The sequence below is a fragment of the Pituophis catenifer genome, unplaced genomic scaffold, assembly GCF_029215685.1.
Source record: "Pituophis catenifer annectens isolate HBS135680 unplaced genomic scaffold, rPitCat1.0.hap2 SCAF_6, whole genome shotgun sequence".
In the NCBI taxonomy this organism is placed as follows: domain Eukaryota; kingdom Metazoa; phylum Chordata; class Lepidosauria; order Squamata; family Colubridae; genus Pituophis; species Pituophis catenifer.
Window position 1 is genome coordinate 56,708,749 of NW_027256886.1, and position 63,908 is coordinate 56,772,656.

The 63,908-nt window shown below is 35.4% G+C and overlaps 1 protein-coding gene across 1 annotated transcript; it reads left to right on the forward strand.

The window, feature by feature from the left end:
• Positions 1-14,243: 14,243 nt before the first annotated feature.
• GPR26 (G protein-coupled receptor 26) lies at positions 14,244-40,787 on the forward strand. The gene is made up of 3 exons (XM_070946329.1): positions 14,244-14,962; positions 30,423-30,536; positions 40,556-40,787. Exons 1-3 carry the CDS (start codon positions 14,244-14,246, stop codon positions 40,785-40,787), a joined length of 1,065 nt encoding a protein of 354 aa, XP_070802430.1.
• Positions 40,788-63,908: the final 23,121 nt, after the last annotated feature.

A 63,908-nucleotide genomic window follows, 5' to 3' on the forward strand; every position in this document is an offset into this window, starting at 1 on the left:
TGGCTATGCGTATAGGGTAAGGTGAACAGATTTTAACATTGGTAAGAAGGACACCATTGTGGGCGTGACTTGTTGTGTGGGCGTGGCTTGGAGGCCATGTGACTGGGTGGGCGTGGCTAGCTGGTCATGTGACCGGGTGGCCATGGCTATGTGTATAGGGACTACTCAGAGGGCTGAAAAGTCATTTCTGACAGGTCCTCACACTTTTGACTGGTCCTCACACTTATGACCATCCTCACATTTATGCCCGTGCAGCATTCTTAACAACCATGTCACTCATTTCACAACTGCTTCTCTTCACCATGGTGACAAGATAAGGCAAAAACGTAAAATGTGAGGACAGTCGTAAGTTCGAGGACTTGTCAAAAGTGTGAGGACCAGTCAAAAATAACTTTTTCAGCCCTCTGAGTAGTCCATATGCACAAAAGGACTAACCAGAGGGCTGAAAAAAGTCATTTCTGACAGGTCCTCGCACTTTTGACTGGTCCTCACACTTATGACCATCCTCACATTTATGCCCGTGCAGCATTCTTAACAACCATGTCACTCATTTCACAACTGCTTCTCTTCACCATGATGACAAGATAGGGCAAAAATGTAAAATGTGAGGACAGTCATAAGTTCGAGGACTGGTCAAAAGTGTGAGGACCAGTCAAAAATAACTTTTTCAGCCCTCTGAGTAGTCCATATGCATTAAAGGATACAGCAATAGAGAGGGATGAAGGAATGGAAATTAGAGTAGGAGTGAGGGTAAGAGAGGGAGGAAGAGAGGAGGAGAAGGAGAAAGGAAGAGGAAGTAGGGAGGAGAAAAAGAGGGTGGGGGGAAGAGAAAGTAAGAAGGAAAGAAAAGAGAGTGGTGGTAGGTTTGAGGAGAAAGATTGCTGTACAATAAAAAAGATGAAAGGGAAGAAAGCCAACCCCAAGCAAATATAAAGATATTAAGATTAAGAATGAATTGTTAAACTTTAAAGAATAAAAGAGAACAAATATGAATAAATAGCAATAATTAGAATTTAGAAACACACATACAAACATGCAATGTATTTTCTTTGAACAGAATATTTGGCTGGTTCACAAATTTAAACAGCGTTTAGTCATTTCAATTAAATTTACAATTTCTATATTTCCTTTTTGCCATATTTATTCCTCATCTATTTTTTTAAAAAAACAATATTACCCTTCATCCTCATCTCTAATCTTAATCAAATTCAATTTTTCCCTTCTATTCTATATTATACCCCTTTCCATTGTCATCTATTTTTATATCCATCCTCACATTGGTTAATTATGTAATTATGTAATACAGTTGTTTAATACAAATTCAACATTTTAATATAAATCAATTAGTTATATAACTATATTTTTTTGTATATTAATCAATATGAACATGAATATTCCAATTATTTCCATGCAATCCAATTTCTTACAAATCAATTAATTATATTTACCAATAATAATAAACCAAATAATTTCCCCCATATATTCCTCCAAACCACAATTTAACCATTTCTGCTTTCAACACAATATACAATTATTAATAGTATCTCAATTATTACAATTCCCTAGTTAAATAGAGCTTTTTTTCTTTTGTGTTTTAAAATCTTGAACTCCTCTTTTGCCCAAAATTTCCCATTGTTTGCAGTTTTGTACCTACCTTTTTTGGTGAGGAAAAAGAAAAAGAAAAAGAAAAAGAAAGAAATCTCTCTCTGCCTCATTTTGTCACGTTGCAGGTTTAGTTTCGCTTTCGCCTTTGTTTTCAGTATAGGGGGGGGGAAATCTGCTCCAGGAACTTTTTGCAGCTTTTTGCAGCTAATTAACCTAGCGGAAGCTGTTAACAGGGGCTGTTTTTTCTATTTTTGCAGGCATGGGTCTATTCATTTTTTTTTAACACTGATCAGCTGTAGGTCGGCCCTTTGAAGCCCCGCGGCAAGAGTTTAAAGAGTTTTTTTTCCCTCTAGCCATCAGCGGGGATTCAGGAGGCAGAATGAAAAATCGGGACTTTTTTAAAACGCCGCGGGACGCGGGACAAATTGCTCAAAAGCGGGACTGTCCCGCCAAAAGCGGGACGTCTGGTCACCTTATCATTCCCAAGGTTTTGGTCTTACTAGGCCTCTAAAAGATGGAAGTATCTTGCCTTGACATGGTCCCTCAGGGCATGGAGGTGAATCACATGGATTTAATTCTTACTGAGAAACTTCACATTATTTTAAGTTCCTGTATGACAATTTTACTATCTGAAAGAGATCTCTGTATGGGGTCAACCTAAGGTATTTGGAAGCTGACACCTCCTGATATTTCTTTCTCATCCTTGTTTGGACAACATAGTTAATGAAGGGAGCCTTGAGGGTGCTTAAGACTAAAACTAATTTCTTCTAGTTTGCTGCTGGTTATGTTATGATGTTCATAGGACCTACTGCTCCAACCTCACCCCAACCCAGTAAAGCTATTGTGCAAACAAGTTCGTTTTTTTTCCCTTCCATAGGGGGACATGGAAGCCCTGTGTTGGTTTGGCTCAAAAAAGGAACTCTGCATTCCAGAAAATATCTGATGCAGCCCAAAATACAAACAGCAAATCAAGCTATGTAAAAGCTAATTTGTTTGAAAAAAAAATTTGTATTCATTTTCTACATTTGCATATGCACCCTTCTCTTTCTCGCTCTTCTTTTAATCAGCTGGCATTAAAGATAAGCTCCAAAGTCAGGGAATTTAATTTAGTACCTGTTGGATTGTAATACATTACGTGAAATAGTGTGTATTCTTTCATATCCTGTCTGTACAGGATTGTACACTATAATGTAATTTACTCTAAAGTCAAGCATTTGTTTCAATGATCTTCTCTCCTGTAGCTCTCTGGTAGCCAGAAGAAAAATGATTTATTATTCATCAGAGAGGATGAACATCACTTTTAGAATGATATTTATCTAGTTTTAACAACATTATTTTCTGGACATCAGCATGATCCACAGATTTTTCTCCCCCTGTGTGTATGAAGCATTGTGCATTGTAAAATGTCACTCAAGTCAAAACACTGATTTAGGTTACTTCAAAACCCAATGGAAAAATATGAACCCAGCCAGAATTTTGAGTTTCTGAAAAATGTTTATCTTGGATCTCCTTACCACTAATGGAAGAAAGCTATTTCTAAAATTACATTTTCTCTAAGATTCTGCAGAATAATTTTAGTTAAATAGCCTAACTCCATAATCACTTAATTGAAAGAATATCCTAAACTGTCCATCTTCTTTGATCATGGCTTCATGATCAGAAACATTTGTAAGAGGAAGTAAGACGTTTACCTTCTGCTATCCTTTGCCTCAATTCCCCATTTTTATGGCTAGACCAGGAAGTTTCATTCCAAAAAGCAAAGTTTTATTGCTAAACTAAAAGCATTCCAAAAAGCAAAGTTTTATTGCTAAACTAAAAGCATCACAACACATACATATGGGGTTTTTTGTCTATAAACCAATAACTATTAAATGTTTGTATTTTAAAATCATGTCAGCTTCAGTTCTCAATGATATGTGATATGTAATACCATATCACATAAGTATGTAATAAAAGTATGGAAATGACAGTAGATATAGATTACAATAGCTCCTTTCAGTATTCAGCAGGGATAAGTTTTTGTCAGAACATCAGCTCAACTGCCATTAATTGGCGTTCAAAACTAGAGACACATGGCTAAGAATCCAGCAAGGGTTACGAATAGAATAGAATAACAGAGTTGGAAATGGACCTTGGAGGTCTTCTAGTCCAACCCCTTGCTCGGGCAGGAAGTCCTATACCATTTCAGACAAATGGTTGTCTAATCTCTTCTTAAATGCTTCCAGTGTTGGAGAATTCACAGCTTCTTGAAGTAAGTTGTTCCACTGGTTAATTGTTCTAACTGTCAGGAAATTTCTTCTTAATTCTAAATTGCTTCTCTCCTTGATTAGTTTCCATCCGTTGCTTCTTGTCCTGCCCTCAGGTGCTTTGGAGAATAGCTTGACTTCCTCTTCTTTGTGGCAAGTCCTGTGATATTGGAACACTGATATCATGTCACCCCTACTCCTTCTTTAAACTAGACATACCCAATTCCAGCAAGCGTTCTTTATATGTTTTAGCCTCCAGTCCCCTAATCATCTTTGTTGCTCTTCTCTGCACTCTTTCTAAAGTCTCAACATCTTTTTTAGGTGACCAGAACTAGATGCAGTATTCCAAGTGTGGCCTTACCAAGGCATTATAAAGTAGTATAAACACTTCATGTGATTCTATCCCTCTGTTAATCCAGTCTAGAACTGTGTTGGCTTTTTTGGCAGCTGTAGCACACTGGTGTCTTCTGCAAATTTGATGAGTTCCCTATCTATCCCCTCATCCAAATCATTGATGAAGATGTTGAAGAGTACTGGGCCTAAAACAGAGCCTTGGGTTAGGAGTTAGGGTTAGGTTTCCATGAATTTGGATAGTAAAATAGACATTTCCAATGGATTTGTTGTTGAGTCAGTAGAAGGGAGGGAGGGAGGGAGGGAGGGAGGGAGGGAGGAAGGAAGGAAGGAAGGAAGGAAGGAAGGAAGGAAGGAAGGAAGGAAGGAAGACTTGGAAAATGGATAAAAGAAGTAAATAGGGTACTTTCATGCTGTCCAACTAAGCATATTAATTAAAATGATTTTTAAATGAAACTTCACAATACATATAGCCGGCTTCTTGACATCAGTTTTGTAAGCAATTTGATATGGGTTATCAACATGCCAAGTATATTCCCTTTTAATTATTTATAATATGCTCATTCTGTGCAGTCCTATAAACTGCTCTAAATGCCAGCCCTTTGTAATGGGTTTGAAATATGGAGGAAACAATGGACTTCTTCTTTCACATACCTGTATGTGGACCTAAAACAAAACACTCGTTATCATCTGTAAGAGAAAGAGAGGAGACAGACAGACAGACAGACTGTGGGTCTTCAATGAGCATGGTCCTGGAAACAGGAGACAATTATGCAGACAGTTAAACATGTGTGCCAAGGGTGTCAAACTGGTGGCATCATGTTGCCATCCTGTGACATTTTGCAACGTTTTTTCTCCTCACAGAGCTGGGGTGAGCATAGCCTGCATGTGACGCATTTGACCTACAGGCTGCCAGTTTGACACCCCTGATGTATGCTAATATTTACTTTGCTTTCTTAGAGTGGGAAAACATTTTTGTTTTTATTTTCAGAAGTTACTAAACTTCTTCTAAACTCAACTAAACTCAAGCAGTGAGTCCTGTCATTTGAATTGGTCAGCTGGAGAGAGAACTGAACAGCAGCCTCTTTCATTGTGGGAAGGCTAGTAAAAATAAAAATAATTGAAGGTAAACTGTGTGATTGGAAGATATAAGAGAATAAAACATGGCTGTGATGGGTGTTAACCTGTTTTACAAGAAGGTGATGCCAGCTGACCTCATTTGGGTTTGCTTCTGAATAATAGTGATTTAATATTGAAATATAAGATTAAAAGACTTGTATAACTAACATCATATGTTAAAATCCTTATACTGAAAAGTAATAGAAGAAATAGAAGATATAATCTGTCAAATAAAAGGCAAAGGGACACTATAATATATTTATGGGCAAAATATAACCTACCTTAATTTGAATTTGCAGAAAACAACTTTCCAGAGAAAGCAGAATAATAAAAAAATCCCAACAACTTTGCATCCATCAGTTTTAGTTAATATAGATAGTCGTCAACTTACCACCACAACTAAGCCCAGAATTTATGTTGTTAAATGAGAAATTTGTTAAGTGAGATTTGGCTCATTTTATGACTTTCCTTGCCACATTTGTTAAGTCAACCACTGCCATTGTTAAATTAGTAACACGGTTGTTAAATGAATCTGGCTTTCCCATTGACTTCGCCTGTCAAAAGGTCGCAAAAGATGATCCCATGACCGTGGGACACTGCAACCTTCATAAATATGATCCAGTTGTCAAGCATCCGAATGTAAATCGTATCCCCCCCTTGGGGATGCTGCAATGGTTATAAGTGTGAAAAAATGGTCCTCTCACATTTTTTTAATGCTGTTGTAACTTTGAATGGTCACTAAACAAACTGTCATAAGTCAGGGACTACCTGTGCTGTTTTAAATGGAATTGTTTAAAACGAATTAAAATGGACTCAATATACATTTCATCTGAATGTGAAAAAAGATGTGCCATTTATTTCTACTGCTGCATTTCTCTCCCCCACTCATTCCATCTTTCTCTGTTCATCACAAAGGAAGTAACCATGTAATGCAAGGGATAAATATAGCAGCACGAAGAAAAAGAAAGAGCAAAAACACAGATTAGTCATTTTCTCCCATTATGGCTATTTTAAGAATGTCTGTTTGTTTAGGGAAAAAAAAAATTAACTATAGTCTTTGCCACAGTTTTCATTGGGTCAGCCCAATTTACCGGACTTTATTTTCATCTGAGTTTCTTGATATGTGTATTTATAGATATTTATAAATTGCTATTCAAGCTTTTAGAAAAACAGCTTTCCCAAATGCCTTTTTTTGGGATATCAAAATTCCACATTTCTACTGTAATTGTAACTCTTTGAAGTGCTCTAAAAGCTGAACTATTCATCCAGCTGGCATTTGTCCTTGGTCTTTCTTTATAATACTTTGAAGTAGAAAGCACGGATTCTTTTCTTTTTTATTTTGTTTTGTTTATCGCTTGTTATTTGGTCTTAATAAAAAGGGACTTGGAACTAAAGTTACATTCCAGATGTTGCAGGCATGATTGCATTTTTTGTTCTTTTTTATTTGCTATTCTTCTCATTTACTGTATATTTATTTATGCTTCTTAAACTTATACTGATTAATCCATGCATAAAATTTGGGTTATAGAAAGCTTATGTGATAATTCCAAGTTCCTATTCAGGTATGTGAATCAGAAATAAGTGAAACTGCTTGACTCAGGTACTGGCTGAAGCTATATTTTCAACAACAAATAAAACACATTTGTTTAAGACAGTTTATGTGTGTGTATATGTGTGTGTAAGGATAAGGCTTGTTCCCAATAAAATAGAGGATAACTTATCCAAATTTGAATAATTGATGTTTGTGGTTATCTCCTAAATGAACAACTACTTCTCAGCATATAGAAGAACTCATACAATACATGATCTACAAGTAGACCTCACCTTACGATCACAACTGAACCAAAATTGCTCAGTTTTGGTCATACCAGTTCTTCCTGGTTTGGCCCGGTTCCCCTGAGCCAGTAGCGGTGATGATATGATGTCACCGAACTGGTTCTGCCCTCCCTGGTCCTCCACCCCACATCTGCATTATTATTTCCTTTTATTTGGCCCCACCCCCAATCTATTGCTGCCTCCTGACTCCCAGTTGATGGCTAGAGGGAAAAAAACTGTTTAAACTCTTGCCGCGGGGCTTCAAAGGGCCGCCCTACAGCTGATCAGTGTTAAAAGAAAACAAATGAGTAGACCAGTGCCTGCCAAAATACATAAGTAGATCAGTGCCTGCCAAAATACATGAGTAGATCAGTGCCTGCAAAAATAAATGGGTAGACCGGTACAGCTCTGCAAGCAGTTAAAAGCCTGGTAGACCAGTACCTCTGCTAAATCCTAAAAAATTGTCACATGACCAGACATGTGACAATTGTGGGCCACGCCCACAAAATAAGCCACGCCTACAGAACCGGTAGTAAAAAAAATATAGAACCCACCCCTGGGTCATACTTCACATATTTGTTAGGTGACATGTTTGTTAAGACTGTTAAGTGACATGCTAAGTGACATGTTTGTGAATTTTGCCCCATTTTATGACCTTTCTAGCCACAGTTGTTAAAGCGGTAACATGAATCTGGCTTCGCCATTGACTTTGCCTGTTAAAAGGTTACAAAAGCTGATCACAAGACCCTGGGACAGTTCAATTGTCATAAATATGAGTCAGTTACAAAGTATCTGAATTTTGATCATGTGACTATGGGGAAACTGCAACGGTCGTAAGTGTGAAAAATGGTCAGAAGCCACTTTTTTAGTGCCATTGTAACTTTGTTCACTAAATGAACTGTTGTAAGTCGAGGACTACTTGAACAGTGTTATATTTTGGGTCATTTGCTTAGCTTCCCTTGGACGAATTGTTTTGGTGTTTGGAGATCAGAATGCATTGGCCAGAAGAAACTCACATAACAGTGTAAAGCACCAATGCTCTAGAAGGTGCATTGGTTGTTGGTATTCTTGCAGGCTTAATTTAAGGTGTGGATTTACTATAAAGCTCTTTATATCTTATGATTTCTCTTCTTCCAGAATTATCTACTCCACTGCTAAAATTTGCAAGTTGAAATCAGATGTCATGGATTTCTATCTCCGGAATGCTATAGGGTAGAGGCTTTCTAGAAGCAACTCTCACATTTTATAACATTTCGCCCTCCAAAATCAGAACATCACATGTTTTCCAATTCACTTAAGTGCTCCTTTTCCTCAGAAGCAATGCCTTCTGGTCACACCTTCTGTGCTTTCCCCAGAAGTGGTATTCAGCAGATTCTGACCAGTTCTGGAGAACCAGTAGTGGAAATTTTGAGTAGTTGGGAGAACCGGTAAATACCACTCCTGACTGGCCCCGCCCCCATCTATTCTGTGCCTCCCAAGTCCCAGCAGATTGGGAGGAAATGGGGATTTTGTAGTAACCTTCCCCTGGAGTGGGGAGGGAATGGAGATTTTACAGTATCCTTCCCCGCCACACCCACCAAACCACGCCCACAGAACTGGTAGTAAAAATTTTTGAATCCCACCACTGACTTTCCCCCAAACAGGTGTCCTGTCCTTCTTCTCCATTCTTCTCCAAACTACTCTGTTTCAGGATTTCCTTATCAGAGAGCTGGAGTTCATCTTCCTTTTTGTCCTTCTCAATGGGACAGCATGAATTTTGCTAAAGTCTTTCACAAACATTCATCAGGAATCTCTCGCTAGTCTGGCTCAACAGGAAGGGGTCAGGGGAGGGAATGGGGAAAGTGGTTTCAGGAAGCAATGGGACACAAAACAAGGCTTCTACCCATATAGAAAATTATAAAATGATCTACCATGATTGACCATATTATGATACCTTGACAATCAAAGAACATGCAGCAGGTCTTCCTTTAATTGTCTTCTTTTTTGATAGGTCTTTATTTGCAAAGATGATCCCTCAAGTGTTTTGATGTCAAAACTAGTAAGGGACAGAATCAGAAACTTTGTATCCTATTAATTCAACAACTGATTCTTTATAGTCCTTATTGGACACCACTTTCCTTCTTCTGAACTAAAAGTTCCCTGCAGACATTCAAGGGCATCCTGGTGAGAAAGCTATGGATGACACAGTCAGGTTCAGCAATCTGTTCAAGTCCAACTGTCCCAGCAAGTCTGCAATGGAAATGCCCCTGCTCTAGGAAATGGCTGGGTATTGCTCATTCATGCCTGTTTTGGCTTTGATTGCAAGAGAGACTGAACACCTGGCCTTTTTCTTTCTATTTTGGAATATGGAACGGCCAGGAGTTTGATAGAGATATCAAGGGATTCTGCTATTTGGTGTTTGGGTAGAGGCTGTGAGAGTGTATGTGCCCATGTGCACACATGTGAACTGAGGAAATAAAATATGGAAAGTATTAAATATACCCAGATGTGAAATATAGTGGGAGAGACAAGAAGTTGTTTTTTTTTTTTTTTTTTTTGCTTGACAAAAGATTGAAGGGGGAAATTGGCTTCAAGAGGAAGAAAAGACAAAAAGATTCAGAGGCATGAAGCACTGAGAGCTTCGTGGTTCAGGCCGTATTTCAAAGCAGCTCTTCAGATTAGTCAGGCAGACCTCTCTCTGTGTATGTGTGTGTGTGTGTGTGGAAAACAGGAAGGGAGGGAGTTGCTTGACAGATGTTTGGCATGTCAACTCTCCCTAGAAAGCCTTACAAAGCAATTTCTTGAAGGCTGCCATCTACAGATTGTTGCTGAGGTCCAGTAAAGGTAGGCTATGGCCCAGCACAATTCACCTCCAACACACTTCCTGATGAAGTATGAGGGAAAGCATATTATCATAGCCAAGAGGAAGAGGCCAGAAAAGCACATACTTCACATCTTGTGAGTTTTCTTTCCTACTACGCAGAGCATATTCACTGAGGCATCCAGTATCCCAGGTTTTTGGGTACTGGAAAAAAAAAAACATACTTGGTTACCTTGCTTTTAGAAGGAAGCCCAAATTATGTAAACTACTCCCACCCTTCTTTACATTTTTGCTATTGTATGATCAAAAGGACTTTCCAGATAGTACTGAGAGAGAATCCTATGTTTCCAAAGAGCTCAGCATTATTGTTGCTAAAACTAAATTTAAAAAACTAAATTTAAAAACTAAATTAATTTTTAAATTGAAGAGAGTGTACAAGCCTCTTATCAAGCCTCTTGTAAAGGTGCCTGGAATAAAATGTTTCTCATTTTTCTGAAAACGTGCCCAAACATCAAACAAATGGCATATCCTCTAAACCCTCTTCTAACCTTTGAGCTGCTGCTTTTGCCCTACCCAGATCCTCTCCTCTTCCAGATGGCATGTTGTCTTCTTATCATTTGGTCAGTCGAATATTTTTTTTTGCCAAATCTTACAGCCTGACCCTTTTGTGTCCTAAATGATAGTTTTGCCCTATCCTTCAATCAGGAAGAGTGTGGAGGTAAATTGGCCATGGCCTACCTTTACTGCACTTCAGCAACAACCTGTAGATGGCAGCCTTCAGAAAGTTGCTTTTCTGAAGGCTTTTTAGGGCAGTTTCTATCCTCCTCCTCTTTATCCTCCTCCTCCACATCATCATCATCATCATCATCATCATCATCATCATCATCAACAGTATTAAATTGAACAACTTCTTTCAGAAGAAAGAAAAAAAATACTGTACTGCATGGGAAGTATTGTATTTCCTTTTGCAATAAAACTGTACACGTTCCCGTTTGACAGTAAAGAAGATAATTTCTCATTTAAATACTAGTCCCTTAAGAGAAAACCCAATAGCTCTACTGTGTTGATAGAGCTAGGTTTTATATCTATGTCTATTCAATGACTATATTTAGAAAGTCTATGTTCATAAATCGCACAACTGGAAATGATCACCTTTCAGTACCTCATTAATTATATGGACTAAAGCTCCAACAATGCTCAGAAACTGTCCACAGGAAACAGCTCTGCTTTCCACCCCCACAGATCCATCCACAGAACATTTCCTTGTCAAAGGTTTGTGTGGGCAGCTGCTGTTGTTGGATTAATTTGATTTTCAAGTCTTTCATAAAAGCCGTCAGTCAAGGACAAAAAACAAACAAACAAAGGGCAAAACATCTTCAGCCATTCCTTGCATTAACCGCCCCCCCCCCCCACAAAACCTAAATGATAAGCATTTATTAGTAATTCACAAGGACAAAAGATAAAGTGTAGAAAATGTACAGCACTGATTCGGTGCACTGAAAACCTTATAGTCCAGCAAAGAGATCAGTTTAATATTGAAGGCTCTTGGTTGAGATGAGCCGTTATTGTTTCTGCTTTCGAGATAAGAACTGAAATTTCAAGGAAAGCATTACAATATTGCTGTTGCTGTTGTTTTGCCTGGAGAAGGCTCTCTAGCCTGCATTTTAACTAACAGTTCTAAGATAGCTCAATCTTCAAATAATGTAGGTTGGAAAAAATGTTGGAAGAAAGCAATTTTCATGATATGCAATGGAAACCCATAGGGCTCTAATTCCTTTTCATCTTAAAAACATTTGTAGGGTGCCTCATATCTTTTTGTCAGTCCTACCTCAACTTGAACCTTTAAGCAAGAATGATCCTTGACTCCATTTGTTGACAAAGGTATAGTTTACTAAAGGTCAAGTGGATTACAATAAAGCAAAGCCAGAACTGAAGTTAGCACGCCAAATCCTTAGATCTAATCCCCCCCCTTTAAGGCACATCCTATTGCTGGTCCCCCTCCATTGTCCAATCAATTTCAAAGAAACCATCACTCTGAGTGTAGGCTGTCTTGCGGCTGCATTCTTCTCCCAGGGAAGTGACCTTGAAGCACTGTCCCCGAGAGGCATGTTTATGTCTATTACTTTCACTTTCCTCCAAGCATTCTTTCTCCATTTTATCCTCCCCCCCAGGGATCATGGCAGACTGGTGCTGAACAATAGGAGAGTTTCCTAACTCTCTTGCCAATCATAAGAAAGTTCTGTGCCCTCCACTTTCAGATCAGTCATTTTCCCTTTACCTGCTTTTTTCTGACCACAACCTCATCTACTCTTTGCTTGTGTATATACAGAGCCTTGATGCACATAGCTTTTCTCCATTGTGGTCAGTCTCCCTCTCTGACTCTGTCTTTCTACCTGTCTCTCTCTGTCACACACACATACACACACACACACACACACAAACACACACATGCACACAGAAAGAGGGAGGGAGGGGAAGAGAGAAGAGGGGGAGGGAGAGAGAGAAGCTTGAGAAATATTTTTCCTAAAGTCCCCAATGTAAGATTTATTAACAGTCTTTCTTGTTGTAATAATAGCAGTCCATAAGCTCTCTTTTTGGCAAATACGTCTATCACCTAGATGCAAGTCTCATTTATCCATATCAACATTTGCTATATTTCTGTCTCCTACATAATCATTCTTTGTTAAAAAAATCTTCTTGATATCCCTGGCCATGACATTTATCAGTAATTCTAAAAGGGGAAATAGATTCAGATGGATTTGGTTTCTTTCTTGAAAGATTTTTTTTTCTCTCTCTCTCTTCAAAATGGTGCATTAGCATTAGTATGATAGGGGAACAGATAACTTCCAAACATCTCTTTCATGGGAGGAGCTTAAAACTTTCAAAGTCAATTTTCAAAGCTGAAAATTGTGGAGAGGAGCAGCCTAGAAATTAGGATGGGGAATAGACCTATGCCTTTGGAATTCTAAATGATGGAGTGCCTTTACTTAGCATGTTTAGTCCTTGAAAATGTGAGTTTCCAAAATTTAAAATCATGCCACCAGTTCCTCATCATTGTAGAAAATTATAGGACCAATCAATCACCACTTAGAGTCTGAATCAACAGGAGCCGTCCAAATCTCTTATATCCTTCCTTCCTTCCTTCCTTCCTTCCTTCCTTCCTTCCTTCCTTCCTTCCTTCCTTCCTTCTTTTCTTTTCTTTTCTTTTCTTTCCCTCTCCCTCTCCCTCTCCCTCTCCCTCTCCCTCTCCCTCTCCCTCTTCCTTCCACTTTATGTCCCCCTTTCTCCTCATTTCTTTCATGTATCATCTCTCCTTAGTTCTCCCTACAATCATGCTTATACAAAGGATTCCAATTTCTTTGGGAACACCCATAGGTGTAAATACATCTTCCTCTGCATGAGTTAAGCAACTGAAAGTCTTTTTCTTAAACAAAAACTCTGGGACAATCTAGATGGTCCCCCCCCCCCCCACTCCTTCTGTGATGAAAGGATTTTCTTTTACATTAAAGAACTTTGAAATTTACTCCAGATAATATATTTTTGTGAAAATAACTGGAACAGTGAAGAAAAATACATATCGGTCTTTAGCATTGCTGGAATCAAGTTACCCAACATAAATAAAAGAAGAGTAAATTAATTTCAGGTCGCACGAGACAGCAGAAGTGGGTGAAAAGCGGGTGGTGGAACTTTGGAATTGGTCATTTCAGAATCTCTAAAGGATGAAACTGATATAGGAAATTTGCACTGGGGGAAAATAAAAAGAAAATGATGGAGAATCAATCATGCCAGCAAATCACCAGCAGTGTGCACACTTTAATCCATTAATGGGAGATATATCTGTGATCATAAAAGCAGGTTAGAGTCAGCCTGAAAGCTTATAGGTGGGCGGGGGAGAGCGAATCAGAGCAAGGGAGGGAGAGAGAGAGAGAGAGAGAAAGAGAGAGACGGATGCAGGGAGTAAAAGAAAATAAATATACTGGCTGAACTGCTGAGAAGCATTAGGACCAATAATGAGAGATCTCAGAGGACCTGCCGCTCAGAGTATTCTGCTTTCTTTAGAAGAGTTGTGCCTTGATTCTGGATGATCCACATGGTTCGTTTTTTTTAAAAAAATCACCCCCTTTGTAGTTTAATGGGCATTCCCATTGCTTTTTGTGCCTCTCTCTAAAAAGCATTGACGTGGAAAGAAGCAGCAGCAGGGGGTGGAGGGACTGCAGCTCTTCTAAAAATACGGAGGGCATGCAGGAGTGCGAGCAGGCTGGGGAGGAGGAGGAGGGTGTGAGAGTGCCTCACACCATGTTTTCTGGATGCCAGCTGGGTGCAGTTTTGGAAATGTTCCTCCTGTGAATGGAGGCACCATGAACATTTGGGAAGTGATCCTGGCTTTCTTAATTGTGGTGCTCATCCTTGTATCGTTGCTGTCCAATGTGTTGGTGCTGATCTGCTTTCTGTATAGTGCAGATATCCGCAAGCAAGTCCCGGGATTGTTTATCCTCAACCTGACCTTCTGCAACTTGTTGATGACTGCTTTGAACATGCCTCTCACTCTGGCTGGGATCATTTACAAGAAACCACCTGGAGGAGAACAGCTTTGCCACATAGTGGGGTTTTTAGAGACTTTCTTGACTACCAATTCCATGCTGAGCATGGCAGCTCTCAGCATTGACCGGTGGATAGCAGTGGTATTTCCTCTAAACTACCATTCCAAGATGCGTTACAAAGATGCTGCCCTCATCCTGAGCTACACGTGGTTACACTCAGTATCTTTCCCAATTGTGGCAACTTCTCTTTCTTGGGTAGGATTCCACCACCTTTATGCCTCTTGCACCCTGTACAACAAGAGACTGGAGGACAGGACCCAGTTTATGATTTTCACAGGAATCTTTCATTCCTTTAGCTTTCTCCTTTCTCTCGTAGTCTTGTGTTTCACATATCTGAAAGTGCTGAAGGTGGCACGCTTTCACTGTAAAAGGATTGACGTGATTACTATGCAGACCCTTGTGCTCCTTGTGGACATCCATCCCAGGTAAGGAGATGCCTTCATCTTTTTCTAACAAGATCGTACACTGCTAAGGATTCTTATTAGACAAAACTATCATCTGTCTATATTTTAAAATGTAGCTCTCCTTGCTTTTCTTCTGCATGTTTCTGTTCCCAAAAATCTATAAAATTTATTGCTAATAATATTTTGAAAATGTGTTGGGGGCATGTGGCAGGCAAAGAAAAGTAATCTAGGAATGTATTTTGAAGGCTGTACTGGGATCTAAAAGTTTACACATGGACACATTTCCTTTAGGGTAGTGCGTTTTGACAATTTTGCTAGTGAGTGAATAGATCCATGTCTGTTCATTAATGTTGATCAGAGTAAAATCAAATTAAAATTTCTGATATCCCTTAGGATATATCAGTGGGAAAATAGCATACTAAATGCCATTCTGTTTTTTTGTGCATTTTGGAATGTCACTGTAAAGTCAGTAACTTTCCTTGAAGGAAGGATGCCCAGAGAAATATTTATCCAAAAATAAACACAAGCAACGAACTAGTACAAATACATCAAAAATAGCATTAAGATTCAAATTCATACTGACAAGGAAAGAAAGTTGAGTTAAGTGTACTCAAGAGTCCTTAAATCAACCCATATTTTCTATGCATAGTAAGATGAATCTCAAGATAGAGGTGAAAGAAGGATCGCTATAATAAGAAAACATAAATAGTGGGAAGATAGAAACAGGAGGATTGAGAATGAGGAAATATAATTAGAAGATCTATAAAATAGAAAGGAGAAGTGAGAGGATTCAATGGGAAAACTGATCTAACTATCTTAGCTAGACTAGGTTTTGTTCAAAGGAGATGAAGAAACGTTTCAAGGGACAAAGTCACAGAGCAATCTGTTTCATTTACTGAGACTTCAAAGTATTTGTGTATTATGTGTAGATGTGTGTGGGGGGGATGGGATCATCAGAAAACAAGAAACATTGTGATGGATAATATAAATATTGACTGTAAAGATGTCACTGGAAGAAATAAATAAAGGTGAATATAATGTCCCAATTTGGACTTATCATACATGAATAAATGATGTAGTTTGTCATCTCTAACAAGAAAAAAAATAAGTTAGGATTATTGAAACTATATTGATATTAATAATATGAGACACAAATAAAAGATAGATAATTATGCAAAGAAAAAGAATCATGATTAATACACATTTTTACAATGCATCTCTTCTTTTAGGGTAATGGTAAGCAGATTTTGAATTCTGAGACCATGCTGTGGGTGTTCTCACAAAATGGCTCCTTGGGTACTTTTCTACTCACAAAATGGTTGTCATCGGGGGCGTTTGTATATTTCACTCTTAGTTTTAATAGTACTAATTTTTAACTCCAAACTTTATATGATTATATTATGTTTGTTGTAAGACATTGTCTTATTGTATTGTTTTACACTACCCTGAGTCACCTTTGGTGAAATGGGCAGCCATATAGATCTAATAAATAAAATAATACAAATAAATAACCAATCAGAAAACACTAATTTATTAGAATAGCAATCATCCTAATCCCCTTTCTTACAATGTTCCTAAAGGCCTTGGCCTTTTGTTGGGCAGCTGGCAATACTTAGAGCGTTAGAGTCACAGTTGCTATTCTTTCTTATTGTCTAAAATAAAATCGATATGATCCATAGGTAAAGAAAACTATGCTGAAGTTCTTTACTTTATTATTAGTCCAGAATCCCATTTTTTAAAAATTAAAGTTACTAAAAAAATTAAAAAATGATGCATGGAACTAGAAACTTGGAGGATTGTCAGTGTAAGTCCTCCTTATAGGGGAGATGTGTGGTTAATTAATTAATTAATTAATTAATTAGTAAGTAAGTAAGTAAAGTACCACTTCCCGTCTCCCAAAAAAACCTAGCCCATAGGCTAGCATAAGACAGGAAATAAGGATGTAAGATTAATAGGGGAGTTGGTGAGAAATGAGGTTCAGACTAATGTCCCTGACCCATTGCTTGACATCTTAAAACCACTTAAGATCAAGGTACACAAGCTACTAGAAAGTTGTGGTTAGATGTCCCAATATACACTTTTATATTTAAAAATAACACAGGACTGTAATTTAGACAGCCCTGTTATTATTTTTGCAGACAGTTGCAGCATTCATGGAAGTGAACCCATTCCAATGGCAGCACTCTATAAATTACTATAATTCAGTATCAACTGCAGTGCAATTTAAATTAGAAAAATAGCCTAGTTGGAACACATTTAAATTTCTTTCTTTCAATATTGCTTCCAATCTAACCTAGATTCCTGAGACAACTTTAAGAAGTCTCATGTATCACAACAAGTTCAAAGTTGAACCATTTTAAGGTAAATTATTTTGAAGGTGTTTTCAGAATAAAATGGAATCTCCAGTAAAATGGAATGAAGATTATGTGAATTGGAAACAAGGAATCTATTTTGTAGAAGAATTCTAATACAATGTGAATAGACATAATAGACATAATAGACATTTTAGACATAATAGACATTTGAAACGCAAATAATGCTAAAAATTTCATTCGGTTACAAAAGATTGCATAAAAGGAACATGTGTTTCTATGAGGTCAAAGTATTATGGGACATACTCTTTAACAGATGCAGAGTCTCATAATCAGCTACCATTAATTTGAAAGTGGGGGTATTTCTTTTATTTCCAAAGTGATAATGTGGTTTTGGACAATTATAAAGTGGAATATTATGAATCCAGTACAAAACAAGATTTGAAACCAATTACATAAACACCAAAGGTCCCTTTTATTATTATAGTTAGAATGAAAAAAATACTGGGTCAGAATATGAGAATATCATATTGGCTTCATTCATAAATAACAAATATGTACATAAATCTTTGATTCATACATATTTTTCTATTTCTTCCTGACATGCTGCTGAACGTTGCATCCAAATACTAAATATAGGTAGTCCTCAATTTACAACCACAACTGAACCCAAAATTTATGTGAGACATTTGTGAATTTTGTCCCAATTTATGATCTTTCTTGCCACAGTTGTTAAGTGAATCACTGCAGAATCTGGCTTTCCCATTGACTTTGCTTGTGAGAAGGTCACAAAAGAGGATCACATGACCTCAGGGCACTGCAACGATCATAAATATGAGTCAGTTATCAAGCATCTGAATTTTGATCACCTGACTATGGGAATACTGCAATGGTCATAAATGCAAAAAAAAGGTCGTAAGTCACTTTTTTCAATGCCATCGTAACTTCAGTCACAAAACAAACTGTTGTAAGTTGAGAACTCCCTGTAATACCCTGTTTCCCCCAAAATAAGACATCCCCTGATAATAAGCCCAATCGGGCTTTTGAGCGCATGGCAATAAGGCCAAGCGCTTATTTCAGGGTTCAAAAAAATATAAGACAGGGTCTTATTTTCGGGGAAACATGGTAATTGATCACAACAGAATTGAAGCAAAGCAGTTCAAAAGCAATAGCTTTTGAATAGTTTAGGATTTGATTTGTTTTAATTGATCATAGGCAATGTAAGCGTGATGTTATATTTCAGTGGCTTAAACTATAATGAAACAGAAATCTTTGAAACTTCTTCTAATATTGCTAAGAGGATGAGAAGATAAGTGAGAAACCCTTGACTATGAAGATCATCACCCGGATTTAATCCCTTAGTAGGATTTATTTTCACAGACATAATGAGCACATACATGGACCTCAGCATTAAACACCAGCTGGAGTTCTCGTATTCATTAAGTGATACAATTATTTAGGAGTAACAACTAAGAATGATATGGTTTTATGTCTTCCTTTTCTTTCCAGGAATTTTTCTTTTTCAGTTGAAATCTAATATTAAAGTTCATTTTATATTCAACTTAATGTATCAAATCAGATTGGAAACCAGATTTTTGTTTTAAAATAATTTCTTATTAAGAATGATGCATGTCATTCTTCAGTGATAAAAATCAATGTAAACTAAAAAATACAAACAAGAGAATTTTAAAAAGAAAGAAAAAAGAGAGGTGAAAAAGGAAAAGAAAGAAAGAAAAAAAATGGAAAGACAAAGAAAGTGTAGTAATTTTCTCCTTCACCCCAGCTGGAAAAGCAATATAGCTTATAAACATCTCTAAATAAAAATTAATATCTCTTCCCCCCATAGCATATTTCTTAGGTAAGGAAAACAAAATCAAAATAGTATGTCAATCAATGTTTATAGCAAGAGTCCATTAAGGGTAACCAGGCACAATTATTTTCTTCACAATCTCTCTTGTCTCCATAACTCAACTCTTAGACAAGAAAAACAAAGTCCAAATACTCCATCAATCAATCCTTGTCAGCAAAAGGAAACCAGATTTTCCCATTAAATTATTTTTTTTCTTTCTTAAAGAAGATTTGCCTGTTAATTAAGATGAGAGAGAGTTTAGTATGCAATATGTAATATTTGATTATTTGAAAATATGTCTGGGTTGTTTGTGATTAATCAGCATTTAAATATAAGTGAATCATTCAGAGAAAAAGGAACCACATTCTAGAAAATATATATACTTAAATGTCAGCATCAATCAATTGATCTCAAAGTTATATACTATAACTAAGATGATTTCCAGGAACCACAGCTAATTCCAGTGACTATTATCAATTGCATTCCTTCGCATTTCTTTTTTCCTTCATACTTTACAATTCATGAGATAAAGCTTCCTCCTGAATGTGATGCTTATTACAGAAATATGGATTATTTGGGCATTTGAAGGAATAGTGCTGAGTAACCAAATCAACACTTCTGGATTTGCTATATAGCACATTATAAAGTCACCTACAGGTCTTCTATTATTGACTAAAAAAGGTCAGAATGGCAGTTGTACTATTTTAAGTAGAAAAGGAGAATCTCTGCTGTTTCACACTTGAATAATCAAAGAAGATCTGCCACTAGTTGTAAAAAAAGTGAAATGTATCTTTTGAAGATGCTTTAAAACTTCTAATTGGTTAATTTTTGTTGAAGGGCTTACATAGAAATTGAAACCCTCTAAAGCAGGACTGTCAAACTTCGGCCCCATGTGCTGGATGCGTCACACGCAGGTCATGCCTACAGCCAGTTTGCTAAACTGAAAAAGTACTGATACATCACATGATGCTGCTGTAACGACATGACTTTGACACCCCTACTCTAAAGCAAGTGTACAACTCCCAGTGTTGTCTTCACATAGAGCTAATTTTAAACAGTTAAATTTTAATTTGCCTCAACAACTGACAGCACTTAGCTGACATTAGTTAATTTCATAACCTAAGCAGGGTCAGCCCTGATGACTACTTGGATGAAGGTTGTGAAGTAGAAACTAAATTACAATGTTGGAAAATGATACCATTGCAATTATTGTTGAGAATGAAGTTTAACTTTGATGACATCTTGGCTTTCTAGATAGAATTTTAAAGAAAACACAATATTGAATAATGTTCACATGAGGTTGCAGTATCAGCTGAAGTTTTAGGTCTCTTGAGGATACTTCATTGGCTATGGTTACAGGAAGAATAGTTATTATCTGTGTATTTCATTTGTGAAACATGTAACTTATATTGATAATTTTAATAATTATAAATGAATTAATTACATGCAAAATTACATTCGGGATTCTTTACTGTAATCCTATTCATTTGCCCTTTTGGCTCACCCTTCATTTTCTTTATCTCATTTGTTCTTTAGTGTAACTATACAGTACTGAACATGATTTTAATTATAGATTGTCTACCTCCACATGAACACAATCTTGTAACTTAGATGCCTCTAATTTAAGGCATTGTTGTTTGGATTAACTTCCTCCATCACAGGTTTTTTTGAACTTCATGTTAAGGATGAATCACAAACAGGTGACTTGTCTTTAAGTGTATATAATTGCATTCCTAAATTGTATGGATATAAAGAAGCACTCCAAATTCAAAGCAAAAGTTCAATTTTACGTGGAATTATATGAGTTAATTTTAAAAGACTGTTCTTCCATTAATATTATTTTGTTTTCCAGTGCTAACTAATAAGCTACAAGTTGGCCTGAGCAGCATTTTCCTGGCTTTCCCACACTCATAGCTGGCTGGGAAATCTTAATCAAAGCTAAACAGCAAGATTATTTCTGCTAGCTATATGCTGGCATAGATTTCATTTTCCATGGAATGTCTACATTTCTTAAGCACATTTAAATTCCCAATTGCAAGAAATGTGATAACAAAGACTATTAGTGGGAAAACTGATAAAGCAGAAAGCAGTTTATAAAAATAGATGTGTCAAAAAGTTTGAATCATTGCTTAGATAAACAAGAGGAGATATTCAAAATCACTCTAAATAGGAGAATTGCATATTACTAGAAGTCACACATAAAGAGACTTATGTACATATATAATGTAACTAGTAGAACAAATATACAAATGATGCAGCATGACATCTTATATTCTGTTTCTCTTTGATCTAATAATAGGAATGCTGCTTTATTTATATAACAAAATGCATTAATCTTAAGAGTTTTATAAACATTCTGAGTAACATATCCTGGGAATAAATTCTACTGAATGTAGAAAACTGCTGTGTAAATCCATTAACTGAGCTATATAACCAGTGAAAGCCTAAGTATTAATATTGTGATATTTAATAAGCTTGAGCTAAAATGTCGACCATCTCATCTTGGTAACCAGTATTTGTTTCTTCAGAGCAAAGTATTTGAATAATACTGTAACCAAATAAAGGAAGAAAGTCTTTTAAAGCTGAGATAGTTGGCAAAGCAAAGTTCAATATTTTATTTAATTCTGCACACTGGAAGAAGACTATGACAAATCTCTTCCCTATGGTTGCTAAGGAAATTGCACAAAGGTGTCCTTGAAATCACCAGAATTTTTTAATCAACTAGTAGCTATGTTTTGCTTCACCTTTAATACCATTATCTGTACATAAATACTCTCATTCTTTGATCACAATTAGCCTATTTTGTTAATATAGTATTTTAGAATTTTGTGTTCTCTATATTTCTTACTGTCTTTTATCCCATCAAAAATATCACTACATTTCTTAAAATCCTTCCGCTTTATCCCTCCATCTGCCAACTTCCACTTTAATTCATCAAAATCAATGATTTTCCTTTTTGTAAACAGGTTTTGCTGATACTTGAGACATCTTAGATACGGGATATTCCACAATAGAATAATCTAACTCTATCTAATCTCAGAGCTGAGTGTGATGTTCCCTTGTGCTTTCTCCTTTATCTGCTTTTCAAACTAACATTTCTAGGTTTCCCCACTCCTAATGGACTCTGGGCCATGAACAGTAAAAAATACAATTAGAATTAAAATAGAATATCCATTTTGGGAGTGTTCCTAAATACCTAGTTGCCATTCGATTTGTAGTGGTATAATAAGAAGCATATTTCTACAGCAATAATGCAAGTGAAAGATCTGTTCTGCCTCTCAATCATTTATTATTTTTTTAAGGACATTTACTTTACTTATCCTTCCTTTATTTTTTAGGAACTCAAAACAAAATATATATACTCAATGCCCCCACCTCCTATTTTGCTGAACACAATTTTAAGTGATAAACCCCTTTCAGATAGTCCTCGACGTATGACTGCAATTGAGCCCGAATTGCGGTTACTAAGCAAGACAATTGCTAAGTGAGTTTTGCTACATTTTACAACTTTTGTTGCCACAGTTGTTAAGTGAATTACTGTGGTTGTTAAGTTAGTGACATTGTCACTAAGTGGCTTCCCCATTGACTTTGCTTGTCAGAAAGTCGCAAAAGGGAATTATATAACTTCAAAACACTATAGCCATCATAAATATGAGTCAATTGCCAAGCATCCAAATTTTGATCACATAACCATGGGGATGCTGCAACAGTCTGAGTGTGAAAAATGGTCATAAGACACTTTTTTCAGTGTCATTGAAACTTCAAACAGTCATTAAATGAGTGGTTGTAAGTGAAGGGCTACCTGGGTTGAGAGATTGCCTTTCCTGGTATGAACCTGCCTGGTACCTTGGAGGTCCATCTGAAGATGCCCCCACTGTCAGAAGCTCAGAATGTGAGGGTTCCAAGTTACACCCCTAACAAAACAAGATTCTGAGGTTTGAAGTTCCTCAAACTTCCATTTTATTAGAGATGTCATATTGGCACATCTGGGAAACCCTGAACCTGAAAGCTTCCAGGTTTTCACCACCCAAATGAAAATTCAAATCCCTGCCCAGCACCCATATGTCCATCACATGCCCCAATGAATGCACCATCCCAACTGGAGATGCCTCCCAGACACACCCTTCCAGGTGCAGGGAAGAATGTCCTTGATTACCAGAAAAAGGAATGTTATCATGACTATATATCTTCCCAGCTCCATACAATCCCCCCTCCCAGTTTCCCAGAGCACTAAATGTGGCAGGGCTGAAGATCCAATGCAAAAGATGGCTTCCAGGCCTCACACAGCTTTTAGCTTTGCACTCTGTGGGGAAGGATATTCTTCCAAGGAGATGAATCTTTTTTCTCTCTTAAATATTTAGGACGATTGCCAAAATGTATCTGTCACCATGCTCTTTACGTTCATTATTTTATTGTATTTTATTGACCTTGATTGTAATTTTTGATTTTGATTTTATATTTACATTCTTAAAATGTTGTAACTTGCCTTGATTGTTTATTCAAACATAAAGATGGGATATACATTTCATTATAGAATAAACCCATAGATGCTCAAAATGGCAGTATGAGACTCCAAAACTACTCCAAAAGATGCCATCAAATTATATAACTTTTTAGTGAGACAAAAAGGGATTAAGATGCAGAAAAAAAGTTATCAGTTGTGATTGAACTCAAGATGTTATATTTAAACTGAACCCATTTAATGATCATATTTTATTTTCTCCTCTTTTTGTCGTTGTTCCATCTACCCTTTGGTTGATTCATTATTTAAAAGCTAGTTCAGTCCTTGGTTGAAAAGAATTAAATAGCCTTGCTATTAAAACTACTATTCCTCTGAAATTTGTATCACAGTCTGACAAACCTTTTGCCAGACCTATACTTGAATACTGCTCACCTGCCTGGAACCCTCACTGTATTTCAGACATCAATATATTAGAGAGGATCCAGAGATATTTTACTAGAAGAGTACTCAAATCCTCTGCTCAAAATAAAATTCCCTATATACCAGGCTTGAAATTGTAGACCTCGATAGCCTCGAACTACGCCGTCTACATTCCAACCTAAGCTTAGTTCATAGGATTATTTACCAAAACGTCCTACCTATAAACGAGTACTTTAATTTCAACCGCAATAACACAAGGGCTATCAATAGACTCAAACTCAATATAATTCACTCTAATCTTGATTGTAGAAAATATGACTTCTGCAACAGAGTAGTAAATGTCTGGAACACTCTACTTGATCCTGTTGTTAGTCTCTCTAATCCCCATACCTTTTACCTTAAACTGTCTACTGTGGACCTTTCACGTTTCTTAAGAGGTCCCTAAGGGGGTGTGCATAAGTGCACCAGCGTGCCTACCGTCTCTGTCCTACTGTTCCCATTTATATGTACTCATTTTATGTGTTTATGGCTATGTTTTGCTTATTTATTTCCTTTTATATGTGTCCATGTCTATGTCTATACTGTTACTTGTTTCCTTGTACTTGTTGACAAAATAAATAAATAAATAAAAAATGTTATGAAGTACTATAGCCTGATATAATTTACCATTCTGATACGATTGGTACAGCCTGGAAAATTCAGCATTGGTTACACCTGGCCTTTTGATTCTGGTGCTCATATTTTTACAGTACTGTACTGATTGTATATTGCAAATTTAAGACTGGGAGAATTTCCAAAAGAATAATTCCCAAAGGCCCTTTATATCAGGGTAATGTACTAATTTGGTCTCTCTGATGGTTGAATGCCAAGGCATCACAAGATTAGAAGGGAATGATGTTTCATATGCATACTAGCTAAAGACTAGTATCCACATGTAGCCATCTTTGAGATAAAATGTCTTATTTATTCTTCTCTTGTGTGAATTTTTAGTGTGCCAAAACCCCAACTTTCACAATCCCTATTTTAATCTACTTTAAGCCTTTACTTTAACTCTTTCCATTGATGCAGCAAAATTTACAATACTCCATTCAAAGGACTTAAGAATACATAAAAGCTCCGTTTGAAAATAGCTATTGAATTAAGACTGTATGTATTGATTTAATGAATAGATTAATGAATAGATTAATTATTCAAATTAGTCTTAAAATAAATCAACAATACCTTATAATGAAAATGGATTCTATTGAGGCTTTTCAAAATCTTTGTTCCTTTCATTCAGTATTTTAATAGCTTATGGGTGTACAAATTTTTTCAACTTAAAACATAACTTGGAGCTCAAACATTTCCAGAATGGGCAGAATCTTTCAAAGATTCAAGTATTTTGAATTTGAAATGCTTTGGATACCTCTAATGTACCTTTTCCTTCCTTCCTTCCTTCCTTCCTTCCTTCCTTCCTTCCTTCCTTCCTTCCTTCCTTTCAACTTCCAATCTAAGTTCCCTGTTCTTTTATCATCCAACATTCACAAGTTTGTTGATTGCTTCCCAAAGATAATGATTTTCTGGTAATGTGAAAAATATTGTATCAGGAACATTGTATCCAGAGTGCTAAATATTTTGAGAGCAATGCCAATGTTAGTTCCACTTAATTATTTATAATAGATTGACAAAATGAGTGTATAGAAGGGGAACACATCAAATTTGTAGATGACAGGCAAATCTGTCATCTGACAGGGATAGTCAACATTTTAGAAGATATGCTCATGATCCAGAAGGGTCTTAACAGACTTAAACACAGGCCCTATCCAACAAAATGCAATCCAGTGGTAGAAAAAGTAAAGTTTTACATTTAGGCAAGAAAAACCAGAAATACTGGTATAGAATAGGTGGTATTTGGTTCAATAGCAGTAACTGTGAGAGGGATCTAAGAGCTAGTAGACAACCATTTAAATATGAGCCAACAATGTGCTGCAGCTGCAGTCCCTTCCAACTCTATTATTCTGTTCTTTTGTTAAGTTAATGTTTAATATTTTAGGGAAGGAACAAATATTCAGGATCTTTCTTTAAAAGCGATGATGTTATTATATATTTATCTAGAATGCATGCTTTATTTTCCTGTTTTTAAAGAATATAATTGGTCATTATATCAGAATATCAGAATGATATTGGTCATTATATCAGAATGAAAGAATATCATTCTCATTATATGTAATGTATTAGAATAAAAAGGGCATTGATCACAGTGATTTAATTGTACTTTTAAAGTTCTATCAAGTTTGAATGACTACATTACATCTATCTGTAGTTTGATTGACTACATTAGTAATTTATTTTTTTCAGTATTGGAAGTGATTAGATATATTTGAGTCCTTGTAACTATCAAGGACTATTTGTACTTGTTGCTTTGATTAACAATTGTTATCATATATATTTAATAAAAGAAATTTTTAAATATCTACAGAACAGCTTATTTGAATGTATTAAAATTATATGCATAGTATGATTGTATGGAAAATTCAAAATACATTGTGCTCAAGGCAGAATCAGTTATAATTATATCGAGCCTGAGCAATTTATAATTCACCAGCTGGATCTCATTTATGATATTGCAAGATAACTTGATAAACTTTATAAATGTTTGCAGCTTATCTGGACTCCCAGATGAGGATAGTATTTCAGGTTTTGTCAGATGACACAACAGGAACAACTAACTATGTTTTATACTGAATCGTACACAATTTTTGGCTGAAGGATTGATGCTAGAAGTTCATTTGCATTTCATGTGAAGTTTTCTGTTTTCAGTAGTAATAGTGAAATAGAGAAGATCCAGACTGGATTGCAGAATCATGGTTCATCTAAAGTTTACTGGCTTGAAACTAGTGTTAGCCCAAAAAGAAGGTTCCCAGAGCTGTCACTAGAGTTGCATTTATTTATTATTTTTATTTTATTTTATTTATTAGATTTCTATACCGCCCTACTCCCGAAGGACTCAGGGCGGTGCACAGCCAAACAATAAAAACACATACAATACAAAATTTAAAAAATAGAATAAAATCAAATTAAATAATTTTGGCCCTGACAAATTTAAAACCCCAAACTTTTAAAACCAATTTAAAATTGAATATATAAATACTAAAAGATATTTAAAATTTTAAAATTTTAAAAATCTTTTATAAAAGAGGGGGAAAATTTAAAAGAAGCTGTCTTTTCCACAGAGTAAAGTCAATTTTTAAAGAGCCCTCTCCTTGTTGAATCCCTCTTTCTAAATATTGTGCTCCCCTAGTCTGTAATCTTACTTGTATATTAGAATTATTACGAGGAATATTTAAAAATCAACACATTAATCTTAGTTAAACTTTTGGTATTGGCCTGAATCAATAAGTGCTCAATATATGATCTATCATTTATTTCAGCTTTGCAGGTGATTGTCCGATTGCTTTTTGTTATAATCGAATCTGTAAATATTGTTTAAAATGTCAAACCAAAGGGAGAAATCTTATGAAAATGAAAGCTGCATAGGAAGATCACTTGAATCTTGTGTTTAGAAATGAAATGAGGAGAGAGAGATCTTTTCTTATTCCTATTAAATGTCCTTCCTTCCTTCCTTCCTTCCTTCCTTCCTTCCTTCCTTCCTTCCATCCCTAATCCATCCATCCATCAATCCATCCATCTGATGTACATCCATTCTTTGTTTTCTATCACCACCATAAACACCACAAGATGTAAATATAGACAGATAGAAACTTCCATCAGCAAACTGACATTTCAGGGTCTTTGAAAGAACACATCATATCCATTGCCTTGATGGTTGAGTGAAGTTACAGATAAACTATTGCCAGGAAAATTTTATAATTTGAAGTAGATTAAAAGCTTATTTTAATATATCCATTTTTTTATTTCTGCATATCAGATGTGTAGAAACCTGCAGTGTTGTTTGTTTTTGGAAAAAAGGCTACGCTTTCAACAAGTTTTGTTTAATATTTCTGAAGCTGTTTAACCCATTCTGATTTGAAATGCTGGAGGAGATTCTAGCACTTTTTATTTCCCTGCACATGCTGTGGCTAATCCACATTGCTTGTTGCCTTGTTGCCAGAATACACCAGCAACAGTTACTGGAAGGTAGAAATGGAAAACATCACCCTGTATTCTACTTATCATAAAAATGATTTTCAGGTGCATTTTCTTGCCAAGCTTTTAACAAACCATTTTTCCTTTACGTTGTTCTGAACAGTTCATTCTGTTTTAACTATGGTGTTTTAGTACCTTTCAGGCTAATTCTAAGAGAAAGAAACATTTGCTTGAATGAGTCAATAGGTACTCTGATTTTAATGGTTTTCTAGAATTTTCTTTTAATGATGGTGTTGCATAGTGGCTATGAACTTGCTGAACTAATTCCATGTTTCAAAAAATCAGCAGAATTTTTTTTGAAATTGCTATTTTACTTTTCTTGACCAAGCTGGATTTTCTTCTCACCCCTCTCCTTAAAAATAAGTCCAGGGCTGCAGCATTTCATTGTTTCTTAAGTATATTTTTTTAAAGGACAAACTTGCTGACTTGGAAAAATTTTTAAAAATGTAATTCAAATAACAAAATATTCCTACTTAATTCTGAATTATTAAATTTCTACATTTGAGGCAAATATAATCATTATGTTACTTCAGAAATACCAAAAAAAGGGAGGAATTGGAACTGTTAAAGAGCAACAGGGTGGCTGGAAATAATTTTTTATTTAATAGTGATTGTTGTGCCTGTTTGTACATCCAGCTGATTTCATTTCTGTTGAGGCTTTAACCTGAATATATAAATACCGTATTTTTTGGACTATAAGACGCACCTTTTTCTCCCAAAAAAGAGAGTGAAAATCTGGGTGTGTCTTATACTCCATATGTAGTCCCGCCCAGCTTCTCAAATGGAGGTTTCAGAGGCTGAAAAAAGCATCAGAAATGAAGCTTCAGAAAATAAGTTCCCAAACAGAGCTTCAGAAAAAAAGCCCTCAAACAGCGCTTCAGAGGCTTTTTTTCTGAAGCCCTGTTTCAGAGGCTTTCAGAGGCAGGAAAAAAAGCAAAAAAGCAAAAAAAAAAAAAAAAAAAGCAAGGCACAGAGCTCACAACCAAGAAACCTGTTGCTAAAATTCACCTCTGGGAACAGCTGATTGGGGATATTCCTGGAGTCCATTCCACCTGCCAATCAGCTTTTTTCTTATTTGAAGAAATAAAATGCAATAAAATGCAATTGCTTTCCTGGAAAAAAGGTAAAAGGGCACACTGCAGAGAAATTGGTCAATTTGAATCCTCTGGAAACTGTTGTAAAAGTTTCTTAGTCTGAATGGGGTTTTCTTGAACTGGTTTACAGGCAGAAACAGCTTAGATGGTCAATGCAGATATGCACATAATTACGTAGTCTTGAATTATTGATTGATTGATTTAAAACACCACACTTGGAATACTGCATCCAGTTCTGGTCGCCATGATATATGTAAAAAGATGCTGAAACTCTAGAAAGAATGCAGAGAAGAGCAACAAAGATGATAGGCTGAACAATGAACAATTGATGGAACTAGATATGTCTATTCTAACAAAGAGAAGGACTAGTGATATGATTAAGTCTTCCAGTATGTGAGGGGTTGTCAGAAAAAAGAAAGGCTCAAACTATTCTCCAAAGCACCTGAGGGCAGGGATAGAGATAATGGGTAGAATATCATTAAAGAGAGATGTAACCTAGTACTAAGGAGAACTCTTCTGAGAGCAAGAACAATTCATCAATGGAACAGTTTACCTCTAGAAGTTGTGGGCGCTCCATCAGTGGAGATTTCAAGAAGAGATTGGGCAGCCATTTGTCCAGAATTATATAGGGTCTCCTGCTTGAGCAAAGGGTTGGACTAGAAGACTTCCAAGGTCCCTTCCAATTCTTGTTATAGTCTCTTCTGAATACTTTGTTAGTTCCTTCATTCCTTATTGTTATCTTGATATACCTTGGTTTTTTTCTCATTTCATTCCAGACTTAAGAACCCAACTGTATGTTGGCTTGTAGCCTTCAGATATTTTGCAGATTGTTATTACCAATTCTTTTCTGCAAATCTGCAAGGTCCTGAAAATTAAAAGTGTGCAACCATATATAGATTTTATAGTATATGTATAAACACACATAAATACACACACATAATGTTTCCAACATGAATATAAGCAACATGTGATAAATTAACTTACTGTATGTCTACTTACTAAGATCTACAAAAATATAATTTGTATTATAATATGATTTGTTGCAAAGGAAATGTTTTATTTACATAATCTTTTGGCAAGAAATATTATGATCCAGAAAAATAATTCTATATAATTTGAATGCCTCTTGGAAAAAATGCATATTGAAATGGCTAGAAAAATATGGAAATGCAACCTCAGTTTATAATTGATTTTCCTGTTTGCGCCCAATGCTGCACAGTGTAAGAGAGCGATGTCTAGAAGAGCAAAAGAGACGGAGACAACGAGCAACCAAGAAGATCAGTACATTTATTGGCACTTTTATACTTTGTTTTGCACCGTATGTAATCACAAGGTAAGTTTTATGCCACTTCAGTCCTTTCTGAACAAAGATATATCCAATATTCACTTGGCAACATTCTGCTCAGGATTTTTATTTTTCACTGCACTGACAATTGTTGCCATCTATAGCTTGTATTTTGTTTCTTGCATTACAAATATTCTAATAAACGTCGTGGAGACTGGAATCAGATTCTCACTGAAGAAGATCAGACAGGTTTTAGAATGTTGACCATAAAATGCAACAGTTCTTTTATGCTCTCTAATGCATAAATATGAGTACACATTTATTTCTGTACAGATATTTCAAACCATAGCAAACAACTTGAGGAAGATGTCATGTCATATATTTCCATAATGTTTATAGACCTGTATTTTATGATGTTCTTATGTAATAAAGCAGCATTTAGGCCATATAACCTTGGATATTTTCCTGACTCTCTCTCATCTTTCTTTGCTCCCTTCAGCTATTACTAGTGACATCTCTGCTCTGTGCCATGTTTTACAAATATATCACTGTAAAATAACATTTCAAGTGCCCTCCACATGATGATGATTAGTGATAGCCCAGCTTTATCGCTCTGGAACCTTATACACGATTTATCGCTGCTAAATACATTAAAGAAGTTTAGAAAAATGCTCCTAGTAATAGTAACATAACAGAGAGGGAGTATATGGTCCAAGTAGGTAGTCTTTGCTTAGTGACCACAGTTGGGACTGACAACTCTGTCGCTAAGCTTGATGGTCACTAAATGGGAAATCACATGACTATGACAAACTTATGACCTAACTTCCCATTTGGTCACCAGGCAAGTCACCATAATTAAGCAAATCATGTGTCTGTGACTTGTTGTTTTATTTCTACATTCTCCATTAAGTCTGCTTATCACAAGTTGGTTGGAAAACACACCATGGCAATCATGTGATTTCAGGATGCTTCAGTGTTTGTAAATGTGACGATTGGTTGCAAAGTTATTTTTTTATAATGTTGTAACTTTGAATAATCACTAGATCAGGCAATATGTAAGCGAGGACTGCTGGTGATGGAATTATTAATGTATAAGAGTGTACAGTTTAACTAGCACAAGATCACAAAAATCTCAGTTCTACCACAATTGTCAAAACAGTTCAATGTTACTTCAAAATAAAGACTGAGGGGAAAATTGTATTCAAAGACATAACTCATCATTGTTCGAGTAGAACTAATTTATTGAAATGTTGATTGCGGTACTTCAGAAACAGCACAAGAGGGAAAAATCTGAAAGATTATGTTAGCTTTTATGAACATTTGGAATGTGTAGATTTATTTTTAACAGAACAGTTGATGGAAAAAAATGAGAAGATATTGGCACACATATGAAACTTAAAGCACTATGCATACTGATGTTAGTTTCCTGGTGCTAATAATTCATGTACATATGTCCAAACTGTGGGAGTTTATCAAATAGAGTTCTTATCTTCTGCTTCTATATTTTGACTCACACATCGAAATGTTTATCTGATACATGTAGTAGCCCTTATCCAGTTTCAAGTGTTCTTAGAATAAATTATTTATCCAGCCTTGCTCTCTCCATATTGGTAGATTTCAAATGTTTTTAGTGTCCAAAATGTTCAGATATAATAGTCTGTGATTATACCTATTGAGAATTCTGAGTGTTGTATTATAGACACATTTGGAGACACTGAGATCACGTAGGCTGATTAAAACATATTAAATCAAATAATCATTACATCAGTGGCCCCCAACCTTTTGGGCACCAGGAACCATTTCCATGGAGAAAGATTTTTCTGTGGATTGAAGGGGGCAAGGTTTTACATGCTGCCTGCATCCCGTGGATGGAGCTTTGCTTTGCGCGATGTCATATCATGGCCCAGTTGCTGGCATGCCACAATGCAGTGCTGGTCCATGGACCAGAGGCTGGAGATCCCTGCATTACATCATCTAAATTTATCTGAGACATTATATTAAAATAATTCCTCCTTACTTCCCCAGTCAACTCCAGAGACTAACAGTGATATAACATTGCTTAGACCTTGGCAGTTATGTTGTGAAGCCCCAATACTTTGTTCTTCCCTTAATTTTTTTTAATTTTTTAATTTTTTTGCTTTTAATTTATATGCCGCCCTTCTTCGGAGACTTAGGGCGGCTTACAATGCGTTAAGCAATAGCCTTTATACTTTTGTATATTTATATTTTGTATATTTATTGCCCCCACAATCTGGGTCCTCATTTCACCTCCCTTTGAAAGGATGGAAGGCTGAGTCAACCTTGAGCCTGGTGAGATTTGAACTTGCAGTAATTGCAAGCAGCAGATGTTCATAACAGTGTGCTTTAGTCCACTGTACTGCAGGCTCATATCATTTCATATTTGCATGACATTAAAGGACTTACTAGGGGATTTAAGAATAGTATGTTGAAAATAGCTAGTTGGGTCTCTTTTTTTCCATCAATATAAGATTAATTTATTCTACTATTAGATCAGTGCTTGGAGAAAACAATGTGTTGAGACAGAGCAATACATTGGGGAGAGGAAAGATAATGCATTAGTGTTGCAAAGTATTGGAATGAGAGATAGCTTCTTTTAGATTCTTCTCTGGAGAGTAGCTATATAATCAGATTTTTCATTTTTATGGTGACTGGCTCAAAAGACATAATATTGCAGAATAACTATTTTTCATTGTACCACTTGATTTTTTTTGTTTGCTAATTTGTCAGTTGACATATTGATTGTAAAATATTCTTCCATTACAGCTTGGATTCATGCCCATAGTGGTTAGTTTGGAGCATCAGGTAAACATAAATAGATGACCCATGAGTTGATAAATTAGATTAGGATGGATAGATGGATGGATGGATATACATTATGTAGCTGGATTTATATGACAAAGTAAGATGGTTAAGAACAGCTTTGAAAGAGAAAAATATCTTCTGCCTGATCATTATAAAGTGTGTTTATAAAGTATAGATAGATGGCAGAGAGAGAGAGAGATAATAGAGATAGATAGATAGATAGATAGATAGATAGATAGATAATAGATTCTGATGGATCAGTTTAAAATGGCAAATATAATTTAATGCTGTCTAAAATAAATAAATATACATATCCAGTGAATACATATATAAATACATCCATGAATTAGTGTTTTGCAATCAAGCAAAATGCTTGATCTTTGCCATTTCTACGTAGCCATTGGAATAAGTATAAGGCAGCTTTCTGTTCTTACAATTAATGAACACTTACGGCTCAAATGAGAACCTGGAACCAAAAAGCAGCTGCTTTAAAGCAATGGTCTGCTCTGCTTATTCCCCAAATATGTTCTGAAACTCTTCTAAATCAGCCCTAGCCAATAGTGTCTTGCAGGGGTTGACTATTGCCTATTTTAATTAGTAACTAACATTTGTTGTTTCATGCTTAGTTGTTTTCTGTAGGCATGTAACTTGTAATAGGCTAATATTGAATCACCCTATCATCTGATACCAGTACTGATCAATTAATGTTAAATGTGCTTAACTTTATCAAATATAATTAAATTTAAATAACATTTAGGCTACCAGTACTGGGAGATGGTTCACTGCAACTATGTTCCTGAGGGAGAATTGGTTTTATTTTTCTAAATATATGTCTCAGTTTTGTCTTATTGATGAATTGTTGATGTGCCATTACGTCACTGTCAATTCTTAGTAGCAACATAGATTTTCTCTGGGATTGACTGGAGAAACTACTATACATTTTTAAAAAAATTGATTTGTATTCTTTTAATCCTAATTATGCATTGGGAAGTTGCATGCCATCCAGAATTTCCTGACCGGAGTGATCTGCAATTTCTGAAAATATATAAACAAATAAATTTATTTATACAGTATTCATTCATTTGAATGTCTGTTAATACCATATTGCAATATTTTGCTAGTCTTATTTTTGTCTTCTGTTTTATGTTGTATCCAATGGATGGGAAATATAACAGATATATGCTGACTGTTTAAATGCTTTTTTAGAAGGCAAGATTGATGGCAATTGATCTGATAGTAAGTATAAGCACTCCTTTCTATAAAGAGATAGATACCTAATGCAGGTTGTAAAAACATAGATATAATGCAGAAGTATTAGAAATAACCATCTAATGTAAAATTAGAAAGGAAACAACAGAATGTATGCTGAGGAAAGATAGCAATCAATAGTCTTTTTAAAAAAAACAATATATGGACCTTTTCGATGTTCAAAAGTCACTGGATATATGTTACTAGTAATATTAATAGTACTAATAGTAGTAGTCGTAGAGGAAGAAAGAAGGAAGGAAGGAAGGAAGGGAAGAAGAAGAAGGAGAAGGAGAAGAAGGAGAAGAAGAAGGAGAAGAAGAGGAGGAGGAGAGTACATTTGAATGATCTTGTTTTTGGATGCACAGCAGAACTGACGGATTAGAATGGATGTTTCTTAAGGATAAAAACAATGTAGCACTTTCAAAGTCAACAGCATCATTAAGCATGTGTCAATTTTACATAGCAGCAGAGTTTCTAGAGATGCCTAACACCAGCTCTTTCTTTTCTTGGAGATGGTTCCTAATTATTACTCCTCTCGAAATAAGATGAACATGGCCAGAGGAAGAACAGATCTCCCATGCTGCCTTCTTCAGATGCTCAAACAAACAAACAAACAAACAAAAAATACAGTGGACCCACTTAGAAGACCACTGAGAATATTTTCTTCAATACTTCCCCACACCAATATAACAATATAGCAAAAAGAAAAAGAAAAAAAGGCAGTATTTATTAGGGCAACTTTTCTGTAGCTTAGAAATCAATGGCTAATTTATCCAAAATTGCTTACTAGTTTAAACACTCAGCAAACAAAAAAAAGCAGATTATGGTTTCAAAAAATCATTAGAAAAACAATTGGAAAAAATAATTGGATCAAGTACTGCAAATTTTTTTATAGTTTTTTAATGTCATGGCAGTAAACATTGATTCGTTCTTTTAAAGACTCAACAAGAAGGATATAATGAAGCTTGATTCTGTCATTGATTTAAACTATATATTCTAAAAATTCATGTGGCATAGACTTTTTTTGTACCAGTTCTTATGAATATATTAATATTTATATGATAAATGAGAGTATGATTAATACAGTTACAGTTTGGACTAGTGATTAGGCACAAGGCTAGAAATGGGAAACTGGTCTAATCCCATTTTAGGCATGAAAGCAAGCTGGGTGACCTTGGCCGGTCACTCTCCCTCAGCCCAATTCAGTTTACAGGGTGGTTGTTATGGGGAAAATAAGAAGAAGAAGAAGTGTTAAGTATGTTTTCTGCCTTTAGTTATTTATAACTATCAACTGCCTCCAGAGATAAGGAGAATCCAAGACCTCAGTGCCTTCCGCCGTGCCCTTAAAACCTTCCTTTTCCAGCAAGCCGGGCTGGCCTAATTTTTTAAGTGTTTTTAAGTGTTTTGTTTATTGTTTTTAATTAACGGGGCCAAATTTATATATGTATATTTTTAACTGTATTTTAATATTTGTACTTGATGTTTTTACTTGGCTGTTCACCGCCCTGAGTCCTCAGGGAGAAGGACGGTATACAAATTCAAAATAAAATAAAATAAAATAAAATAAAAATAATAAAGAAAGGAGATGATAGATAGATAGATAGATAGATAGATAGATAGATAGATAGATAGATAGATAGATAGATAGATGATGGATGGATGGAAGAGAGAGAGGAGGGAGGGAGGGCAAGAGGGAGAGAGAGAGGGAGACCACCAGACTCTCTCTATACTGTATAACTAATGTATGGTTACTAGTTTCTAAACTATTGCTAAAATATTTTCTCCTTTTAGAAATCAAGAATGTGAGGGAATTAAGCTCTTCTCTGGCTCTGTTGAATTCCAGATGCAAAAATCTTTTTGAAAATACTGAAACTAGTCAAATTTGTAATTCTGTGCCTGGATCAAGAAATGGTCTAGACCGGTGTGTCTCAACCTTGGAAATTTTAGAATTCCTAGAATGCTGGGATTCAACTCTCAGCATTCTGGAAAGTTGAAGTCCACGCATCTTAAAATTGCTAAAGTTGAGACATTCTGATCTAGACTCAGAAAGGCACAATCACATAACGATAACAGCTACTGCCTATAATTTATGTCTTAGAATAATGGCTTAAAGTTATCTTTTGCGGCCTTCTTGATGTAGTTAAACTAGTCTTTTATTACTCCCACCCAAAAAAAGAGGAGGGAGTTACATCTAGCCTTTTAAAGTTCAAGCCATAATTGCATCTAAAACACTTGCTTGATTTCCTAACAGAAAAAGTGGCCAAGCTGTGTAAAGGTGATAATTCATTATTTTCAATATGCATTGAAAGATTTATTTCAGTGTGCATGGAACGAATCCCAGCGGCTCATATCTATTTTTTCAAAGCTACATATAAATTGACAACTTAAAGATTGATCAATTGACATTAGTGTATGAATTATATTTTTCCAATAGTGAACTACTTTAGCTTTTGCTCTAAATTCTCTTGTTTCTTCTCTTTGACAATACTGTAAAACCTTCTGAATACTGGAAAATCCAAAAGAGTACATTTAAATATTTTTAATGGAGATCTTACAGATAAGAGTGGGACTTACTGCATGTGATAGAAAATCTTGAAACTGACAGTTTGACAGAAATTAATTACAAGAAAGTGGAACTAATTGTTCACTTGAAGGTAGTATATGCTACAGCTTTCCAATGCTAGCATTATATTGTACTATTCATAAATATTCTTTGTGTATTGGTTCATTATTGTTTACCTCTGCAGATGCAATTGTGAGCATGTTCTTGACTGCACAGGTAAAGTTATCTATGAAGGGAAATTTCCAAAAGACTTAATGAGCTCATACACACCCACCCAAAGGTGCTTTTTCAAGAGGCAACTGGACTTTCTGATTTTTCTTTAAAGATTTTTCACTTCTCATGCAAAAGCTCCTTCAGCTCTGGCTGGATGGTGGGGAATGGAAGGATTTATGCAAGGAAGATGTCCTTGCAGACAGCTGGTCATTTGCATTCTTTCAGAGAGTTGTTGAAGCCATCTGGAAATTTACCTGAGTCATCAGGGTCATTTGCAGAGTATTTTAAATGGGTGTGGAGCCTTCTTGGAACTGTTGAAAGGACTGTGCTGTAGACTAGAGACAGATGATGTTGTATTCCTCCACCTCTGTCAAGAGAGAGCTTTTCAATTTTGACATTGATAGACTTTTTGATTCCTCTTTCAAACTTGGGCTTCTCTCTGTACAAAATGTGGACTTTGCTGTCTTCAAAATAGTGGCCTTTGTCTTTTAAATGCAGAGTGATAAAGGATACAGATAAACCTCAGGTGGCCTCAATGACTCTCTAAAAGAATACAAATGATCAGCTGTCTGCAAGGACTATAAATCCTTTCCCACCATCCAGTCAGATCTGAAGAAGCTTCTTGGATGAAAAGTGAAACATTTTCAAAGAAAAACCAGAAAGTCCAGTTGCCTCTTGAAAAAGCACCTTTGGGACAGCCATGACCTGGATGACTAAGAATCTCCTTAGACATACACAGAAGTGGGGGACAGAGACAGTGAGACTCTGACCAATGTGCTTTACTTTGGTCCTTGAGATAGGAAAAAAAGTATGTTGATCTCAGGAGTGAGGCCAGTAGAATCATGATCTTCACATAAGGCAGTGGTGGGCTGCTATCGGTTCGGACCAGTTCAGGCAAACCGGTAGTTCCATCTGGATGGAAATTCATTACAAATGCCTCAATGGAGTAGGGAGGAATATGCTTTTCTTTGAAGTTACCATTCCCAGCACACTTTCTTCCACAGCTCCATGTATTTTTCTACTGCATTTCCTCTTAGGATTAGGCTAGAGACAATGTCTTCATTTCAGCTAGAGGAGATAGAGAAGGAGAGAGTGCATATTAAAATTTAAATGAAAGGTCTCTAGGAGATCAATATTTTTCTTCCTGCCCTCTCATATAGTTATTTAACAAGTTTATGTTGATTCTATTAGCCAAAACAGTGCTCTGTGGGTAGGAGAGGCAACCTCAAAGCAGGCCAGATCATTGACCCTCCACAGATTTTGTCTGTGTGCAATATGGAATGTTTGCATAGAAGAATTTTCTATTTTGTGATGAAATATACCAGTTTCATGATAGATCCACTTGACTTGGCTTCAGCCTGCCTTCATGAATGGGCCAGTAGCAAGATGGATGCTATGTTGGTACAGACATATCCTCAGCACATGGTATAGTCTCTGACAGGGGTGGATTCTACTTACCTTTACTACCTGTTCGCATTGGGAGCTCGCATGAGCAGATCACCTATGATGACGTCTGGGTCGGTTGGCAGAGCCACCCGCCGGTTTTACTACCGGTTCTTGTGAACTGGTTCGAATCAGGGGCACCCACCACTGAGAAAGGCAAGAAAGCTTTTGGTGAACTCAGGGTCCTGTTTGATCTCTCTTCCAATCACATCCATTTTCATGGAAAATTATACTCAGGCAATGCACCAGGACAGGACAGTACCTAAAAGGTATATATTTTAAAGAATTTATGCTGGAAAACATTTGGCTAAATCTAACAAAACATGAGCATTTATTAGTACAGATAATATGGAACATTGTGTGCCTTCATCATTGCTCATTGAAATTGTGCAAATAATCTGTCCACAACCAGAAAATTCAACATATTTTCTGATCAGTATAATTTCCCACAGAAGATTCTGTGGGACTTGTAGTAGAAATGCAGAAGAGTCTTCTTATTTCAAGAAGTTTAGTGACATAGTTTTGATTTCTGCTTCATATTAAGAAAAGTCTAGAAGTTTAGAACTCATTCTGCATTAACCAGCTTGTTTTTTTACTCTTCTTTACTGAATAACAGAGTCAGGAATCAGGGATCTTCTTCTGCTACAAAGCTTTTCTTACTAAAAAAAAAGTCTCAGACTTTCAATTCCCATTTCAGAGTCATGTGCCAACCAATCAAGGTCAGGTCTTGCAACCTCATGAGCATAGCGGGGCCATGGGGTCATGGTGCCAGGTTTTAATAAAAACATTGGGTTGTTTGTGTGGAGCTTCTGAAAAGAACCTAGAAGAGGTACTGTGTAAAGTGTCTACCATTGGGATATCTCTGCTGTTTTTATTAAGGAGCTCCTGGCAGCTTGTAAGAGATATGGGTATTATATTGCTTGGTATGTATGCTTTTTATGCTATGGTTTTAAATCTGTTTGCTTGAGATAATAATAAAGCTTAAAATTCTTTTATTTACTGGATCATTAATTGATCACTCACTGATCACTGCCCTAACCTCCTATACACACACACACACACACACACACACACACACACACACACACACATTCCCTGCACAATCTTTAACAAGCCTTGGAGATGCTTTATTTCTCTACTATAATTCTATCTGCAGTGTAGACATTCTGCAGTCAGTCTGATGGTCACCACAAAAAAAAATCACCTTGGGTTTTATTGTCTTGATTTATGTTGAGAAATCTATGTTTATGTTGATTTCTCTATTGTCCTTAGACCAACCATCACTTATTCAATGGAAAAAAAGAGGTACTGGTGGCCTTTTCATTCTTTTGCTGATCACCCAGTTAGCACTAAGAAGGTTATGGTAGGGAAATATAACCTGCTTCTTTGCCCAACAATGTTGACAAAAAAAATCATACCTATTAAAAAATATAAGTTGGAAAAAAAAGTCTGCAATCAAGCCAGTTCTCTGCAGATCAGTTGAAAAATGTCTCCACTAATTGCATAAATCCAATGGATTTAATATAGTTTCAAGAATGAGGTACCCATCTCATTTTGATATGTGGTATTAGAGATGTATGCATATTGGAGAACATGCATATACCAAGTTTTATTTATTTCCAGTAATAGCTTGTTACTTTTTTATGCATATAAATTTCCCAGAGATTATAAATTTGGTAGAGATGGGGTAATTGAATGATATTTTATATAGATCGTTCAAATGCTTGATATGTTTATCTGACACTAATTTTTTTCTTTCTCTCTTTTTTCTTGGCAGATTAGTAGAATTATCATCAATAGTTCCCATCAATGCTCACTGGGGAGTTATTTCCAAGTGTCTGGCCTATAGTAAAGCTGTTTCAGATCCTTTTGTGTATTCTTTGTTACGACACCAGTACAAGAAAACGTGGAAAGACATAATAAATAAGATGCTGAAAAGAAGCTCAATAAATTCATCAGCTCTCACAAGTGAATCACAAAATCGAAATTTTTTGCAAGGGAACGAATGAAGAGGCAAGGACTATTTTGGAAATGTAGCATAATGCTGGTGGACAAAAGCTAAGGAATGATAGGCAGGCATCTCTGGGATCATCAGCTGACAATGTTTTGACAAGCCTGCCTGTTTAGTGTTCAGCAATTTAGGTAATTAATTTTAAATCAAAGTTGGATGCCTTTTAATTCTGATATACAATATAGCCTACAAGATCTCCTTCAGCTTCATGAAATATATCCATCCATATCTGCAAAGGCATAATCTTGTCTTTATTTAAACATGGATTTGGTATGGATTATAGTAAAGGATGGTGCTTACATATCTGCCATCCCTTTGAAACATGAAAACACTGGACGACCTTGTGACATTTTTGATATGTGACAGTAAATTGACACCTGCTGAAATGTGATTACATAACTACATGATCTATTCAAAATAGACATAACTATTCTTCCTAAGATATGGCCATATGAGGTCATACTTAATTGCACATAAACCTGTTGGGTGAGAATCAGGGTATCTCATCTATAAATTCTTAGTTTGAGGTACTGCTTTCATTATGTGCAAATACAAGAAAGGTATTATTATTGGGCCAGGACACTGCTCATATTTTTTAAAGTGATGCTCATGCCCCTTACACACTAAAGCATTTTCACACATCAAAATGGGGATATTATGCGGATTTCAAGTATTAACTACGGTACACTGCTTCACTATTTTCAGTCAAAGCTATAGAAGCTTTCATGGCCCACCATCTCAGTGGTTGAGAAGAACCACCATTGTATGAGATAATATATTCTGCAATCTGCATGTGTCCATTGGAGGACAGGTCTAGTCTTTTCCTTCTGGTCTTTCTCAATTGTGTGCTACACTGACATCCCACAAGAGAGGAAGCTGTGTCCCATTTCACCTAAATTGTTTCCATATTGCTATGGTTTTCTGACTGTGAAAAAAAATACCTAAAGTGTTTTGCATTAATGTGAGTCTGCAAGTACACTGGCTAAATACAGACTGCTGGCGGTCTAGAATGTAATCTTTTTCACAATAAGAGTCATTATGAACATTGTGTTCTGTCTGGTCCTGAAGCCCTGACTGACAGCTTCAAAAGGTGCATACAGAAATGTTGTACAGGACTCCTTTGTCAGTGCTCAGAAGAACTGGATCAAAACGTTTGCACAGATTCCACGCAGACAGTTCTATGAGCTCATTGTATTTGTTGTTGAAAGTATTTATGTTAAAAACAATGTATGAAAAAAGAAGTGTTTAAGTCTGAAACTACCATCAAGTGTATCTGAACAACGTTAGACATTTCTTTCCAGTAACTGGAATGCTTAAACCGGAAAAAACATTGGGAATTTATTAACACTAAATTTTGAGAATAACATTCAGACTGAGTAATGTAAAGTGAACGGATATATTATTCAGACTTCTGTTGATTCTTTTCTTTTCTCTTTTGTGAGTTATGTTGGGATGGGCTTGAGAGTGGAATTCTACTGATGCTGAATCCCCTTCACTTACTCTGGTGTTCCACCTGTACCCAGTGTGCTGTTTGTGCTATTGATCCACATCAAAAAGGCTGGACAAGTTCATTCTTTTTTTTTTTTTTTTGCACAAATTCATGAAATAAAATTGCCACACCTAAAAAAGACCCTTTCTCACTATTCTGTACAACTGTATTTAAAACTAACAGCCATTCTACAAACATTCCAGAATATGTAATTCTTATTTTAAGATATGGGAATTCAGGCTTAACTTTCTATCCTGCCTATTGATTTTTTTTATTTTTTATTTATTTTTGGTGCATTGATAATTGGATTTGGAAGGGAGGAAATAGTTGGATCTTAGAATTATAATTGCAAGAAAATGGTCTTTGAGGTAAGAATAAAACACTCTATTTGTGGGAATGAAAAGTATGGATACATGTATACAGGACAATGAGAAATTCTTCAACAGGTATAGGTAATGGCAACAGTTTTCTCCCTTCTTTTTTCTTTGTGCCTATATACAGTATATAAGAAAGAAACAGAGAGAGAGGGAGGGAGGAACATAAATTTATGCTAAGTGGTTTTTTTTAAATGAGGAAAGAGTATGAAATAAAAAACTATCAGTTTTGATTAAAAAATATGCCTTCTGAGAATTTCAACTGTATTTAGAATCATAAAAAATATATGATATTTATTATCTGAAGTTGCAGATCTCTCTCTCTCTCTCTCTCTTTCTCTCTCTTTCACACAGACACAGACAGACAGACAGACAGACACACACACACACACACACACACACACCCCAAATGAATACTATACTTTTACATGTTAATGTGACACTCACACCCAACCAGAATTGGGGCATCTAAATAACTTTCATAAAAAAAATTATCATGTTTTTGTCCTCAATGTATCATTTAACAGACGAACCTTCCTGGTTTTACATCTTCTGTAAACATCATTGCCCAAAAACTCTTTTGCATACATGATTTTCCCTATTTAAATCTACTTCAAGCATTCAAAAAGTATAGCCCTTCTCAGAAAAAGAATTGTAAGGAATGAACAGCCAAGCATAAGGTTCCTGCTTCTATGGAAGGTTATAACCATGTCTATGTAAACATATTTTTATTTTCCTCATAGATCTTTCTGATATCAAAAATCTTCATTTACAAAAAGAACTGCTTTTTCCTTAGAAATGAATGGTACTTCACTGTCCTGCAATGATTTAGGGGTAACTATTTATCCAAAACTCTCTCACAATCATATAAAACAGTATTGGCATCTCCTCCCTCCCTCCCTCCCTCCCTTTTAGTTGACCTATTATTTATAATAGAATGACTTGATAAACGATACAAATACAGTTGCCAAGTCTATTTTAACTGATGGTTTCTTATCCTACTTTTAATAGCATTAATTTGAGGTCAACAGAAGCTTCCTTTCTATGAGAATACTTCCATATCATTATTATTTTCTTTTTAAACTGTTAAACAAGAGAAAGACACAATTTTCAGTTAATTTGTATTGCTGTTTCTAGATAACTATCATCACTACATTTAAAAAACCATTTGGTTTCACTCATTTTGTTTTTGCATTGATCCTTAGGGCCTGTTGCAAATTTATCTGTTGCCAAATTTCCTTTGCTCAAATATAATATTCTCCTGAAAAGAAAATAACTGTGCCATAACTGTGCAGTTCAAGGAAAGAATTGTCTATATGACATGGCTGAATGGAAAGCCAAAGGGATGTCCTAATGTTCCAACTATAAGATTGTTCTCAGCAGCAAGATATCAACTCAATAGTGTAGAAAGTGGTGACGTGAATCTGGTTTCTAACTCTCATTCCATTTTATAAATCCTCAATCTCTGTATCATTTACTACTTGATTCCTGGAGATTTATGGGGAAGAGTTATATAATAGGCTTGTTTGATGCAGTGTATTACTTTCATCAATTGACCATATGAGAACATCTGTAGATGGATAAGTGATTTCCTGATGATGGTTTCTGTCATTTTTAAGGAGCTAAGGTAACTTTCTGGTTATCATGTTAATCTAAATTCTTACAACTGGAGGAGAAGCAACATCTTTATTTGGCTAGTTTATTTTTGAGTGTATTTTATTTTAAGTGTATTTTTGAGGTTTGATGGCTAATAACACCACTTTTTTTGGACTAGTACCATAAAATTATATATCAATGGAAAGATAATATAATCAATAATTTAATGCAACAAAGTTTGTTCAATTATCTGTATTCTATGAAAAGTTATAGCCAAATAAGAAAAAGGAAGCGCCACTTGCTTAGGTTGATATCAGGTAGCTTTCCTTCATCTGATTGCAACCAATGAGCATGAGTGTTTAGAAAGCCAATCAGGTGTCATCTTGTTTTGACAATGAGCCAATCAGATCACAGTAGGATTCAGTTATTGATGTCATGTATTGAAGCTGAGAGGAGGACATTTGTCAGTGTTTTATGTGATCACTATCAAGTTGGTTGGGTTTTTTTGTGTTCTTTCATTTAGTGAGCTTGTAAAACGTAATAAAATTAAAGTAATGGTGCAAAGAGTTGACTGGTCACCCAGAAAGTGATGTAAAATAGTATTATTAAGTGAACAAGGCTACAGTTATAAAGAAATTATGAGAAAAATTGATGGAAACTTAACTAAAGGTGGCATTTCTAAGTTTTTGAAGAGGTATAAGGAAACTCAGTCACTACAAAACCACACTGGTAAAGGCAGGAAAAGGTACACAACAGCAAGTGATGATAAAAGAATTAAGAGACTGTGCCTAGGTAACAGAAGAAAATCATCTGGGTGTATACAAGATGAAATGGTGCAATGCAATGTGAAGTTGAGTGCAAGGACTTTTCGGTGCAGACTGCAGGAATTTGGTTTACAATCTAGAATTCCACAAAAAAAGCCACTTATATCTCTCAAACAAAGGTTGAAAAACATTACATTCTTGATTAAATTCTTTCCATTGATATATAATTTTATGGTACTACTCCAAAAAAAGTGGTGTTATTAGCCATCAAACCTCAAAAATATACCTTTCCAAAGGTTTCCACAATTTTGGCCACTACTGTATGATATATGAATTCATCTTCCACAGTGCTTCATATGTTTTTAATAAAATGAGATGACAAACATGCCTAATTAGTATCCAGTATATAGAGAGAGACATACACACAATTTCTGATTTTTGCACCATGCATTATAGCATGGTATGAGGCAAGAACTTATTCTCCATTATATGTTGGCTGAACCATTCTCTTCAAATCTATGAATCTTCATTCCATGGAATTCTAGATGCTGAAAAGCATTCAGGATTGTTTACTGACAAATATAAAGTAGTACAATGATAAATCATACAAAATTCTCCAGAAAGCTTTTGTAAAGTCACTGGATTCCTTCAGATTTGCTGTAATTTTCACACAGTGAAGTATTTTTGTTGTACAATTAAGATCAAAGCAGACAATTTTTAGGTTGGAGTCAAGTTTCTATCTGTGCGTCTGTAATAAACTGCATATCTATATTGCGATAAGGCATGAGGAATGCAAGGTCCTCTAATTGGACAATAACTTTCTGATCTCTGGCATTGTTGATAAGATCTCATGGAAGTCGGAATCCAACAACCTCTTAACCATTCTCTTCAAATCTATGAATCGGATTCATTCCATGGAATTCTATATGCTTAAAAGCCTTCAGGATTCTTTACTGACCACTGTAAAGTAGTAATTTCTGTTCTCTACCATTGTTGATAGTCAGAATTTAACAACATCTTCAGGGTTGTTTATTCTTGAGTCTTCTATCAACTATTGTAGCATAATTGGACATTTCCATTTACATCCAGTATTTTCCAACAAATATGCTAAAATACTAATGGTCCGGTTCAATCTGAAACTGGAAATTGATGGCCATTTTGCTGTGAATGACCACCTTGAGGCTGAAATACATTAGGGCCAAAACATTTGAGGGTATCAAAGGTTCTCCAATTTAATATATTATCATTTGTTTCATTTTTAACAAACAAGAACAGATTTTAGGTATGGTATGCATGCTTGCCTAGGATGCATATTGTTTAATTCTTCATTAAGTAATAACTAATGTAGCTATTTTATTCCATCTTTCATTAGATAATCAAATATTACTTTAAGCAATAAATATTTCATACAATTATAATTCTTTCAGAGTGCCTTTTGCCCAGAATTAATAGTAAGAAGTTGGTGTTGGTTTTTTAAAATTTTCTCACAAGAACCTGTTATCATTCTTCTTCTTCACAAAGCCGATAGAAATAAAATAGCCTTGCCATGCTGGGACTTAGACTGAGATATTATATTAGGGAAAAATACAACATTTTATTGATAACAACTGCAATTCAAGTTATACGTGTTTTATATGTTTGGCAAAAATGTAAGATAATTAGGTTGTTTTTTTTTTTTTTTCAAAATGGTGATCTAAAAGATTGGTGAAGATTTTAATTGATATTATTTATGATTCTATTCCTCTATGATTTTTAGGGAAGTAGTTGCATTAGTATATGTATTACATTTTTAACTATTTCAACACACACTGAAATGCAATCAAGAAACAATTTTGAGGAATCCCTTCCACACAAAGAATATCTATCTTTTAATTATTCAGAAACAGAGGGCCCTGGACTCTCATTTTGATTGTAAGATACATAACTCAGCACTGAATTTGTAATTTGATATTTAAAAAATCATTCATGCAAACCAATGAATAATGCCTGCTATTATGTGTATGGTCAATGACCTTCCAGCATGGGAATTAACCTGGAGGGCTATAAAAATCGGTCATAAAGATAAATTATGTCCATGGTAATTACAAGATTCATTATTATTTAACTTAATATCAGTTTGATCTATTACTTATAATTAAAGGTTTAATGATATGTAATCCTCTGACAGAAACATAGAGTTGCTTTAATATATAATTTGATAAATATAATATTTTTTTTCAAAATGATCAAAATCTATGTCAATTTGTGAATTCATATAATTTTTATTTTAGCCACTATATTTTTTATTCCAATTATAAAATTAGTCCCTATAACATGACACAATAATCATAATGTGATTGTTTAATCTTAATCATTAATCCCAATTCTTACCTGTAGTTGTTTATTTGTTCTAAATAGATTGGACTTATTTTTCTAGGTTTTTCAAACAAGCTATGGTGAAAATCAGGAATAACAGTTTCCCAATAGCTTGGTTACTTTTTTTTTTTATTTCTTTAATTTCAATTCTAATACATGTGGAAAAAGATTTATCTTGTTCAGTCTTTCTGTAATTGTAACATTGTAAACTGTATTGAATGATTTGATATTTAATATTTCTGTTTGCAAAAATGTTTAGACTTTTTAAAAAGAAGCTAAAGAATTCAACAGTCACATGTGAGTTGATAATTAGCCGCCAAGACTTTATGTCAAAAGTTCTCCAGTGCACATTGTCTAGTAGTGTAAAGTCCAAAAATATTTATAATGCTATAGAATTAGGATTGATTTGTTTATTTTTGTCTAGGAAATTAGAAATCTTAAATAGCACTCCATTTACCATTTTTGAAAATTTGAATTTTCAATTCCATTTTTTCCATTAGATTTCAGAACATGAGTTTTTATTTATTTATAAAAAAAAACATGACAGCCCATTTTAAATAAATATCTCTCAATGGCAAATAATCAATTGAAAAGAAAATAGAGGCATAACAATTCCATAAAATTAACAGATATATATAACAGCCTTTTGGAAGTGAAACTGACCAAATCTCAGGGACAATCTGAGGTTTTTCATTTTTTTATACCTTTTCTTGTTAATATAATATAATCCCAAACAGTGCAGAAGCAATTAAAAACAATTGATTTTTGAATCAGTGGGATTTATTGCTATCTTTTTTTTATTGCAAGCAAGGAATTCCACTGATTCAAAAATCAATCATTTTGTTAATACCATTGCACTATTTATGGCCACATTAATGGGCAAAACAAAATCAGGAAAAAATAGAAAACATCAATTTCATAATTTAAATATTTAATTAATAAAAATACACAATTATCCTTGATTAAATGCTCCAAAGTCTTAACATTTACCATAAATAGTTGTGATATATACGGTTCATGAAAATAGGGAATTTCAAGGATGAGTTTATTTCCATATTTTAAAAATTCACACCAGTGGGATAAGTTTAACTGTTGTTTGTTCAATTGTATGTTAATAGAATTGTTATTAGATGTGAGGACAATCTGGCTTCAGCATCTGTGACCCTATTGATTTGGCAAATTTTATTTGAATTTGCATTGGTCTGAGCAGTGTTTTCATCATGCTGTGGTTATTAATGGATGTTCTTTGAAAGAAATGGTGGGGATTGTTTACCAAACAGATTTTGTAGCAGAGGAGCGGTGAACTATTTTTTAAAAAAAATTAAAAATATATCAAGTAAAATAATAGAGGATATGTACATACCCTATATATAAATTAAGGGACTTGAGATTTTTTTTTACAGAATGGAAGTAATATAACGAAAGGAAAAGTATTGCTCCAATGAACTACCATTGCAAAAGTTTCTTATGAATGTATTTATTTCAGGTTGTCATCTAGATAGTATGTAAGTACCCTTTATTGAAAAGCAAATATGCAATTGCTCTTATAATCCAAATATGACACCTTGCATGCCAATCGCTAATTGTGTATAATTAAGCAATTCTTCTAATTTTGGACAGAAATGTTACTGCACTTAGTTTCAGTATGTTCAAGAGTCAACATTTATGGATCCATGTGCTACAAAAGAAATTGTAAAAAAAAAAAACCACTGTCAATGTTCTTGTCAGAGTACTAAAACAAAATTGTCTGTCTTCATACAGTTTAAATCTGATTCTGCTTTCAGTTTTATTCTGTTCTTCCTGAAACATATGAACATTAAAGGAATAAAGACTGCTTTGATTTCACTGCAATATTGTTAAAGTAAGGGGGGGGGGAAGAAAGCCAGAGAGCTAAAAAAAAAAAGATATCTGTTAAATTTAGTAACCTCCAGTTTCATTTTCTGCCATTAACAGGCTAATGGCTTTCTTTTTACTGTGTATATTTTGGTCTATAACTCTTGATGAGTGAGAGGGTATTGCAGAAAATAGAATATTGGACAAATTCTAGGGTAATTTGTACGGCAATAAGATTCACCATAATTAGATGTGTTTCTTTTGTCCCCGGAGTATCTCTTTCCATATTCGTCCTCTCTTCTCCTTACTTCAAGTAACAGCTTTACTGGAAGACTCATCTGTATTTTGCAGCTCCGCAATTCCCTGTATTGATATTCTAGGAAATTGAGAAGAAGACATGGCTGATGCAAACACAACACATGGAGAAAATTCTTCAAAATCGTCCCTTTTCCTAAATTAATTAATGGACCTCAAAAGTACATTGATTCCTTTCTGTTTCTAAACTCTGCGCTTTCAAGAACTGACTGTTCCTGTATCTCTTCTTGCTTTTCCATATCGATTTAACCTTCACCAAGAGAAGATAGAGAAAGGTCATTGTATGTAAGAAGCATGGTCAGATACACTGCAGGCATTTAGCTGTGACCATCAGCTTATTTTCATTTGTCAAAAGCACACATCATTTTTTCCCCCTTTAAACATGTTTCAGGACATATTATCAATGATTTTGAATTCTACACACATTATTGAAAATGCTCAGAATGGGGAGTGAAGAGGTGAGTGAACCCAATTATTTTAGAACATCAGAATAAAAAATATGACAAAGCAGGCCAAAAAATAACAATAACAACAGCAAAAATCTTTTGGTGCAATTATACAAGACTTCCCCAGATGTGAAATACACATTTTACAGTATTATAGCTATACCCATCCTGAATTATTGTACCCAAAACAGGTTTCAGAAAGGACAGGTTTCAGTATTTGCAAAGTGTAATAGGGACCTCTCAAAATCAGGACAATTCTCCTCTACAGAAATGTGTGGATCCTTCATTCATGATTTATGCTGGGTAGATACCTCATTAACCTTGTATGGATATTATTATCCCTGGAACATTTCATTAAATCTTGACTCCCGACTACCTTTACCACCATCACTGGCATAGTTGTAATGAAGATGCATTCTTGCAGACCTTACTTGTCTGCAAGGAGAAAGCCTGAGCACATCAAACTGAATACGCAATGCTTAGATACATCTCTGTGTTTGAAAACTGTGCCCACTCTTCTTTTTCCAGTTAATGCTTGCGTAGGAGTACTGAATCCCTACTAAATCCTTAGAAAGAGGCATTTCATGGTCACTATTTGATAATATATGTTCATTTCATAGTACACTGAAGTCCTTTCAAGTCATAGTATTGCCACAGTTTAACAACAATAATGCCAAACGAAAAGGGGCCTTTTCAGCATATACTTCTTCAAATATAGACAAATATTACTTATTTGATTTATAACTTGCCTTCTTATTCAAGGAAAATATTATAAGATGGCTAATGACAAAATACAACACACATCATTGTAGTCCAGCATCATGCGGAAGATAGCTCCTCCTGATATAATACAGATGTATCCAAGAAAATATAGCAAATGAGTAGAGGTAGTGCTCAATTTACAACAGTTCCTTTAGTGACCAAAGTTACAAAAGCACTGGAAAAAGTGACTTATGACTATTTTTCACACTTATGACCATTGCAGTATCTCCATGGTCATGTGATTTATCTACAGATGCTTGGTAACTGGTTCATATTTGTGACGGTTGTTGAGTCCTGGGGTTATATGACCATCTTTTGTCACCTCCTGACAAGCAAAGTTAATCGGGAAGCCAGATTCACTTAACGACCATGTTACTAATTTAACAACTGCAGTGATTCGCTTAACACAGGGGTGGGCAAATGTGGCCCTTTTACAACCTGTTGACTTCAACTCCCAGAATTCCTGAGACAGCCAAGCTGGTTTAACAAATGTGGCAAGAAAAGTCATAAAATTGGACAAAACTCAATTAACAAATGTCTCACTCAGAAGTATAAATTCTGGGCTGAATTGTGGTCATAAATTGAGGACTACCAATAGTCTGTAAGTTATTTAAGTAGGATATCCTTCAGTTAGGGATATTATAGCTGCCTCTGTGTTGCAGCTACCAAACAACAGACGGTCTTAGCAGATCTCTGAGGTAAACTCCAAATTTAATTGTGTAATTTTAATATTTCACTATATGTAAAGTGTATCAGCTTATATTTTACATGTGCACATGGGAACATATTAGGAGTATCCTCTGCTTTAGCAGTTTTTTCAGTAGAGCCATGGTGTAAATGAACTGGTTTCAGTTTTACATATTTTTTAAACCACATAGTGTGCCAGTGTCGTAGCAGACATTAAGGAACCTTAACTAGTTTTATTCCATACAACCTTTTACCCTTCAGAACATCTAATTAATAAGCAAAGGCAAACAGGGAGCTCTCTCACAGAGAAAAAACTGAAAAGACATGATTACAAATTGTCTGGAAAATAAAAGAAAGTAATGAACAGGTGCCTTGAATTGCAAGGCACATTTCCTCCTTTCTGGCATTTTTTTATAAAGATCATTTCAGAATGCGAAACTCGTATTTTTGAGTTACTTGTCGTTATCAAAGGAATTCAAAATGAAATACTTATTCCAATATTATTTAGTGTTTGAATGATAATAAATCCCAGATAGTTACATTTTATTTCACTGGCTGTTTCCATGCCTAGGAATCCATGAAAGATATGTCAATTTACATATCTTTCTAAAACTCTACTGTTTATTTTTCATTTTGGAAAGGTAGCTGGAAATCAGAGGTTTACAACACTTTTCTGATTCAGCAGTACCTGGTCTTTAAGTGCTAGAGAACCATTCCCAAATGGAAGAATCCAGGAGAAAAGTTGATTTTCTAGTATAAAGTACTAATCTAATGTACTAATAATTCTTCCCATTTGTCAAATTAAAATTTGCCATTAATACAATACTGAAGTCTTAAATACTATATTCCTAAAGTAAATGGTACAGCAAAACTTCAGGCTAAATCTCATAATTACTAGTACATTTTCCTTATATTTTTAGTCAAAATACTGTATAAAAAAGAGAAGATCAAGAATATAGTCTTGACTATATCATTCAAACTATATATCAAGAAAAATCTAGCCCTCCTGGTTGAACAATAATGCTTTTGTGATGAATTCATTACATCATTTTCAAACTGTGATAGACATTTAAACAATAAAACTTTATGAACTGAGTTTTGAGAATGACAAATTCTGGCATGGCAAATTATGATACATATGTCTTTTCCCCCCTATTCAATTTAATGCTAGTACTTTTATAAAGGATCAGAAACTTGAAAAAATTGGCACACACTCAGTATCAGGTTACAAAATTTATTAGGGTTATTCCTTTTAATAAGATAACTGTACAGGTAGTCCTCGATTTACAATCAAAATTGAGGCCCAAACTTCTGTTGCTAAATGTGATAGTCATTAAGCGAGTTTTGCCATTTTAGGACCTTTCTTGCCACAGTTGCTAACTGAATCACTGCAGTGGTTAAATTAGTAAGATGATTGTTAAGTGAAACTGGCTTCCCCCATTGAGTTTGCTTTTCATAAGGTCACATGACCCCCCACATGACAGTTACAGTAACTGTCATAAATATGAGTCAATTGCTAAAAATCCAAATTTTGAGCAGGTGACCATGCTGCAACAGTCGGAAGTGTGAAAAATGGTTGTAAGTCACTTTTTCAATCTTGTTGTAACTTTGAATGGTCACTAAATGAATGGTTATAAATTGAGGAGTACCTGTACAATGTAAAACATTATCAGCTATAGATCAAACAATTACATTTTTATCATTTCTCAGATTTCATCTTTGTTCAATCTGGAGGTTAAAGTTATTTGGATTTACTAATATGTATTTATTAAAAGAGGTTGTCTCTTTGTTGTAATGACTTGAATTAAAACATGATGTATCTTTTCTTTTATGTACACTGAGAGCATCTGCACCAAGACAAATTCCTTGTGTGTCCAATCACATTTGGCCAATAAAGAATTCTATTCTGTTCTATTCTGTTCTGTTCTGTTCTGTTCTGTTCTGTTCTGTTCTGTTCTGTTCTGTTCTATTATATGATATATTGTATGTGGTGTAATATTTTTATTGTTTAAAGTAGGTTTTCAGCACAGGAAATAACATTTTTGTCTGTGTGTATATTTTAATTTTTGTTAAACCTTACTAATGAAAATATGATTCCAATTCTATAAATTAGTCATGTAGTAAACATTTGTATGAAAACAAAGTTTTCAAAGTTATTTTAGTTTTGTTTATTATGTTATACTTTAATTGAACATATCAGTCTGTTGATAAAATGAGATAAGAAGATTTGATTGTTAGTCCACTGATAGTACAGTGGACTAAAGCACTGTTATTAACATCTGCTGCTTGCAATTACTGGAAGTTCAAATCTCACCAGGCTCAAGGTTGACTCAGCCTTCCATCCTTTCAAAGGTAGGTAAAATGAGGACCCAGATTGTGGGGGCAATAAGCTGACTTTGTATAAATATACAAAAGTATGAAGGCTATTGCTAAACGCATTGTAAGCCGCCCTGAGTCTCCGGAGAAGGGCGGCATATAAATTAAAGCTAATAATAATAATAATAATAATAATAATAATAATAATAATAATAATAATACATTGGTATGCAAGACATTGGTATGCAGTTTGGAATTGACAAATGTGCAACAATAGCAACCAAAGCAGGCAAGATCATAGAAGAGGATGGAATAGAACTAGAGAATGAAGAAATGATAAAGGCAGTAAAATCAGAAGAAGGCTACAGTATTTGGCAATTTTAGAAGCCTCTGACTTAATGCATAATAAAGTCAAGGAATTAACTTCAGCCAAGTACATTCGACGAATTCGTAAGATATTAATGTCCAAATTGAGTGGAGGAAACATCATAAAAGCCATAAATACCTGGGCTATACCTGTGATTAGATACTCTGCAGGAATAATTGACTGGACCCAGATGGAGTTAAACAATTTGGACAGAAAAACAAGGAAGCTTATGACAATGAATCATGCCTTGCACCCTAAAAGTGATGTTGACCGATTATATTTACCAAGAGCAGAGGGTGGTCGAGGACTCCTACAAGTAAAGCAGACTGTGGAAGAAGAAAAATGCAGCTTGAATGGCTACATCCAGAAAAGTGAAGAACCAATGATTAAGGAAGTAAATAAAGGAGGCCTTTTAAAGACAACTAAAACAAAAGCAGAATATAAGAAAGAAGTAATTGAGCAGCGAGCTGAAAATTGGAAACACAAAGCTCTGCATGGCCAATACTTGAAAAGTATTGAAGGCAAAGCTGACCAGAAACTAACTTGGAACTGGTTAAGATCAGGAGTACTGAAAAAAGAAACAGAAAGCTTTATTTTGGCAGCTCAAGAACAAGCCCTAGCCACAAACTGTATGAAGGCAAAAATTCAACATGTTACCACCAACAGCAAATGCCGCCTCTGCAATGAAAAAGAAGAGACAGTTGACCACCTGATCAGTGGGTGCAGCAAAATTTCACAAACTGACTACCTACAACGCCATGACCGTGTTGCTAAAATCATTCACTGGAAATTGTGCCAGAAGTTTGGATTTGAATACAGCAAAAGCCACTGGGAACATCAGGTTGAGAAAGTTTTAGAGAATGAGAAACTCAAGATCTTGTGGGACTTTAGGATTCAGACTGACAGGCACTTGGTCCACAACACACCTGACATAACAATAGTTGAAAAGAAAAAAGTATGGTTCATTGACATTGCAATACCTGGTGATGCACGAATTGAAGATAAGCAGCAAGAAAAAATCACAAAGTACCGGGACTTACAAATTGAAGTTGAGCGACTGTGGAAAAAGAAATCGTGTGTTGTCCCAATTGTAATTGGAGCCCTCGGAGCAATACCCAAAGGGCTATCCCGCTATTTAGAAATTCTAAATTTGCCGGACTTGAACATTTTGACTCTACAAAAAACCACCTTACTCGGAACAGCTTACATCCTCCGACGATACCTTAACAGTTCCTAGGTCCTTGGTTAGGACTCGAGCTGCTGAGCTATTAACCAGCCTCAAAGGCTGTGAATCTCACTAAAGATTAACCAATAAATAATAATAATAATAATGGCTGATTCTTATTCATGAAAGACCAAATGAAATGAGGTACTATTGTCATGATTATTAGCATGTAATTTATCTATGAACAATGGACTCTATTAATCACATTATGGGGAAGCAATTAACCACAGATTATAGAACAGTTTAATGGGAAGTGACTCTAGATGTGTAAAACCATTCATTCATTCTCATCCCAAAGGTGCTTTTTCAAGAGGCAACTGGACTTTCTTGTTTTTCTTTGAACATGTTTCACTTCTCATCCAAAAAGCTTCTTCAGCATTCATTCATTCATTCATTCATTCATTCATTCATTCATTCATTCAGCACCCACTTGTCATATGACTAGTTTTACAATCTGGTAAAAGAATATTATATAATTATCTCTACTCTACTTTATGTATGGCAAATAGAAACATGAAAAGAACAATTTTCATTAGAATTGGTACATCAGTGTGTGTCTGTCTGTGCGTGTGTGCACCATATATGCAGTAATGAATTTCAGAGATTATGCTATTTGATCCACAGTATCTTTCAAATAATAAACTGCTAATTTTTCCAGACTTAAAAGCCTGATGCCTCCATTATTGAAAGAAGAGAAGTAATATTTGCCATGTCTAGACTCAAGCTATTGCTTCTGTCTCTGCACTGTAATGCATTCATAACAGAACAATACTCTACAAATTATAATAGCCATAGATTTTCAGAAAGCAGATATGTCAAATGTCAAAATTGATCAAGAGCTAGATGAAATACTGATTTTTTCATGTTTTTACCGTGTTAAGATTTGGAGCAGCTAAAGACCTAATGCAAGACTTGTTATCTCTGAAGTCTAGTTAGCCAATTTAGAAGGTGATTATTTCTTGGGAAAATTCCCTATTAACATTCTATTCTCTATCAGTTCTTCCCAACAAAAATAATCTTAGAGACATATGAAATTTCCTTCTAATATCTTACAGCCACTTTGCTTTCTAATCAATTAAATTTTTAAAGCATATAATATGCTTTAAAAATACAATGTGCAGTTGGAGTTGTATTAAAATTTCTTAAGAAGTTTCAAAGATAATAACTTGAGGAGTTAAGAATATAAAAGAAATCTCACATTTTTAATGGGAGCAGAGCTGAAAAACTAATGATAGCACGGCATTTCATTGAAATTCAGATTTGTTTGGTTAAAAAAATAAAACAGATTCATTCGGATAAAATGTGCCAAAATGATGCATACACTAAGGGATTGTTAGGTAAAAAAGAAAATAACATGTTATGCTTCCGGTGGCACCATAGGCGCCGAAGACACTCCTTTTGCGAGCGCCAAACCGCGATCTCGTAAAGCCGCTAGAACAGCGCAAATCAGCTGTCTAGCGGCTTGAAAACTTTCTCCCCGGGAAAAGGGGAGGAAGAAAGCAGACGGGTGTAGGTAGAGCTCCCCAAGGAGCCCCAGGAACAATTCTGGGGCTCGAAGGGTGAGAGCTCCCTGGAAGCCCGACAGAGCTCCGGATCTGGGATGTTTCTGCTTTAAGCAGAAGAAGACGCCGCGATCACCCCTGCAAACAACGCTTGGAATAAACATCATTCGGAAGCAGGCTGAGCAAACTCAGGAGAGATCAGATTTGCAAGTACTGAACTTTAACTCCAAATGTGTATTACTTCCTTCTGACTCATTAAGGGGAGAAAGTGAAACTAAGATGGCGATTGAGCTTTAATGGGGCGTGAAAGTGAAAGTTAAAAAGGAAAGTTTCATTTAGCGCTGGTAGCCCCTGTTCAAAATTAGAGATTTTTGCTTTAAAAAAAAAAAGAAGAAGATTAAAGGCTAAAAAGACTACAGCAGTGATTTTTTTAAAAAAAGATTGATATTATTTAAAGACTGGGAATTTTTGGATTTGGTGGATTTGTTGTTCTGGCTGCTGAATAAATTCAAATTGGAAACTAAAAATGGCTTCAAAACAAATAAAGACTATTTTCCCCAAAAGTGCTGGGAGCTCGTCAGCTCAAACGTCCAAATTGCAATCTCTCTCTGTTCCAACGGAACCACCAATATTAACACTTGAAATGTTGCAGGAAGCCCTTAAAACACAAGCCTCTGTTACAGAAAAAAAAAATACTTTGGTGTTTCAGGATAAAATTCGAGATGTTGCTGAGGAGATAGTTCAAATTAAAGAGATTATTCAAAAACGAAATCAAGAAATTAGAGAAGATATTATGGCAGTTCAAGGTCTGGCAGGCCATATTGAAGCAATAGATGAAAAAGTGGAAGAAATTAAGCAGTCTAATAAAAACTTTAGTTTATGTTTCTTAAATGTTATACCCTGTATTTGCTCTGGGAAGTCCGGGATGGGGGGAGGGGGGTTGGAGGGAGAGGGGGGATGGGGGTTGAGTGGTGGGTGGAGGAGGGAAGGGGGGGGGAGGGACGGGGAAAAATTGTTGTAATATTTGATAAAACTTTTTAATAAAAAAAAGAAAATAACATGTTATAACAAGGAAATACATATTCAAAATAATTTTATTATCAAACACTATCAACTGAAATGACTAACAGCTTTTTCTGCATCTCATCAATCTGAATTTTGGCTCAGTTTCCATCATCCGTATTGATTGGCACTCCTGTCCTTTGCTACCTCCTTTGCATCACCTGTAAAGTAAACAAACTTCCTAACAAAAGGCTAATTTGCATCTTGGAATCTGCTCCTTTGGCAGCTGCCAGAGAAGAATACCTACACACATCTTTTAATGCTCTTTTTGTTTTGTTTTTTTCAATTCGCTTAGGTTAAAGCAAACAGAACAGCAACTCTGAAGATTTCAATTACTGTGTGCATGACTCTAAACAGCTGGCTTTTTTTTTTACAAAACTGCTAAATGACAACTGCTGCTGTATAGGGAAGAAAGCTTATTTATTTCAAAGTATTTAAATCCACATCGAAAAGGCAATACCCTTATCATGAGCACTGGAAACTCTCTTTGTCCAACTGCCATGTTATTTTTATGGGAGAAACTCCAGTGATTGGCATCATCCTTTCAGGAGCCATTCCCATGAAAAATTGCTCCATTTATACATAATTTAAAGGAACCAGCTGAATGAATCAGGAAACATGGCCACTTAATAGTGCTGTCCAAAGAGTATTTTGTATTTGAGAATGGTTAAACATTTGGGCTTTCTTTCTGCTCACAGGTTAGGCTACATTATTTTAAACTTCAAGCAATGCTGAGGATCCAATCTGAATGAGTCACCAGAACCAAAGGTTTATTCTTCCAAGCTTTTGGGCTCATGCTGGACCCCATCCTCAGAGAATTTCTCTTTCTCCAGAATATGTCTGAATGTGTCCAGAATGAGGGCTCCAGCATGAGCCTGAAAACTTGGAAGAATAAACCTTTGACTCAGACTGGATCCTTCAACATTATCCTGGGATGTGTATATTTGCGTTCAATCAAGTGATGTCTACAGAATGTTAGAATCCATCACTCATCTCCCACATAGCTTAACCATCACATACTGTTGCCACTTTGTTACCTCACAATTGAAAAATGGATTGCATGACATATATATATATATATAAAAATAAGTACCATAAGATATAAAGAACATTACAATGGGTCCAAAAACTATAGAATGGGTCTATCAACGTTTCTTAGGGCTGGCTGTGGAATTCTGTGAACTAAAGTCCAAACATTTTAAAGTTGCTGAGGCTTAGAAACACTGTTCTACGCATTTCGTTTGTAATGGCAAATAGCCAGGAACCATATAAACCAGATGTTCAAACTGGATCTGCATTATTACAATTTCTGCCAAACATGACATAGGTGGTCTAATTATAGCCTCTAGATGCAACCTTGTTTCCTGGCAATGTCACTCATGGTGCAAAATGCACCAATTGGTGCAAAATACAACGACTTGCATGGTTTTGTGTATACCTCGGTGTGCACATGTATCACCTCTCCTGCGGGAGCTGCATTGGTTGCCAATTTGCTTCTGGGTACAATTCAAGGTGCTGGTTGTCACCTTTAAAGCCCTTTATGGCTTGGGACCAGGTTATCTGAGGGACAGACCCACTAGAGTGGGGAGGCAAGGAATGTTGGGGGTCCCATTCCCTAGGGAGATACACCTGGTGGGACACAGAAGAAGGGCCTTCTCTGTGGTGGCTCCCTTTCTCTGGAACATCATTCCCCCAGAGATTAGAATGCCCCCCACTCTAACTCTTCCAGAAGGCGCTGAAGACCTGGTTCTGCCAGTGGGCCTGGGGAACCCAGAGCAGGACTGAGCCTATTAAATGGCTTGTGTGATGTGTTGTCGCCAGTGTAGAGGGTGGGTGGCTATTATATTATTTTATTAATTTACTATTTGATTATTTTCTTTTATTAGTTTTATTTTTGTATATATGATGTTTTATATCCCTGTAAGCTACCTTGAGTTGCCGTGTGCGAATAGGTGGCAATATAAACCTTTTAATAAATAAATAAATAAATGTGGTAAAGAAAAATGTAAGCAATTCAGAATGCAATATACTGATATAATAATTTATATGGAAAACAAAAGAACCTATAGGAGAAATATTTTCATGAACAGATAATAGCAATAGCAATAACACTTATATACTGCTTCATAGTGCTTTACAGCCCTCTCCATGCGGTTTACAGAGTCAGCCTATTGCTACCAACAATCTGGGTCTTCATTTTACTGACCTCGGAAGGATGGAAGGCTGAGTCAACCTCAAGTTGATCAGGATCGAACTCCTGGCTGTGGGCAGATTTATCCTGCAATACTGCATTCTAACCTCTGTGCCACCATGGATCCTGATGGTTATAATATAATACAGTTATATTATAATATGGTTATAATATCTCTATTTTGCTTCCAAAGTTACTTTCCAGATGTTGTAGTACAAGCTTATATACTATCGTTTTCAATCTTCTTTTCTGCTTTACAATGGACCCACGAATTCTGATAAGTGTTAAAGGCAGATTAAGTAATTGTTGGCTTTTATCCTTCCAAAAGCGAAGTAGCTGTTCCATCTCTGTCCTAGACGTCTATGAAAATACTCAGACATCTAAATCATGGTTGTCCCAAAGGTGCTTATTTCTAAAAGTCAACTGGACTTTTTAAAATTTTCCTTGAAGATATTTTGCTTTTCATCCAAGAAGCTTCTTCAGTTCATTTGTTCTTACAAATGAAATGTGTATAGAAGTGTTTCTCAGCCTCAGCAACTTTAAGATGTTTGGACTTCAGCTCCTAGAATTCCTCAGTTCTGACTGAAGAAGCTTCTTGGATAAGAAGCAATATATCTTCAAAGAAAACAAAGAAAGTCCGGTTGCCTTTTAAAAATAAGCACCTTTGGGACAACCATGATCATATCCAGGAATATTTTCCACCTATCAAACCCCTATTTTCTTCCGTTGTTTATTTATTCATTGTTCCTTAATATTTAGCTTTAAGTTCAGGACAATGCAAAAAATTTAAAAAGATTAGTTACTTTATAAAGCTTGGTTTAACTTAATGAAAATCTGATTCAACTTTTCCTACAAATATATTTTCTCCTAACTGCATCAGAATGACTAGCATTATGTATAATTGCATTGAATCAGAATTTCTTTATTACTTTGGTATGAAGAGACTAATTCCTTTAATGTTAGGTTAGGCCGCATGCCATCCAAGCAGAAAATATATTCTTGGCATTTAAATGCTGTGAACTACTGTGGGTGTAGCAATTCCTTCTTTTCATCTAGTGTGTTAAACAGCGAACACAGCTTTAGTAATATTAAGGGATCCTCAGACTCTTGAAAGATTAAGGTTATTTATAGCAAATGCTCAACCTCACAGTTATGTTCATATATGAAATAGCAGAGGGTCAATCTGTATTATTCTCATTTCCCACAGTCTCTCAAAATCCTATAGGAAGAACAAGTTCAACTGCTACTTGTCAATACATCAGATGGGTACTGAGCATGGGCTAGGCTACATTACTGTTTTCTGAGTCAGTATTTCTCATTCAAAGATATGGATAGCTCCTGACTCAAATGAGAAATACAGTAGTGAAAATAGCACGTTGACTTCATCAACATATAGCTTAACCAAAAGATATTTTCAGGTGATATTTTCAGGTGATATTTCCAAAACTTAAGCTAAGGATGGACATCATTTTGCTGCATCCATGGCTACTCTTGACCTTTGAATAATATATGTTAGAAGCTATGTTTCAAGAAATGTTTCAAAATGCAGACTAATTTTGATTTCATTTACATTTAATTACATTTAGAGGCAGTTAATATTGTCTTTATCTTGAGCCATTTCTTTAACACATTTGTCTCCTGCCACATTAAAAATTATAATTTTGTAACAACTTTTGAATCATTTGGTACAGCACCTGGGGCTTCAAGGAAAAATATTTTGTCAAACCTAAGGTATTAGTACTAGCTAGATATAATGGGCTGCTATCTAGAAATTATGGGATTCTAATATATCTAGAAGATACTATATTACAGAGGCCTGTATATTTAATAGTGACTATATTAGTCTCAGAAGAGATAATGTAGATAAAGATTCCTGACCTGCCATACCCACAGGCTGCCTTGAACTTATATAATTCATATTACTAAATTGCTGTGAAAAGATGAGGAAACCATTTATCTTGACAAGCAAATTAAGCCACTAAACTAAACCAACTCTTATCGGCATTAAAATATTAATAGCAGACCATTAAAAATAAACATAGTTCTTTGAAAGCTTAGAAACTGAGGTAAAATAACTAATAAATAATATCTAGGATTCTGGAAAAATCCAATATTAAAGATCTGAGACTTGGAAAAAAAAGCTGTTCCAATTTATTCCGGTTCAGGCCTTACCCCAACATGAATCATTTTTCTAAATGCTCTGGAAGAATTTGAAAGAAGGCTATTGCTGGAAATTAAAAAAAAATACTGGGACATTTAGCCTCTTTAGGCCAGGGCAATGTCACTCAACCTTGGTAACTTTAAGATATGGGGACTTCAATTCTAAAATTCTGAGAGTTTAAGTCTACACAACTTGAAATTGCCAAGATTGAGAGGTACTGCTTTAAGGAGTAAACAAAAATGCAGAATTACATGAGAGAAAACAGTTCTGATATCTTTGATCACCAGTTACATCATTGAAACAGTGATTAGGAAGAGAGAGGGGGAGGGATGGAGGGAGAGAGAGGAAGATGCTCTCTGCTTAATGTCAATCAAGTTTGCCTATAGTTTTGGACGTCATTTGAAATAGCTTAGCAAACATTACTGATTACTCACAAGAACCAAAATAAGTGGATGTAGAAGAGAAGAACTTACACTGAATCTATCTTAGGTTGTGTATTTTCATTTGAAATTTTGTAATTAATATTAATTAACCTCCTTCTGGGTACAGTCTCATAACCATATACACACTTCATCTAGGCAACATTTGAAAGCACTTTTCATCAGGTTCCTTAGGTTTGTTTCAGGGGATTATACTGCTTTGTTTTATTAAAAGAGATGTAATTATGGTATGCTCCTTAGCATCAATTATCATTTCATTATAGCAAGTGGTGAGTCACTTACCCTTTACTTGCTTGCCTCCCAGGTGAGCGATTGCAACCTTCATCTCAAAATCTTATTATGAAATCAGTCAAAACTTCACTTTTTTCCCCAGTTGTTCTAATATAGTTATATTTAACTCTAAATATTCTGTAAAAATGGCAGAGTTAACACTAATTGCAAACTTAGCTTTCTCTTTTTTAAAAAAATATTCCTTTTATAAAACCATGGAGGTGATCCATTCTAATCTAACACAACCAAGTTGGCTGAAAATAGAAGGATCTCTGTGGAGTTTAGTAGAATATTTTCCCTTCTTCTGCCTAATTCAGCAGGTCCGTAACTTGGTGATTATCTTTGGGAGAGTACATAATCTCTTTGTACCTATGGGCTGTTTTGACCACTAGAGAAAATATTGAGTCAGAGATATGTAAGAGGAACAGCCTTCAAGTCAGAGGTGGGTTTCACCAGGTTCTGATCAGTTCTGGAGAACTGGTAGTAGAAATTTTGAGTAGTTCAGAGAACTACTTCGGCACATTGTAAGCCGCCCTGAGTCTCCGGAGAAGGGCGGCATATAAATCAAATTAAAAAAAAAAAAAAACCTGGTAAATACTACCTTTGACTGGCCCCGCCCCCATCTATTCTCTGCCTCCCGAGTCCTAGCTGATTGGGAGGAAATGGGGATTTTGCAGTATCCTTCCTCTGCCACGCTCACCAAGCCACATCCACAGAACTGGTAGTAAAAAATGTTGAAACCCACCACTGCTTCAAATGTTGTTCCTGTTTCACTTACTACTCTGTTTAAGAGACAGAGCAAACTCTCTCATTCACTATAAGACGTAGCTTAAAGGGAAGGCTTTTCTGCCTTAGATATTTCTTAATAAATCTAGTTTTTCTTCAAATACAATAAATGTCTGTTAACATTCATTAACAATCAGGTTAAGGGATTGGACTAGAAGATCTCCAAGGTACCTTCCAA

Coding starts and splice junctions, on each gene's coding strand:
- GPR26 (XM_070946329.1), top strand. CDS start 14,244: ATGCCAGCTGGGTGCAGTTTTGGAAATGTTCCTCCTGTGAATGGAGGC. Junction 14,963..30,422: donor CTTGTGGACATCCATCCCAG/GTAAGGAGATGC, acceptor AATGCTGCACAG/TGTAAGAGAGCGATGTCTAG. Junction 30,537..40,555: donor GCACCGTATGTAATCACAAG/GTAAGTTTTATG, acceptor TTTTCTTGGCAG/ATTAGTAGAATTATCATCAA.